Source organism: Cajanus cajan, chromosome 1 (assembly GCF_000230855.2).
Source record: "Cajanus cajan strain Asha chromosome 1, NIPB_CcT2T_4, whole genome shotgun sequence".
Classification (NCBI taxonomy): domain Eukaryota; kingdom Viridiplantae; phylum Streptophyta; class Magnoliopsida; order Fabales; family Fabaceae; genus Cajanus; species Cajanus cajan.
In genome coordinates this window covers 7,677,245-7,745,837 of record NC_138517.1, presented here as the reverse complement: position 1 = coordinate 7,745,837, position 68,593 = coordinate 7,677,245, and the positions used below count along the sequence as shown (strand labels likewise).

Here is a 68,593-nt window from a genome sequence, read left to right as displayed (position 1 = left end):
TATTTTAAATTAAATTTTAACGATCCAAGCATTAAATTAAATTTTTTTAATGCATAGATCAAGTTTACAAAGTTTTAAAAAATTTAAAAAATTATTTGATACTTCATTTTATTAACTCAAATTTATAGATAATTAAAAAAAATATTTTATATGTTAATTTGAATTAATGAAACAATGTATCAAATAGTTTTCAAATTTTTTAAAATTTGTAGAATTGATCTATATATAAACAATTTTCAATTTAGTGATTGAATCATTAAAATTCAATATAGAACATGAGTTATTGAACAGAGTAAGTTTATGTAGACTTATTCTTAGAGTGAGTAAATCCCTCCTCATAAATACTCTACTCAATAACTGATGTTCTATTTAAAAGTTCTTAATGCATAGATCAAATTTACAAATTTAAAAAAAAATTGAAAATATTTGATATCTCATATCATTAATTGAAATTGATGGATAATCATAAAAATATTTTATATATTGATTTGAATTAATGAAAATAAGTATTAAATAGTTTTCTAAATTTTCAAAACTCTACAAATTTGATTTATACATTAAGAGTTTTTAATTCAATAGTTGAATCGTTGAAATTTGATGTATAACATGAGTTATTGAGTGAAATAAGTTGATCCCTCCTCTTTTTCTCTCTCTCTCTCTCTCTTTATATATATATATATACACACACATATAAGGGATGGCTCGACTAAGAACCATTATTAATATGAGAACATAAGAATACCTAATTATAGCTCTTAAATTAAAATAAATGATTTATATTAAAATATTACAAGTAAAGTTGTTATGTATCGTCACTATCAGATCGTTATTAAACTCCTTGCCACCACCACCTTCATCGTGTCGTCATTGTCATCAGCAATGGTGACAATGATGGCGTTACCAACAATATGGTGGTTGTGGTAGCAATGTCATAGTAGTGGTAACAATAACCCAACAATTTGACCAATGACTCGTTAATTGACCCGGTACTTTAGTTGATTTGGTAACTCAAATTTTAAAGCTGCATGCAAATTATATATCTAAATGAGAAGAACAATAATTTCTAAAAAAAATTATTTAAGAATGAATAAAATAAAAATACTCATTAAAAAATAAAGACTAAAATCTATAAGGGTAACATCATGTTGTGTCAACATTGGTTGACATAAGTGATAATGATTTGTATCTTTTAACCAAGTTGTTCAAGGCTCAAATCTTAATATTGAGTATCTAATAGACTATGTTATATGAGGAATATCATTCTTATGCGTTTATTGTAACGACTCGTCGTGGTCCCTATACTTAGTGGAATCGCACTAAAAATAGTGAACTAAGATAAATAATAAAATTGGATAACTTATAAATACAAAAACATGAAAATAAGAATCATTAAGTTTTTAATTATTAGGTATTTATACAGTTATCCAAAACAACTATCTCCTAGTGCCGGTCAAGCACAAAACTGCTACCCAAGGTGGTAACTCTAACACGAGGATCAAAACTCCCTGTCTCGCAGCGATCACCTCAACTCCAAGCTAGCCCTGACCTGCTCCCAACCAAGTATGATCATCGCAGTTCAACCACATGGAAACAGAAGGGTAAGCTAGAGTTCAAAACCAATCCTACAAGTACAGAATAAAATCTATACTACACATCATCCAACTATCAATCATATTCAGAGTCACACCATACACTTTATCCAATACTACTCATGCATAAAATACAATCCACCAATCATGAAGTCAAACACCACACTTCATCATATTAATAATCATACAATAAATGCATAACAATCATCATCACAAACGACCATACAATTCAACATAAAAACTCAACTCATTTATACAACTTAGAAGCAACTTTAATACAACAACAACAACAACAATATACAACTTAATATTTAATGCGTCATCACGCATGTACAACTGGGAGATCTCCAACAACTGAGGTTGAGCAGTCTAGGTGGCATAAACCCTACCAAATCTAGCGTTTGACCTATCTCAACCAGGTCAGGTATAGAACAACTTTAAGAACTCTAAAGAGAACCAGGTATAGACAATAATAGTTGATTTCTCAGGTGTGCCACTTAGACTCGGAAGTCCAGTACTATTGTCAGGACAGAAGGGTTTGGGTATGAGCCTACCACGGCCTTGGCTAGCTTCACCAATCCACATGTGGAGTTAGCCCACCCACTGTCCTCCAAGTACCACGCACCCTCCAGTACCTAGTCAAAGACTACATCTCTAACTAGATACCTTACTCAAATTGGTCATTCAACCATGACATGGATCGACTATTTCAATGTAGCCCACACAGTACTAAGGGATTCAACTTTAAAACAACTTTCAACTTTTAAAACAACTTTCAACTTATCACCTTAGTACTATGTATCTCAACATCTGGCCACTTGTAATTGGTATAGCTCGGCTTGGCCCCTATACCGTGGTCGCTTTGTAGGCGTGTGCCTTGACCTTGCCCACACACGAGATCAACTAAGTTTTAGAGGAGAACAACACAACGTCCACTCCAAGGGACAACTTCCCAATGAGGGTTTTTCAACAAATTAGGCTCTCAGAGCACCACAACTATCTCAATCCACACAATGGGATGAGCAACTTTGAAAACATCTCCCCTAGCCTTAGTGATCAACAACTCATCATCACAGCTTAATAAGCTTAACAACTTAAACAACATACAACTTTACAGCAATATACATCTTATTAACTTTACAGCAATATACATCTTAAAGACAATAGACAACTTACAACATGCAAACAACTTAATTAAACAACTATAGTCATTACAATATCAACTTAATGCAACTTAACAACATTATAAACAACTTCAGCAATATACAACATATTTAAAATTCATCTATAATGTCAACTTATATAAACAACATAATAACAACTTAGTTTTTACAACGTATAACATATTATCAACACACAACATTTTAACAACTTAATCAATCTACACTCTAGCTTCCCTCACCTGAAGATTGGCTCAAAATAGCCAATAACTGAGAAGAAGTAGAATTCCCTTCCGAAGTTCAACCCGAAACTTCAATCCTCCCTAAGCAAGCTTCCTAAACTGAATTTGAATAAAAGACATAAGGCATTAGCGACCTAGAGAAGAAAATGAATCATACAGAGAAATTTGGGAGAGAAAGGAGCTCACAAACCCAGAGACCTTCTCTCTAAAACTTCTCTTTAAAAACTCACATTCTCCTGAAGGCCCCTAACCCCTATTTATAGAATTTTCAGAGTGGCCAGAATGACCTGTACCGATACCGGAACGGCCTGTTCTGAACTCCCTCAACACACACAAAAATCACCTGCAAAACGGCCCGTTTTGAAACCAGAACGGCCCGTTCTGGGACTCATCCGGAACGGCCCGTTCTCCCTCCCGGAACGGCCCGTTCTCTTTCCGAAACGACCCGTTCTCCTTTCAGAACGACCCGTTCTCCTTCAGTAGTTTGGAACGGCCCATTCCAATTTGGGAACGACCCGTTTTGGCTACTGAATCATTTTGTTTTAAAAAAACTATGTTACAATACTCCCTAACAAATAAGAATTTTTGTCCCCGAAAATAGGTCTACCTGAAAAGAGGAATGGATACTATTCCTTGAACTGACTCTCCACCTCCCAGGTAACCTCACCAATAGCTACATCCCAAACAATCCTTACCAAGCTGATGGACTTGCCATGAAGCTTCTTCAACTTGTGATCAAGCACAACTACCAGTCTCTTCTCATAGGTCAAGTTCTCTCTAACTTACACCTCATCCATCTCTACCACTTGACTCAGGTCTTTGATATACTTTCTCAACTGTGAAACGTGAAACACATGTTCTCTCTCTTTAAACTCTAGAGGTCTCCTCCTCCTATCAGCTAGGACTTATGTCGACTCTGGGTAGCTCTCAACCTTTCCTGAATCTATCTCACCATCTCAGTAGTCTAAAGAACTAACTCTGGACCAAGCACTACTGACTCACTTTCCTGATACCAACATAATGGAGTCCTACACCTCATCCATACAAAGCCGCAAAAGGTGCCATGCCAATACTCGCATGATAACTGTTATTGTAAGTAATCTCCACTAATGGTAACACCTCCTCCCAGCTACCCAGATGATCCAACACACAAGCTCTCAAGAGATCCTCCAATGACTGAATTGTCCTCTCCGACTGACCATCTGTTTGTGGATGATAGGCGGAGCTCAACCTCAACCTCGTCCCCAAAGCCTGATGCAGAGTCTGCCAACCTGGAAGAAAACCTTGGATCTCTGTCAGAGATAATACTGGAAGGTACTCCATGCAATCGTACTATCTCTCTTTAATATATAACTGTACAAGCCTCTCCAAGGACCACCTCTTGACAGGAAAAAAATGCGCACACTTTTTCAACCTATCAACAATCACCCAGATAGAGTCACTGTTCCTAGCTATCCTAGGCAACCCAACCACAAAGTCCTTAGTGACACTATCACACTTCCACTCGGGAATCTCCATCAGCACTAAGCTCAAAACCATCTGCCCTCTCAATACCAAGCAATCCCAAAATCCTCAACAACTCTGGATCTTATAATTGCTTAGTTCCCACCTGTCTCAAGAACTCATTAATTATGGTGATCATACCACAACTAATGTAATCTTGAACAACCTCCACCACTAGTCTCAAATCTATGAACTGCTCAATCAGCTCCAACTCCCTAATCATCATAGCCGACATATAAATGGATTTCCTAATCAACACATCTGCTACTACACTCGCCTTCCCAGGATGATACATCAACTTGAACTCAAAGTCCTTTAGGAATTTCATCCACCTCCTCTGCTTCATATCCAACTCATTCTGATCAAACAGGTATTTTAACTTTTGTGATCACTGAATACACTGAATCTCGCACCACAGATAGTGTCTCCACGACTTCAAGGCAAACACCATAGCTGCAAGCTCCAAATCATGAGTAGGATAATTCCTCTCATGAGTCTTAAGTTGCCTCGAAGCATACACTACTATTCTCCCTTCCTGCATCAACACACAACCCAACCCCTGGTGAGAAGCATCACAGAACACATCAAAATACTCACCAGTGTCAGGTAACACCAAAACTGGAGAAGTAGTCAATCACCCCCTTCAATTCCTGAAAACTCTGCTCACAAGTGTCCATCCAAACAAAAAGTTGATCCTTTCGAGTCAGTTAAGTCAAAGGCATTACTATTCGAGAGAAACCCTGTATGAATCTCTAATAGTAACCCGTTAACCCAACAAAACTCCTAATCTTCGTAATAGTCCTCGGATGCTCCCACTGAATCACAGCCTCCACCTTGGCTGGATCCACTATAATCCCCTCTGTCGATATCACATGCCCCAAATCTCACCTCAAAAAATCAAAAATCACTTGGACAGCTTGGCATACAACTACCTCTCCCTTAGCACCTCTAAAACCAACCTCAGATGCTCACGATGATCCTCCAAAGATCTAGAATACACCAATATATCATCAATGAAGACCACCACAAACCTGTCGAAGAATGACCTGAAAATCTTATTCATGTAATCCATGAACACTGTTAGAGCATTAATGACACCAAAACACATCCCTACGTACTCACAGTGACCATACCTAGTCCTAAAAGCAGTATTAGGTATGTCACTCTTCTTTACCCTAATCTGATAGTATCTAGATCTCAAATCAATCTTTGAAAATATCGAAGCTCCCCTCAGTTAATCCATCAAATCATCAATTCTCGGAAGTGGATACTTATTCCTTATTGTCAACTTATTCAATTGTCAATAATCAACACACAAACGGGCCCTACCATCCTTCTTCTTCACTAACAATATTGGGGCACCCCAATGAGAAACATTGGGCCTCACCATCTATTTTTCTAACAAATCCTCAATCTGTTTCTTCAGTTCTACCAACTCAGCTGGAGCCATCCTATAAGAAGCCACTGATATCGGTCTTGCACCTAGTACCAAATTAATGTTAAACACAACATCACGCATAAGTGGCAATCCTGACACATCACCTGGAAACACCTCAGGAAACTTAGTAACAACTCCAATCCCAATGATGGCCCTCTTCGTCTCAACACTCAAATGGCAAACAACATGAAGCACTTAGCTCCATCTCTCATCAACTACTTAGCCTGACCCGCTGACAACAATACCTCATCCTCCAACTGAGGAAATACCAACTCTCTTCGAGCACAATCTATAAGGATGTGATAGGCAGATAACCAATCCATCCCTAAGATCATGTCGATATCTACCATGAGCAACACAATCAGGTTCACTCGAAACCTCTTACCAAACACCTCTATCGGGCATCTCACACACATCTCCGATGTCACCAAAGAAATTGAAGCCAGAGTAAATACATACAAATCAACATGCCATGCAGACACTGACAACCCAATCTCCCCACACAATCGACAAAAATAAATGAATGTGTGGCACCAGAATCAAACAGGAACAAAACATCCTCACCTGCTGCTTTCCCCTTCCTCTTCACCAAATCTGATGAAGTGGAAGTCTCTACACTTGATAAAGCAAACACTCCTCCCGCAACCGTAGGCCTGACTGGCATCGGGGCACTCCAAATGGAGTTGGTGGCATTTGACAATCTCAAGAAATGTGGCTTGACCTACCACATCTGAAAAAAAAAAACATTCCCCGAATGGGAACAATCTCTAACCATGTGGGCTTCTCCACATTTGTAACACTGCATCAATTGTGCTCCATCCTGAGGAGTAGCAGGACGAGGTCCCCTACTAACAGCTTCTCTCTAAGACTGAACAGGCCTGTCATAGGGTCCTCTCTACTGACCTCCTCTCCTAGATCCGAATGATCCCTCCTGAACTCTGGCAACCTTACCGCTGCTACCACCACCCTCCAATCTCTCAACAGTCTTTGCCTTCTCAACCAAGGCAGGAAACTCTACTATGAACAAGGACTATGACCCTCTTCAGCTCATGCCTCAACCCCTCTACAACTTCCTACATCTCCAAGCCTCAAATACGGTCTGAGAATAGAAACGAGCCAGATGCTCAAACCTCATAGCATAGTCTGGAACAGATATGCTCCCCTATTGCAGTCTCATGAACTTAGCCTCGTTAGCATATCTAACGCTGTCCGAGAAATACTCCTAATCTACAACCACTCCTCTGCTCTCTATCATCTGCCTGGTGCCTCTCCACCAGTACACAATCTCACCCGCCAGCATGTATGTTGCATAGGCCAACTTTCTCTCCTCAGAAAATCCCAAAACACTGAAGATCTTCTCCATCTCACACAACCACTAATTTGCCACATCAGGATCTGAGTCCTCCCCTAAACTGAGGAGGCTAACATCTCCTGAACTTTGCTAAATCTCTCTCATCTTGAGAGACCACCGGTCTAGCTGCCTTAGCCGCAGCTCTACCCGCCTCCATCTAAGCAAAGTGAGCACTTTGCTGCATCACCATGGCCATCAAATCCATAGCCCTAACGATCTGATCAAACTGAACTAAGGCCTCACCATACTAAAAGAATTCAAACATTCTTTTACTAACAATTCACCACTACAACTCACTAATACTAAGACATATCAGAGATATGACACAACAGAAACCTAGAAGGATCACTCCCCACAGAGTATCCCAAAAGACTCAACCGGCTCTGATACCATAAAAGTGTAACGACCCGCCATGGTCCCTACACTTAGTGGAATCGGACTAAAAATAGTGAACTAAGATAAATAATAAAATTGGATAACTTATAAATACAAAAACATGAAAATAAGAATCATTAAGTTTTTAATTATTAGGTATTTATACAGTTATCCAAAACTACTATCTCCTAGTGTCGGTCAAGCACAAAACTGCTACCCAAGGTGGTAACTCTAACACGAGGATCAAAACTTACCGTCTCGCAGCGATCACCTCAACTCCAAGCTAGCCCTGACCTGCTTCCATACCAAGTATGATCATCGCAGTTCCACCACATGGAAACAAAAGGATAAGCTAGAGTTCAAAACCAATCCTACAAGTACAGAATAAAATTTATACTACACATCATCCAACTATCAATCATATTCAGAGTCACACCATACACTCAATCTAATACTACTCACGCATAAAATACAATCCACCAATCATGAAGTCAAACACCACACTTCATCATATTAATAATCATGCAATAAATGCATAACAATCATCATCACAAACGACCATACAATTTAACATAAAAACTCAACTCATTCATACAACTTAGAAGCAACTTTAATACAACAACAACAACAACAATATACAACTTAATATTTAATGCATCGTCATGCATGTGCAACTGGGAGATCTCCAACAACTAAGGTTGAGCAGTCTAGGTGGCATAAACCCTACCGAATCCAGCGTTTGACCTATCTCAACCAGGTCAGGTATAGAACAGCTTTAGGAACTCTAAAGAGAACCAAGTATAGACAACAATAGTTAATTTCTCAGGTGTGCCACTTAGACTCGGAGGTCCAGTACTACTGTCAGGACAGAAGGGATTGGGTATGAGCCTACCACGGCCTTGGCTAGCTTCACCAATCCACATGTGGAGTTAGCCCACCCACTGTCCTCCAAGTACCACGCACCCTCCAATACCTAGTCAAAGACTACATCTCTAACTAGATACCTTACTCAAATTGGTCATTCAACCATGACATGGATCGACTATTTCCATGTCGCCCACACAGTACTAAGGGATTCAACATTAAAACAACTTTCAACTTTTAAAACAACTTTCAACTTATCACCTTAGTACTATGTATCTCAACACCTAGCCACTTGTAACCGGTATAGCTCGGCCTAGCCCCTATACCGTGGTCGCTTTGTACACGTGTGCCTCGACCTTGCCCACACACGGGATCAACTAAGTTCTAGAGGAGAACAACATAACGTCCACTCCAAGGGACAACTTCCCAAGGAGGGTTTTTCAACAAATTGGGCTCTCAGAGCACCACAACTATCTCAATCCACACAATGGGATGAGCAACTTTGAAAACATCTTCCCTAGTCTTAGTCATCAACAACTCATCATCACAGCTTAATAAGCTTAACAACTTAAACAACATACAACTTTACAACAATATACATCTTATTAACTTTACAGTAATATACATCTTAACAGCAATAAACAACTTACAACATGAAAACAACTTAATTAAACAACTATACTCATTACAATATCAACTTAATGCAACTTAACAACTTTATAAACAACTTCAGCAATATACAACATATTTAAAATTCATCTATAATGTCAACTTATATAAACAACATAATAACAACTTAGTTTTTACAACATATAACATATTATCAACACACAACATTTTAACAACTTAATCAATCTACACTCTAGCTTCCCTCACCTGAAGATTGGCTCAAAATAGCCAATAACTGAGAAAAAGTAGAATTCCCTTCCAAAGCTCAACCCGGAACTTCAATCCTCCCTAAGCAAGCTTCCTAAATTGAATTTCAATAAAAGACAGAAGACATTAGTGACCTAGAGAAGAAAATGAATCATATAGAGAAATTTGGGAGAGAAACGAGCTCACAAACCCAGAGACCTTCTCTCTAAAACTTCTCTTTAAAAACTCACATTCTCCTGAAGGCCCCTAACCCCTATTTATAGAAGTTCTGGAGTGGCCAGAACGGCCTGTACTGATACCGGAACGGCCCGTTCTGAACTCCCTCAACACGCACAAAAATCACCTGCAAAATCGCCCATTCTGAAACCAGAACGGTCCGTTCTGGGACTCATCCGGAACGGCCCGTTCTCCCTCCCGGAACGGCCCGTTCTCCTTCAGTAGTTTGGAACGACCCGTTCTGACTACTAAATCGTTTTTTTTTTAAACTATGTTATATTTATGATCCTTAACGGAGATTAGTCATTAATTCCAATGGTAGATACTTCGTACCAATATTGTGGTTTTTCAAAAATAATACCATATTGCCAAAAAGTATATGATACTAAAGTAATTGTTAATGATGATTTGGAAACTAGCCATAAATTAGAAGCACTAATTTAATTTCACGTTTTATTAATTACAGGGAAGAATACGAGTTTGATTTCATTAAAAAGATCACAAAAGAGGTCTCGTGTAATCTTAATCGATGTCCTTTACATATTGCTAATTATCTTATTGGATTGAAACTCCGAAACCCTAAACCTTAACATATACAAAGACTTGTGGGTTTTGAGTTTGATAACAAACTAAACAAAGTGACCATGATGGGAATTCACAGGATGAGTGGAATAGGAAAATCAACTCTTGCAAGTGCCTTATATAATTGATAATGCATCAATTTGAAGGTACATATGTTTTCTTGCTGATGTTAGAGAAAAGTCATCAACTAAGCATGGCCTTGTGCAAGTCCAAGAGACAATGCTTTATGAATTAGTAGGGGAGAGAAATATCAAGTTGGGAGATGTTAATCAAGGAATTCCATTGTGTCGCAACCGAGATTGCAACGGGATGACAAAAATAAATTAAAAAATAGGGAGCCGCCACCAATATTATTTTTTATGGAAAAACATTGGAAAAACCATAAAATAGAAAATAGTCTACGAAAACTAGATTTTTGAGTTCGGGAATCAATTACGTGTGAGGAAGATATTAGCACCTCACAACGTTCGTCCTAAGACGATTACCTTTAATTAATTAAAAAAATTATTTATAGCTTATAAAATATTTATCTCACCCTAAATTAATTAACTATAATGATCAAATATATTTTATTGAACTAATTTAACTATTGCATTTGAAAAAGTTTAAAACTATTATTGTTATATAAAAAGGAAGATAATATTATTTTGGCTTAAATATATTTTTAGTCCCTCAAATTTAAGACAAATTTGTTTTTGGTCCCTCAATTTTAAAACTATTTTTTTTAGTCCCTGTAATTTTCAAAAATTTTGTTTTAGTCTCTTAGATCACTAATAATATATTTGAAAGTGGCTAATTAAGACAATTATGTAATATCAATCGGATTTAATGTGATATTTTCACTAATAAGGATACTAATAAGTAGATTTTATGCAATAATATTTGATAAATTTCTTAATAAAATTTGAATATAAGGACTAAAATAAGATTTTTTAAAATTACAGGGACTAAAAACAACAATTTTAAATTTGAGGGACCAAAAACAGATTTACCCTAAATTTGAGGGACTAAAAACATATTTAAGCTTATTATTTTTTTATTTTTTTGGCTCGACAAGATTTATTTCTTGCTCCTACGTATCTCCATGTATAATGAAGAATCAGAGTCACGTAATTCTTTGTAGAAAATATTGGTGTGTTGATATTTTTTAATTAAATTTTATTTTTGTTAAATATAAGATTCTTGAACTGTCTCAGCTCATTTACCCTAAAAATATAAAATTGACTGAGGTGTACACCAAAGTCGATTCAATAAAATATTTAATTTTAATTATTAATATTATTGTTGCTATGGTATATACTTAAAAGATTTTTGGTTGGATATTTTTATTTTGGACGAAAATCTAAAAATATCAAGTTGTCACAACTTGTACCTTAAATTCAAAGGTTAAAAAGATGTCACATCTAATTAACCATTCCTCAAATAAAATCTTAGATATAATAACTTCAAATATTTATGTTGAATATTGTGATAATATTTTTCATATTTAATTGTGCATTTTTGAATTAAATTTTTTTAAAAAAATAAATAATAATAAGTTGTCACAACTTACAGCCTTAAGTTCTAGGATTAATGGAATGTCACATTCAAATAATCTCCTTTTTCATAGATATAATTTATACTAATATTAATAAGAGAATATCACCGTAATTATTATTATTATTGTTGTTGTCGTCGTCTAGACGGATTAAAAAATCATGTAAATATCTAACACATTTATATAAAAAAACAACTTCATCAAATAAAATCAATTATTAGACTAATTTTGTTAAAACAAAAAATAGATATCATCATTTAAGATTAAGGGGATGCCACACACAATAAATAATCTCCTTTTTAAGAGAAGATAGATATTATTAATTTTAATATAAAAAAATAAATTATTATTATTATTATTATTATTATCTAAACGAATTAAAAAAATTATAAGAGAACCTAATGTACATTTATAAAGAAATGACTTAATCTACCACAATTTACTATATTACTTTCTATTGTTAAAAAAAACAATTATCATAAAACATTAATATAATGCATATCTTGAAAAAAGGAAAAGGGACGTAGCAAGGAAAAAAAAAAATAGGCTAAAAAATAAAGGAGATGTGATAATCCCACATACGTGGCCTGATGCAACGTGAGTGAGAGAGTGAAAAGAAGAAAAAAAACGTAAAAAAAAAAAAAAAAAAAGAGAAAGAGAATGGCATTTAGCCACGTGACCAGCCCGCAACCAAAGCACAAAGAAAAGGAAAGAGGAGCTCAGCCAGGTTCCGCATGCAGCCTCTCTTCATGGACATCCACGGCACGGTGGCTCATCATTACGGCGTCGTCGTGCCTAGGGTGATTGGCCGTGCAAGAGGGAAGGAGAAGGCTGGCAGTTAGTAACGTCAACGTCACTGGAAATCGCTTCCGACGATGGCACACGGCTGTGCTCGCGGTGGTGCTTCCACGTGAAGATTGTCACTGTCGCTGGAAATCGCTTCTGATAACGACACACGGTGGGGTTCACGGTGTTGTATCCATATAGTGACTCGTCGTGCAACATACGACCTCGGTGCGTGGGAGGAGATTAAAGGAGCCCAATCGCCGCCACCAGAAATCGTCTCCGGCGGCGATGCACGGCGGCGCTCACTGGAACCACAGTCCAGTCGCGTTCCCTGGTATATTTCACTCGCTCCTTTTATTTTGTTTTCATCTCTTCTATTTTGGCTAGATTTTTACGTGCCGGGTAGAAAACCCTTGACTAAGGGTTTCAGTTGATTTAAAGGGGGAAGGGATTGATTCACGATAAAGTTATATATATGTATTATTTTCAACAAAAAAAAAATGACCCTATACAGAACAAGTTTAGGGAGAATATTGATACCCAAATTTGACTGCACGTTGCTTCTGTTTCCGCTTTCCCGTTCTACTTGCTTCTTGCTTGAGCTCACTTACTCTTGATCCCTGGTTCTCTATTTTTTTTCTCTGCCCCATCTTATTCTTATATTCTCCTCTTTGTAGAAGAAACGTATACAAGCCAAAGCATGCTGCCAAAAAATGCTAGCTTGCATAGTTTTCATCAATGGAGATGAAGGTGGATGTATGATAAATTGGATGCTACTAGATGTCTGAAGGTTGAGTTTTTAAACAAAGTGGCTGAGTTCGTAGAGTTTGTTACTAGCCACAAAAAATTTCATAACTAAGACAATGTCATGAGATGTCCTTATGTCAAATGCAAATGTAAAACTTTCATTACTATGAAGTTATTGTGATTTTAGCATATCATATTGTTCTAGTTGTATTTTATTTAGTTTTCATTATATACTATAAGTTTACATTGATAAGATCATGTAAGTCTTTCAAGATGTTCTAGTTCATTATTATAAATTGTGTAATCAATATATTATTAATTTTATACTTATTAATAGGTTTAAATTTATAATTTTAAAAAAATTAAAAAATAATGGCTAAAATTAGCAATCGAAAATAGTGAACAAATCATTTCGTAGCCATTTTAAGTTTTTTTGCAACCGATTTAGCAACCAAAATTATATGACAATGAAAAATTATTAAAAATGTGTTTTATTTAGCGATCAAAATGCAAATTGTATTTTGTGACCGAATTTTTAAATAATTTTTTTTAAAAAATAAAACATTTGTTAGCAACTAAAATTGCAACCACAAAACTTGGTTGGAAGACTAGTCTCTAAAAGCTAGGTGACCAATACTATAGCGACTGATTTTATAATTTTAGCGACGCTTATATTTGGTCGCTAACTTGCAACGAAAACAATTTTGGTTGTTATTAGTAATAGTGACCAGGGTTTTAACAATGAAATTTTGTTAGTCTCTAATTCGATTGTTGAGCGTAATAACAACTGATATAGACTAAATAGTGACTGACTTAATGGTCGCTAAAACATGATTTTTTCATTAGTATTTAATAGTGACCAGGGTTTTAACAATGAAATTTTGTTAGTCTCTAATTCGATTGTTGAGCGTAATAACAACTGATATAGACTAAATAGTGACTGACTTAATGGTCGCTAAAACATGATTTTTTCATTAGTATTTAATTCTTGTATGTTTGAAAGCCTATCAGCATCGACCATCCCGACGTGTTTGGCGACTTAGAATGATAAGATAAATTAATTCTTATTTATTTTTGCTTCTTCCAATCAATATTATACCTTGGTCCAGATGAAGCATATTTGGACTATCAAGCAACGTTCCGAGTTTTGCTAAGAAGAAAAGTTTGAGGGCCCCCAAGGAGAAATGGGAACACTGATATAAGAAGTTTCAAGGAATTAGTTTACTCATCATTAGAGTAGGGACTACATTGAAGAAAATACAAAAATTGAAGTAGTAACATTTGAGTTGCATAGAGTTGACGAAGTAAAAGCTGGTTTGGAAACTAAGAAGAACTGCTTAAGCAAAGCTATGGCCTTGGAAAATAAGCTGCACCAAAAGTTAACCATGATTAAGAAAATGAAAGAGGATTTAGGAGAGCAACTCAGTGCTATTAAAGTTAATACCTCTTCTATTGAAGCTAGCATCTCTTCCATTTAAGTTAACTTCTCTTCCACTAAAGTTAATATCTTTGCTCCTCAACCAAAAAGGACTTTGCTCCTCAACCAAAAAGGAAAATGGATTGTTAGAGAAAAAACAATAAGAAATAAACTTAAAACTCAGAAATCAGTTAAGAGGTAAAGCACCTCAATTAATTGCAACAGTCACAGGAACATAATTTGGCAAAGGAAAAACATAAATGTACCAAAGTTGAAAGTCAAACTCGGAGAAAACCTAAAGAATGTTGCAGACTAAGAGGTAGAGCTATTAAAATTGAATTTCTATGCACCTAACATTAGGTGTCAATTTCAATATATATTGCCTTAATTTATACTATATATAAAAAATATATTCCCTTTTCATGTGCTTAATTTTTGGAGAATTTTATTTTTATAATTTTTAAATTATTATTTATTTCTCTATCATTTTTATTTATTTATTTTTCTCTTTCCTGCTTTCCTTAAATCTCACAATTTTTAAGTAACCATTGATGCCATTATCTTCTTTTATTTAAAAAAAAAAAAGGTTATGAATTGCTTATTTTCTATCCCAATTAATATGACTATAATAATAATAAATATAATAAAAATATTTATTTTATTTAAATAAAATTATTTATAAAAATATATTTATTTATTTAAATAATAATAATTATAATCTATTTATTTATTTTAAATAAAATTATCTTTAAAAATAATCAATTTCAACTCCATTTTTCCTTTTATTTCTCTCTTAACAAACGATATTTATTTTTACTCTATTTTTCTATACTTTCTTATACATCTTTTCTCCTCTTTTTTCTTCATTTTTTTCATTCCTTTCCTCTTTACTAATTACAGACACTACAAGAAAAACGTAAATTTTTTACGAAAATATCCGTTGAAAACTTTTCGTTGAAAAATTTATATTTTTTGACGGAAAATTTTTGACGGAATTTTCCGTCGAAAATTTCTGAAAGAAATATAAATCCGACATAAACTTCTAACGGATTTATATTTCTGTCAGAAATTTTCGACGGAAATATAAATCCGTCGAAAATTTCTTATTTTTAATTCTTATCTTATTTTTATTTTTATTTTTATTTCTTATTTTCATTTTCTAAAATTGGAATTTTTATTTTTATTTTTTATTTTTTATGTAATCATTTTTAACTACTTTTTTTTAAAGATAAATAATTATCTTAGGTGTCACCTACAACGTACGTACTATTATCGTATTGATAGTTAACACCTCTAAATTTTTCTTAGTTTTTTAAAATAAATATTATTTATCTAGTGAATTTATATTTTAGATGGATGAAAATTAAAGAAAAATATTTTACTCATTTTACAGGTAGAAAACAATCTTTATAAATCTAACAAGGATGAAATATAAAGAAAAAAAATTTACAAAGACCAAAATCAAAATCACCAATCTTATAGGGACTAAAATATATTTAAACCTTCTAAAATTAATATTTTCGATCTTAACAATTATTTTAAATAAATAATATTTATTTTTAAATATTTATAAACTAATTAGAGATGTTAGTATATTGTCTTTAAAATTATAGTAAGCAAGTTCAAGTGTGAATATTTTCATATTTGTGTGTTTCATGAGTTTTCTATTAAATAATTAGTGCATATATTAGTTTATTTAACATAAATAGTAGTTTTATATTTTAGAAGAAAATTACATATATATATATATATATATATATATATATATATAATATGAGGTTATAATTATATTAGTGTAACTTTTACTAAGTATTACGCCACTCAATAACTTTTATATTAAATGTGAATTTTGTAAATCCAACCATTAAATTGAAAGTTCATATCACTTTGTACATGTATATCAAATTTTATTAAAATTGAACAACAACTGGAAGGTAATCAAAGTGTTCATATTTTAGTGTATTTTGAAATGAATATATTACATCAATTTTGTTTTTATAAAAATGAAGTATCAAATCATCTTGGATTAATATAAAATTTTGTATATATAATCTAAGAGATATTAATTTTCAATCTAACGGTTGGATTTACAAAATTTACATTTAATATAAAGTTATTGAGCGGTGTAATACTTAGTAAAATTTATACCGCTGTAATTATAACCCCTTCATATATATTTATATATATATATATATATATATATATATATATATATATTAAATTTGACTTTTACTAAGTATTACACCGCTCAATAACTTTATATTAAATGTGAATTTCGTAAATCCAACCGTTAAATTCAAAAATCTTTACTCTTAAATCATATATACAAAATGTCATATTATCCGAAGATGATTTCTTATATAAAAAAAATTAAATCTGTCGAAAAATTCATATTTTCGATGAATTTTTTTTTTGTAGGAAAGACTATATTATTGATGGAATATTTACAACAAATTTATATTTATAAAAAATGTAAGAACTGATTTTAAATTTGATATGAAAATATTATGATATAATTAGATAAGATTTTAAGTTAATATTTTATTAATGGTTGATAATTAGAAAATAAAACAAGGATAAATATATTTTTTGAGTTTTATATGTTTGGTTTAAGATAACTTACAAAATAACTTAGTAAAGTTATTCCGCTCAATAACTCATGGTATATATGTGTTGAATTTCATCGATCCAATTAATTGTTAAATTAAAAGTTATTAAATTTTACTAATAATTAATAAAAAAATATTAATTAGCTTTAGAATAAATTATTTGCTAATTAACAATATAATTGAAACATTAATTATTTTAGATTATTTAACTAAAATCTTATTGAAAATTTACTATATGATCTTAATATTTTTGTATAACTAATATCTGGTTTTAAATTTGATATGAAAATATTACGATATAATTATATAAGATTTTAAGTTATTATTTTATTAATAGTTGATAATTAGAAAATAAAATAAAGATAAATATATTTTTTGAATTTTATATGTTTGATTTAAGGTAAATAAATATATTAAATTAATTAATAATCTATTTAAAATGTTAAAATTTAATTTATAAGTATGTAATAAATAAATATTTATAATTTAATAAATTATATTATCATTATAAATTTAAATAATTTAAATTATAATTTTAAATAGAAATAAGTAAAAAAAATAATATAAAAGATGAAAAGATAAAAAAAGGTATAAAAGGTATGGTGGGAACACGTAGAAGAAAAGATGAAAGATAAAAAAAAATAAATAACTAAATAAAAGGTAATATAGTGGTCAAACGCGCATGCAGAAGACAAGATAAAATTGAAAAAAAACATCATAAATTGTGATGAACAAACGAGGAAACTTCTGGGTTGATAGAGGTGATATACTTTTTTTCTTTATTTAATTAAAAAAAGAAGACTTCTAAAATCAACTCTCATTTGATCGTTGAATGGTCTCATACTCTGATTAATTAGAGCTTCTACCCTCAATCTCAGTTTCATTGGAATCATACTCTTTTGGCATCTACTATGGCAGAACATGCATCAGCCTCTTCTACTTCTATGTCGAGATACACTTATGATGTGTTTCTTAGTTTTCGAGGTGAAGACACTCGTTATGGTTTCACTGGTAATCTATATAGTGCTTTGAGTCGAAGGGGAATCTTTACCTTCTTTGATGATGATGCTCTACGTAAAGGTGAAGAGATCAACCCTTCTCTTCGCAAAGCAATACAAGAGTCCAGGATCTCAATCATTATTTTCTCCAAAAACTATGCCTCCTCAACATTTTGTTTGGATGAGCTAGTCCATATCCTAGAGTGTTACACCAAACAGAACATGTGGGTTTTGCCAGTGTTTTATGATGTTGATCCATCACACGTGCGACATCAAAAAGGGAGTTTCGGAGAAGCCTTTGCACAGCACGAACGTGGAAGATTCAAAGACGATATTCAGCAGCTGCAAAAATGGAGGATGGCTTTGCATCAAGCCGCTGATTTGTCTGGTTCGCATTTCAAAATTGGGTAACACCACTTTTTATTTCTGATCTACTGTGTCCGGCCAGTTTAATTTGCTACTGGGAAACCAGTTTTGGACACTTTTTATTTTTTATTTTTATCTCTTTTCTTATTATATCATATATTATGTTTATATTTTTTCTTTTTTATTTCTCTCTTAATAGGTTTTTTTTATTAACCTTGAGATAATTAATAACCAATAACCAAAGATAAAAAGATTACAATTGCAGAAACTTCACACCCCCTTGGTCAACCAAGAGGTCTCTCAATAAGTGTCTAACAACATTTGATGTTTCTTATTATTTAAAAAAAAAACATTTGATGTGCTAAAAAGTATTTTTCTTTATTATTTAAGAAAAGTTCAGTGATTTGAATGGTTTAGGTTAATTTGAATAAGAAATAAAAGTTAAAATATATAGGAAAATTATAATTATTGTTTAATGATAATGAAATTATGTATTTTCAAACCTAATATTAAAGTGTAATATTAAATGTTTAGTAATAAAGAATATATAATATCAAATAAATTTATTTTAATGAAACTAATTTATATTAAATATTCTTATTATATGTCATAATATTACATACCTTTCATATGTCAAAAAAAAAAAGACTAAATTATATACAATTAAATACCTCCTTAAAGTTTCATGATATTGCATTTACAATTCCTACTTTTTTTATCCATACATTAATTCTTTAGGATACTGTTGGTACAAAGATTGTTTTTGTTTGTCTTTTCCAGAATTTAAAATTAGAAAAATTAGTTTTTCATGTTTGGTTAGTTAATTATAAAATAATATCTCTACAAAACATTATTTTCTGTGAATGTTTCTTATTTATGTTTTTCATGAAATTATTCCTATCTAATAGATGAGAATCTAACATTTTCAAGTTAAATAAAAAGTTTTATTCAAATAAAAATATCATTTATCTTTATTTACTTATTTAATGTAATAAAAATAATTGATTCCTAATGAGTAACATAATAAATATCCATAAAAACTTTTATGACCAACCAAATTCATTTTAATAATTTCTAAAAATCATGATTTTCGAGATTTATAATTTTTACGAATTATGGTTCTCGAACATGAAAAAAAATTTCTTCTACTAAACATCCCCTTAATTGTTTGATAAATACCTCACTAAATACTTCGCTGACACTCACTAAGACATTACATTAACAACTCTTAATTATTTAAAAAATATTGTATTAGAATCCCATATTAGGGAGGTTGATGTAAATTTTGAAAAAGGAAATTATGTGCAATTTCTCGAAACCTTGAGGAGTATCAATCTTATTTACTCAAAAGCATATGACACTAAATTTGTTTCTAATTATGACGTGGAAACAAACTATAAATTGGGTGCATTAATTTAATTTCACTTGTATTAATGACAGAGGAGAATATGAGTTTGAGATCATTAAAAAGATCACAGAAGAGATCTCCAATAAACTTAATCGACATCTCTTGCATATTGCCTGTTATCCTGTTGGATTGCAAGCTCGGGTGCAACGTATACAAGAACTTATGAATGCTCAGTTTGATAACAAAGTGATCATGCTTGGGATTCATGGAATGGGTGGAATAGGAAAATCAACGCTTGCCCGTGCTATATATAATTTGAGAGCAAATCAATTTGAAAGTTCTTGCTTTCTTGCTAATGTTAGAGAAAAGTCAATTAAGCATGGTCTAGTGCATATTCAAGAGACAATACTTTCTGAATTAGTTGAGTGAAGAGATATCAAGTTGGGAGATGTACATCGAGGAATTCCAACACTACAAAAAAGACTCTGTCGAAAGAAAGTCCTTCTTGTTCTTGATGATATTGACAAAAAAGAACAATTACAAGCAACTGCTGGAGGACTGAATTGGTTTGGCCCTGGTATTATCATCATTATAACAACAAGGGATAAACGTTTGTTAGATACTCATGAAATCAAAAACTTATACGAGGTTGAAAAATAGAATGATATTCAATCTCTTGAATTGTTTAGTTGGAATGCTTTTAAAAACAACAAAGGCGACCCAAATAAAATGGAACTCATAAAGCGTGCATTATATTGTGCCGGTGGCCTTCCTTTGGCTTTGGAAATAATAGGCTCAAACTTTGTGGATAAAACATTAGATGAAGAATGGGATTCTGTGTTAAAAACATACGAGAGATTTCCAAATAGAGATATTCAGGAAATTCTTAGAGTTAGCTATGATAGTTTGGATACTAATGAGAGAGAAATATTTCTTGACATAGCTTGCTTCTTTAGTGGATACACTCTAAGAAAAATCTAGAGGCAAGAGGCTTTCAACCAAAATTTGGTATTAGAGTGCTTCAAGAAAAATCTCTGATAAATATTGATTTATTTTCTGGAAATTGTGACGATCAAATTGTGATAATGCATGACTTGGTTCGATCTATGGGAAAAGAAATGGTTAGAGAACAATCAAATTTGCCAGAGAAAAGAAATAGGTTGTGGTTTTTTTGAGGACATTGTTCGTGCTTTGGACAAAAACACGGTATGTAAGAATCATATATCCATGCATTTCCATTTCTTTTACTACTCATCACTATTAGTTGAATTTGTACAATATTTCATGATTTTTAACCCTTGTTAATAGGAACCAGTACAATGATTATAACAAATAAATTCTAACTTTGTTATTCCATTTGGCTTAACAGGAAAATGAAATTGAAGTCATGATGTTAGACATGCCAAAATATCTAAAAGTTCAATGGAATCAAACGGTGTATAGAAAAATGAAAAATCTACAAATGATGCTCGTAAAAAGTAGTGTTGCCTCTCTTAGAATGCCTAAGGATCTCCCAAACAGTTTGAGGGTGCTGGAATGGTGGGGATACCCTGGAGCTTCTTTACCATCTAATTTTCATTTGAAGAATCTTGTCATACTCAACTTGTCATACAGTTGCTTTCGATGGGACAAACCACTTGAGGCATGTCTAATTATTTATAAGTGATGAAACATTTATAGTTTTTTTGTTATACACTCTAACTTGACACTTGAAGATATTAATGAAGACTTACTATTTTGCAGAATTCGAAGATGTTGAGACAGTTGGTTCTTAAAGGTTGTAAGAACATAAGACGAGTTCCAGACATGTCTGGTTTGCCCAATTTGACAGAATTATGTCTTGCTGAATGCACAAATTTGATTAAAATTCATGATTCAGTAGGGTTTTTACATAATCTTCAATTGTTTTGTAGTAATCTCTTGAACATCTTTGCATTAAGGATTGCAGTAATCCCACGTCGCATAAAGTTGACATCTCTTGAACATCTTTGCATTAAGGATTGCAGTAATCTTGTTATGTTGCCCGAAATATTGGCACCAATGCAGAAACTAAAATATGTTGACTTGGAAGGAACTTCCATAAAAAATCTGCCACGTTCAATTCAGAATCTTAAAGGCCTTCAAATCTTATCCATGAATAGATGCAAAATGCTTGAAGTTAATGGGCGTTCCAATGTCGTTCAAATGCTGCCAAAATTATTTCCCTATTTGAAAGAATTATTGTTAAATGAATCAAGTTTGACAATAATTCCTGCATGCATTGAAGAGTGTCACTCCTTGGATACTCTAAGTCTGTATAACTGCAAGAAGCTTCGAGAAATAAGAGGCCTTCCGCCAAACATGGCTAGACTAGGGGCAGAAAACAGTCTTGTGGAAGTAGATTCATCAACTTTAAACATGTTAGTCAGACGGGTTAGTCTCTCTTCTATAATTGTCTCCACAATTACTTGCTTGAAAAATGCAAACAACGTATCTCAAACTAACACTCTCTCCTGTTGGTAAATTTGCGCGCTTGTTTCTCATTGACTAATTCTCATCCCCAAATTAGTAATATGGACATGAATTTCAATTAACAAAAGAGGGTGTGTAATAGTGTGTTGCTAGAGCACTAGTACTCTTCTTAGTTATGTTGTTTTCCAAACTCACAAAATGGCATGTTTGACAGGCAATTAATTCTTCTGGAATAAATACATATGTTTTGCCAGGTCATCGGGTCCCATAATGGTTTGATCACTCTACCTACGGAAACTCTCTATGTTTCTGGTTTCGTAATAAATTGCCATCTTTCACTGTGTGCGGTGTTTTAGGAGTTTGTGAGAATACCGAGCTTCGTTTTATTTTGGAATTAATTTATTTAGTTAGAATCAATGATGTTGACACGTGTGTTGCTTCATTGAATGGTGTGAGACATTTAGCCTGGGGGAAAGTTGAGAAAGACCTTTTAATAATGATCAATCTTGAAAGTTGTTTTCACCATCCAATGGATAACCACAGTAGAAGAACAATTAACACAAATGAGTGGATTTATGGGAATATTTCGTTTGTGACAACACCGATGGAAAATGATGCTAAATGAAATGATATTTGGTCTATCAGATCAAGCAACTAATGATTTTGCTGGAATATTTCATAGTTCTACTGTAAGTAGAGGAGTTCGGGTTGAATCTAACAAACATGATTGTGCATTTCAAACATCTTTTCCAGGCATCTCAGATGATGATCTTCGTGAAACTGCATATGAGATCCTCTTGGCTTGTGTCAGAGCCACAGGGTATGCTGTCAATATATGTTTGCTTCAGGGGATGTCTTTTCCTTGTTTATGCGTATTCTGTTCTTTATGTTAAAACTTTGATCTGTTTCTTGTTTATCAAGAGTCTGATTGTCCCATCAAAAGAAAAAAAGAAAGTCTTAGTAAAAGAAATTGTCATTCTTATTGATTGAAGAAGGGATATAAAAACGAAGTATATATACAAGTTATTGAGCTTATCTGATACTAACAAACTTGGCTGTATGAGCTGGAGATCCTAACAGACTAATTCAAATTCAAAAATAGAATATGCCTAACTAATAATCTCAACTATTTGCTAAATTAGTCCCGCGTATATACAATATGGAATATACTCTAATACCTCCCCTCAAGTTGGGCTATGGATGTCATACATGCCTAACTTGGACAGTGCATTCTGAAAAGGATGAGCATGTAGAGATTTGGTGAAGGTGTCTGCAACTTGAGAGGCGGAGGAGATGGGCAAGAGATGAATAAGACCTGACTGAATTCGAGCTCGAATAACATGACAGTCAACTTCGATATGTTTTGTTCTTTCATGAAAAGTAGGATTGTGAGCCAAGTAAATTGCAGATTGATTGTCACAGTAAGTAGAAATAGGAAGAGGGAACGAAATTTTGAGATCAGTCATCAGATATTGTAGCCATTGTAATTCACACGATAATTGAGCCAAGGCACGATATTCTGCTTCAGACGAACTTCTAGAAATAGTACCTTGTTTCTTTGATTTCCACGAGATCAAGGAATCTCCTAGGAATATACAATAACCAGTCACGGAGCGTCTGGTGTCTGTCGCCACCGGCCCAAACGGGCCTCGGCGGTCGCGAAGACGGTCGAGCTCGCTTTTATTTTAGTTTTGAAAATGTATTGGATTATTAGAACGACTTGTTCTCAAACTGAGACCTTGTCGATCTTATCCAATTTATTTATTAAAAGTCTCACCAATCCATATTAATCCCAAGCGGGACCCTCCATGGATTAGAGGTTTTCGCAAAAGGAGGGTTCGTGGAGTCGCCACCAATGTTTTACTCAAAACATTGGAAAAAGGGATAAGGCAATTGATTTTATAAATCAACTTTGGCCATTACAACCAGAGTTGGGTAAGGGAGTCGGTTACGCGTGGGGAAGGTGTTAGCACCCCACAGCGCCCCTTTCGGGTTCCCTATGACAGATTATTTCTAAAATAATAGCGTAAAATTACTAAATTACCCCTATTTATTCTACGCAATTATAAATTAACTATCTACATGATGACAGTTTAAATATGCACACAGAAAGCAGTAAAAGGAAGGATTTAAGAAGAAACCTTTGAAGCGTGCTTTTATATATTTCGTAAAACTGGGAAGCTTTTTGGCGTTCCCTCGCTCTACAAGCCCGCTCGCTCCCTCCTATAAAATTTTGACTATGGAAATCCGGAGGATTTCCCTTCGACTAGGTTCGAATCTCCAAGCTAAGTGCTCGGAATTCCAGAACTTTGTCGGATCAACTCTCCGAGTGATTTCTAGGGCAGAACACTGCTCAAAAACCCCAGAATACTCAAGGAGGGAGTCAAAACTGAGTGTGAAAGTGTGGAATGACGTCCAATTGACGTCATATTTATAGGGAATAGGCGCAATACGGCCTACAGAAGCAATACGGCCGTATTGAAATTTTTGAACTTCAATACGGCCGTATTGAGTTCAATACGGCCGTATTGAAATTCAGAAATTTCAATACGGCCGTATTAAGTTCAATACGGCTGTATTGAAGCTTCAATACGGCCGTATTGATTTCAGTACGGCCGTATTGAAGTTTCAGAAACTTCAATACGCCGTATTGAGTTCACTGCGGCCGTATTGAAGCTTCAATACGGCCGTATTAAGTTCAGTACGGCCGTATTGGGCTTCATTCCCTCCACTTCCTTATTTTGAGCTATTCTAAGACCTCTAGACCTACAGAGAACCCTCCTAGGGCCTTCCAGGAGTCCTTCTGGCTGATCTTCCTTCAGTCTTCGAGAGTCTTCAAGCTTTATTTCCGACCCGGACAATTTTAGGGGTCTACAGCTGCCCCCCCTTTACTTAGTCAAACGGTCTTTTTAGTGCATCGATTGACAAGTAAAGGAGTTGACCCAATTGTCCGGGTAATAAGCCAACCTTCTGACTTGTAGTGTCTTCCGGTGGAAAATTGTCGAGTAGCCTCTCCAGGTTTTGCTTTGCTTGCTGCCCAAGCTGGAAGCTGTGAATACCGCCTCTCCAGGCTTAGCTTCACTCTTTGTTCGAGCCGGAAGCTAAGTACCCTTGTGACAACGGTAGCAGTGTGAGTTTCGCCTCTCCAGGCTTAGTCTCGCTCTTTGTTCGAGCCGGAAACTAAGCACCTTTGTGACGACGGTGAGCAGTGTGAGTTTCGCCTCTCCAGGCTTAGTCTCGCTCTTTGTTCGAGCCGGAAACTAAGCACCTTTGTGACGACGGTGAGCAGTGTGAGTTTCGCCTCTCCAGGCTTTGCTTTGCTTGCTGCCCAAGCTGGAAGCTGTGAGTACCGCCTCTCCAGGCTTAGCTTCACTCTTTGTTCGAGCCGGAAGCTAAGTACCTTTGTGACGACGGTAAGCAGTGAGTGCCTCCTTTCCAGAGATAGCTTCGCTCATTGCTCGAGCCGGAAGCTGTGTACCTCCGTGTTTGTGACGACGGGGTAGTGTGAATATCTCCTTTTCAGGGATTTTTGATGATTTTGTCTCCACAGTCCACGATGCTGCTTCGACGGTTGTTTTTTGATTTTGTGCCACTGAGGGCTGGATAACGCAGGGATCCATCTAGGGGATGTGCAGTCATTCACAGGTTCCTGTGCCCCAACTTGCATTGCATTGTTGGTACCCTTGGGGAATTTCTGACTCCTTGGGGTATAGACACAGATGCTCTTTCTCTCTGAGTTGAGCGATGCCTTATGTTTGGCTGACGTCCTTTTGACGTTGGTGGAGTATCCCGGTTATCCTTATTCGGGTAACTCTTTTTAATTTTTGGATTTTGTTGCCTCTGTGTAGGCTGTTATCCGCCAGGGGATTTTGTCATTGGTTGTGATTGGCCTCTTCTGTTAGGCAGATCATCTTGATATTCAATGATAGGCTGAGAGCCGGATTCCGCTTGGGGAATGATTATTGATCTTTTTATGATTTTTCCTTTTGAAGGAGTGCCTCTTATGTAGGCGACTGAGGAATTGGAGTTCAGTGTTCGGCTGAGTGCCAAATTCCGCTTGGGGAATAGTTATTGATGTTTTTTTTGATTTTTCTCCTTTTGCAGGGATGCCTCTGAGTAGGCGAATTATCTTGATGTTTGATGATTGGCTGAATGCCGAATTCCGCTTGGGAAATATTTATTGATATTTTTTGATTTTTTCTCCTTTTGCAGGGATGCCTCTGAGTAGGCGATTGGGGAATGAGGGATCTTATGTATCCCAGAGTATTATTTAGGAAGCCTCTGCAGGCTTAGCCTCACTCAGCGCTTTGAGTCGGAGAGCTATCTTCCACTAGGGAAGTGTTAAGTCCTTTGACTTGTATATACTGTTTGGATGATCGCACTTCCATTGGGGATTGCGTCGATTTTGCTTTGATAGCTCTTGCTGGGGATTCGTTCCATGAGCTTGAGTTGAGGTTTTCTCTGGGGAGTATTATTTCTGCGAGCCTCTCCAGGCTCATTTACTCTGTACAGTTGGGGGATGAGGAGTATTTTGGTAAGCCTCTCCAGGCTCAGTTATTCTGTACAAACTGTTTGTTGGATTTTCTGTATCCTTGCCTTTTTTATTTTCGGCTTTTTCTGTATTTTGCCTTTTCTTCTGATTTGGCTTTTTCTGTATTTTGCCTTTTTTATGTTTTTGGCTTTTGCTGTACAGAAATTAAAAGTGCTAAAGAAATTAAATTCAGTTATTATGAGAGAGTATTATTTCGGCAAGCCTCTCCAGGCTCAGTTATTCTGAGAGTATTCTTTCGGCAAGCCTCTCCAAGCTCAATTATTCTAAGAGTATATTTTTTTCGGCAAGCCTCTCCAGGCTCAGTTATTCTGAGAGTATTCTTTCGGCAAGCCTCTCCAGGCTCAGTTATTCTGAGAGTATTCTTTCGGCAAGCCTCTCCAGGCTCAGTTATTCTGAGAGTATTCTTTCGGCAAGCCTCTCCAGGCTCAGTTATTCTGTATGATGCTGTTGATTTTCTGAATCTTTGCATTTTGCTTGCTGCTGTCATACACAAGCAATTTTCTATTTTTCTATTTTATGCGGTTGCCTCATGATAAGGTCTTTGAATGTACAACTAATGTGTGTGTGATGCACAAATGCAATACAATTTTTTTATTTTTGTTCATTTATTTAGAAAAGTGAGTGGCTCTCCCTATCCTCTTCTTCTTGGAGGACTTTCTGTCATTGACGCGAGGGAGTATTTTTGTGAGCCTTTATGCAGGAGATTATGGATTTTACAGGAACCCTTCCAATTTTCTTTTATTGACCGATTATTAATGGAATTTCGTACAATTTATGAAAAACCAATTCAGAGGCATAATCACATGGTCAAGAAAGAAAAGAAACAAATGGATATTTTATTGATATTCACAAGTGTTTTTTACAGAAAGGTTTACAAAGGGAATTTCTGAAGAATGGCTGGCCGAGGTGGGCTATACATTTTTGGCTTAAACAATTATATCTGTGATTGCTGCTCTTCCCGTTTCCCTAGTTGTTTCGGGTGAGATGCCTGAGCCAGGAGTGTAGATACTGCAAGACGCTTGCTTCTAGAAGATTATCACTTGAACCGCCTTTCAGTTTTCGGTTCAAGTGATCGTTGCTTGCTTTACTTTTTGCATCTTATTCTTTTGCCCCTAATTTTTGCCTAGGACATGTCCTAGCGGGGATAATTTTGCCTTTGTTTTGCCTAGTACCCTTGTACTGGCGGGCTTTTTGTTTTGCCCTAACTTTTGCCTAGGATGCCCTTTTTGGGTTTTCATCCTAACGGGCTGATGCAAGCAACGTCTTCAAGCATAATACTTCTTTACCACGTCAGCGTTGACTGGGTATCGAAGTTCTTCTCCGTCCATGTCTGTGAGAATCAATGCTCCTCCGGAGAAGGCTCGCTTCACCACGTATGGTCCTTCGTAATTTGGGGCCCACTTTCCGATTTTGTCCTTTTGAGCTGGTAGCAATTTCTTCATCACCAGCTCTCCCTCATGGTAGATTCGAGGATGGACTTTCTTGTCAAAAGCCTTTTTGATCTTCCTTTGGTAGGCTTGACCATGGCATATGGCGTTCAGTCGTTTTTCTTCGATAAGGTTCAATTGGTCGTGTCGACTTTGAACCCATTCTGCCTCGGAAAGTTTTGCTTCCATGATTACTCTCAGAGACGGTATCTCGACTTCAACCGGCAGAACTGCCTCCATTCCATAAACAAGGGAGAATGGAGTAGCTCCTGTGGATGTACGTACTGAAGTCCTATAACCATGGAGAGCGAAGGGTAGCATCTCATGCCAGTCTTTGAATGAGACAACCATCTTTTGTACTATCTTCTTGATATTCTTATTGGCTGCCTTGACCGCCCCATTCATCTTTGGTCGATATGGGGAAGAGTTATGGTGCTGAATTTTGAACTCTTTGCACAGTTCTTCCACCATCTTATTGTTCAAATTGGATCCATTATCAGTGATGATTTTGTCGGGAATACCGTATCTGCATATGATATTCTTTCTGATGAAGGATGTTACCACCTTTCGGGTCACATGAGCATACAATGCCGCTTCTACCCATTTGGTGAAATAGTCAATGGCCACAAGGATGAACCTATGTCCATTGGATGCCTTTGGCTCGATGGGTCCAATAACATCCATGCCCCATATTGCGAACGGCCATGGTGAAGCCAACACATTGAGTGGCGTTGGTGGGACATGAATGTTGTCGGCGTATGCTTGACACTTGTGGCATTTCCGGACGTATTGGTAACAATCCCTTTCAATGGTCGACCAATAATATCCTGCTCTGAGGATTTTCTTAGCCATTGCAGGCCCGGGAATATGAGTACCGAAAACCCCCTCATGTATTTCTTTGATTACATTTTGAGCTTCGACTCGGTCTATGCACCTCAACAAGACCGAGTCATAATTCTTTTTGTAGAGGGTTTCTCCAATCAACAGAAATCCCATGGCCCTTCTTCAGATATGCTTTTTATCATTATCGCTAGCCATATCAGGATATTCCCCTTTTGACAGATATTGTTTGATGTCATGGAACCATGGATGATCGTCAACAGCTTCATCTATCAGTAGGCAGAACGCTTGCTTATCGTGCCGCCGGATATTGATGATGGGCATTTCATGCTCCTTATCCAAGGCGAACATCGATGATAGTGTGGCAAGGGCGTCAGCGAACTGATTTTCCTCCCTTGGGATATATTCAAAGACGACATTTTGAAAGAATTGTATCAGGTCTTTGATATGCTCAACATATGGTATCAGCTTAGGATTTCGGACTTCCCATTCACCTCGCAGTTGGTGGATGACTAAAGCCGAATCTCCGAATACTTTGAGCTTTAGGATACCATTGTTGATTGCTGCTTGGATTCCTAACGCGCAAGCCTCGTATTCGGCCATGTTATTTGTACAGTCGAAGTTGAGTCTTGCCGTTAAGGGGATATGCTTTCCTTGTGGGGAGATTAATACTATTCCAATCCCCTGTCCAAGCATGTTGGAGGCTCCATCGAAATACATGGTCCACGTATCATCCTTAGGATCTTCATGTTGTAAATGCATTATATCCTCATCGGGGAAATCATCCTGAAGGGATTGATAGTCATTGGTCGGCCCGTGCGCTAGGTAATCAGCTAGGGTACTACCCTTGATGGCCTTTTGTGTGACATGTATGATGTCAAATTCTGATAATTGCACTTGCCATCGGGCAATCTTCCCAGTGATTATCGGTTTGTCGAACACGTACTTAATTGGGTCCATTTTGGAAACCAACCAAGTAGTATGCCTAATCATATACTGCCTGAGCCGTTGTGTTGCCCATGCTAACGCACAGCACGTCTTTTCTAGTGGCGTGTAGCGGGTTTCATAATCAAGGAACTTTTTGCTCAGGTAGTAGATGGCTTGTTCTTTCTTCTTTGTTTCATCTTGTTGTCCTAGCACAGCTCCCATGGACTCATCAAGCACCGTTAGATAGAGGATTAATGGTCTTCCCTCGACAGGTGGCACCAACACTGGTGGATTGGCCAAACACTGTTTGATCTTATCGAAAGCTTGTTGACAATTCTCATCCCAAACTTCGGAATGATTCTTGCGCAACAGCTTGAATATTGGTTTGCACGTGTCAGTCAACTGTGCGATGAACCTTGCGACGTAGTTCACCCTGCCGAGGAATCCTCTAATTTCTTTCTCAGTTTTAGGAGGAGGCATTTCCATTATTGCCTTTACTTTATCGGGGTCCACCTCTATGCCTTTTTCACTGACGATAAACCCGAGAAGCTTACCTGACCGAACTCCGAAAGTACACTTAGCCGGGTTTAGCTTAAGCTGATACTTACGAAGCCGATTGAATAATTTTCTCAAATATTGGATGTGGTCCATCTCGTCTTTTGACTTTGCGATCATGTCATCCACGTATACTTCAATTTCTTTGTGGATCATATCGTGGAATAGCGTCACCATCGCTCGTTGGTAGGTGGCACCCGCATTTTTAAGTCCAAAAGGCATTACCCTGTAGCAGAAAGTGCCCCAGGGTGTAATGAAAGAAGTTTTCTCGCGGTCTTCTATATTCATCTTGATTTGATTATACCCCGAGTATCCATCCATAAAGGAATAGAGTGTGTTTGTGGCGGTGTGATCCACAAGTGTATCGATGTGGGGCAAGGGAAAATTGTCCTTTGGACTGGCACGATTCAAATCCCTATAATCAACACACACTCTAACTTTCCCATTCTTTTTGATGACTGGCACAATGTTAGCCAGCCATTCGGGATACTGGGATACAACCAAGAATCCCGCATCCAATTGTTTTTCTACCTCCTCCTTAATCTTTAAGGACCATTCGGGCTTGATTCGTCGAAGCTTTTGCTTAATGGGTCGAAACCCCTCTTTTAAGGGCAACTTGTGTTCGACAATGTTGGAGTCCAAACCGGGCATATCATGGTACGACCATGCAAATACGTCCTTGTATTCCCTCAATAATTGAATCAATTGTGTTTTTATTCCATCACTGATACGGGTCCCAATGTTGACCTCTTTCAATTCTTGATCCTGCCCCAAATTCATGGTCTCCAATTCTTCTTGATTCGGTTGGAGTAGACGAGCTTCTTGATCTAGCAGTCTTTGCAGATCCGGAGAGATGGTCTCCTCATCACTGTCCAACTCAACCCATTCACCTTCGGCTTTCGGATCCCGGTCAGAGCGAGCAATCACAGACATAATTATTTATTGGTTCTGTTTAGGTTTAGAGTTTATTAATATTAATGAGAGAGAGAGAATAGAACAAAATGAGAGAATAATGTGTGAAAAATGCCTCTTTATTGATATATGTATGTAAAACTGTACAAAACCCTTTATTTACATGAAAAGGTCCTCATGATCTCGGGTACTGATCACGAGTCCCTAAAAGAAAAAATGTGGAGGGGCCCTATCATGGCTTGCCCTTCTCTCTACTCCTGCTGCGGTAGAGGATTCTTGCTCACGTCGGGCGCCGTCGAATCGAAAGTGACCCACCCAGCATCGATAAGGTCTTGGACCTTATACTTGAGAGCTCTGCAGTTCTCCGTTGAATGTCCCGGTGCCCCCGAATGGTATAGACATTTGTCTTGTGGATTGTACCAATCGGGGTAAGGTGGATTCACTTTCTTTGGTGGAATGTAAGCTATAAGACGCGCCTCTACTAGCTTCGGCAGGAGATCGCTATAAGTGGTCGGAAGTTTATCAAACTTCTTCACAGAGTTGTTTTGCGATTTGCCTGACTTCGAAGCGGAAGAAGATGGAGAAATGGTTATAGCGTTGACTCCTCCTTCTTTCTTCTTCCCGAAGGCCTTCTTAGCTTCATATGGTTGGGAAGGCTTAGCCAGCTTCCCACTTTTAAGTCCTTGTTCCACCCTTTCTCCAATGGTGATGATGTCCGAGAAGAGTGTCGTTGTGTTCCCTATCATTTTATCGTAATAGGGACCAGTCAACGAGTTGATGAATAAGGACACCGTCTCCTTATCCGACAGCGAGGGCTCTATCTGTGCCGCCAACTCCCTCCAACGTTGGGCGTACGCCTTGAAGGATTCATCGTTCTTTTTGCTCAAGGCTTGAAGATCAGACCTATCGGGTGTTAGGTCGATGTTGTATTTATAGCGCTTGAGAAAGGCGTCGGCCAACTGCCTCCATGTATGTACTAGATTTCCATCTAGCTGCATATACCAGTTGAGTGCAGTTTCAGCTAAGCTCTCTTGAAAGCAGTGGATCAAGAGCTTTTCATTTGTGGCATATGCAGCCATCTTGCGACAGTACATGGTGAGATGACTTTTGGGGCAAGTCGATCCCACATACTTTGGGAAATCCGGCACTTTAAATTTAGGAGGGAATTGAATGTTCCTCACTAAGCACATGTCGGCGGCATCTTTGATGTCAAAATCATGCCCCTCCATAGCCCTTAGCCGATCCTCGAGGGCGTGGAATTGTTCCTTTGATACTTCGGGCTCTTTAATCATAATTCCAGCCCCAAGGTGTACAGCGTGTGGAGGATCTTTTTCATGCTCTTCCTCCTCTCCCTCATGATGGGACCCATGATCACTGTGATGAGATTCATGGATGTTGTGATGACGCATGAGTTCCATCATTTGCGCCATTTGGTCTTTAAGTTGTGAAAGCTCGGTTGTGAGCTTTTTGTTTTGCTCCTCCAATGCTTCCATTTTCTTGATCTTCTTTGCGCGTGTGAGGACAGAGAGATGACCAGCCACTTTCTAAAAATGAATATTTAATCTAATTAATTTATGGAATGAATACGCTCTTGACATGAGCTTGATAACCCTCCATTTTTAAGGCGCTGCCTTTTTAAAACAGAGTGTTACCACCCTCCTTGACTTATGATCTCTCCTCAACGGAGAATCTCGATAATTATGGGTCACTTTTACTCATGTCAAGAGGTATTGGTGAACCTAAAATGCATGGTTTATGAGGATGCATGATATCTTTATTGGTAATGATGCACATGCTCCTCATTTTTATTATATTTTTACACATGGTCTTTCCTCTCATGTCATGGTTTTTTCATGCATGGGGATTATTCTTTAGACCTTATCACGAGGTTATTTATTAATGCACAAACAATGTCACATAACGAATGCACAAACAATTCACTCATCCACGAACAGTCACGAGCGAATCACGAGGTAGGGGGTCTCCTGCAGAAAAGTGCATATTCAAGGAGGATCTAACTGTTCTCACTTGGTCAAAGGCCCCCAAGGTGCCCCCATTATAGGGACCCAATTCCTCTCATCGTAGGTCGATGGAAAGCTCCAACGCACCGTCGGACTCAAGTTCATGGTTATCACCTTGAGTGATGTTTTCCGACAACGGTCTACGGGCACCTATAGACCCATTCGACAACCGGCCGTACTAACATCCACTCCCTATGGTTAATCACTCATGCCCCCGGGTATAGAGGGAACTGTTGTGTGCAAAGGTTTGTGTACAGTTTGTATTTCAAACAATTGCGGAATTTAAACATACAACAGTTATTTAAAGCCACAAAATAAATCATATTATCATACAATCAAGGGGTAATGAAGTAATTTTTAACTATTATTTGTTAAAAACAATCTGTCACTAAATGGGACTGACTCTCGAAGCTTCCCCAGTGGAGTCGCCATCTGTCGCCACCGGCCCAAACGGGCCTCGGCGGTCGCGAAGACGGTCGAGCTCGCTTTTATTTTAGTTTTGAAAATGTATTGGATTATTAGAACGACTTGTTCTCAAACTGAGACCTTGTCGATCTTATCCAATTTATTTATTAAAAGTCTCACCAATCCATATTAATCCCAAGCGGGACCCTCCATGGATTAGTGGTTTTCGTAAAAGGAGGGTTCGTGGAGTCGCCAGCAATGTTTTACTCAAAACATTGGAAAAAGGGATAAGGCAATTGATTTTATAAATCAACTTTGGCCATTACAACCAGAGTTGGGTAAGGGAGTCGGTTACGCGTGGGGAAGGTGTTAGCACCCCACAACGCCCCTTTCGGGTTCCCTATGACAGATTATTTCTAAAATAACAGTGTAAAATTACTAAATTACCCCTATTTATTCTACGCAATTATAAATTAACTATCTACATGATGACAGTTTAAATATGCACACAGAAAGCAGTAAAAGGAAGGATTTAAGAAGAAACCTTTGAAGCGTGCTTTTATATATTTCGTAAAACTGGGAAGCTTTTTGGCGTTCCCTCGCTCTACAAGCCCGCTCGCTCCCTCCTATAAAATTTTGACTATGGAAATCCGGAGGATTTCCCTTCGACTAGGTTCGAATCTCCAAGCTAAGTGCTCGGAATTCCAGAACTTTGTCGGATCAACTCTCCGAGTGATTTCTAGGGCAGAACACTGCTCAAAAACCCCAGAATACTCAAGGAGGGAGTCAAAACTGAGTGTGAAAGTGTGGAATGACGTCCAATTGACGTCATATTTATAGGGAATAGGCGCAATACGGCCTACAGAAGCAATACGGCCGTATTGAAATTTTTGAACTTCAATACGGCCGTATTGAGTTCAATACGGCCGTATTGAAATTCAGAAATTTCAATACGGCCGTATTAAGTTCAATACGGCTGTATTGAAGCTTCAATACGGCCGTATTGATTTCAGTACGGCCGTATTGAAGTTTCAGAAACTTCAATACGCCGTATTGAGTTCACTGCGGCCGTATTGAAGCTTCAATACGGCCGTATTAAGTTCAGTACGGCCGTATTGGGCTTCATTCCCTCCACTTCCTTATTTTGAGCTATTCTAAGACCTCTAGACCTACAGAGAACCCTCCTAGGGCCTTCCAGGAGTCCTTCTGGCTGATCTTCCTTCAGTCTTCGAGAGTCTTCAAGCTTTATTTCCGACCCGGACAATTTTAGGGGTCTACAGTGTCAAGACAACATGCCCAATCAGAATCAGCAAAGGCAGAAGGTTTAAGAGAATTGGAAGAAGGGAAGAACAAGCCCTTGCAGGACAACCTTTTAAGTATCGTAGGATTCGAATGGCAGCCTTATAGTGTAAATCAAGTGGATTAGAGACATATTGACTGACCTGTTGGACTGCATAGGAGATGTCTGGTCTAGTAGTTGTGAGATAGATCAATTTACCAATGATTCTTCTGAATTCTACAGGATCAGTATATGCAATCCCTTTGTCAGCCTGTAATTTTGTAGAAGGATCCATAGGAGTGGCAGCAGGTTTAGCTCCTAATAGACCAGCATCTGATAAGATATCCAAAACATATTTTCTCTGGTTTAGAACAATCCCTTTGGCTGATTTAGAAACTTCTAAGCCGAGAAAGTATCTCAGATCACTTAAATCCTTAATGCTGAATTGATCATCTAGGTACTTCTTCACATGATTAATTTCTGCTAAATCAGTACCTGTAAGCAAAATATCATCCACATATACTAGTAGAGCAGTAAATGAAGATCCTGTATTTTTAACAAATAATGAATGGTCTGCCATTGATTGAGTGTAGCCTAGGGAGAGAAGAGCAGTAGTGAGTTTAGAATGCCATTGTCTACTGGCTTGTTTCAAGCCATACAAGGATCTCTGGAATTTACACACTTGATTAGGAGAATCAGCAGTGAGTCCAGGAGGTAGTTTCATATATACTTCCTCATCTAAATCACCATGAAGGAATGCATTATTCACATCTAACTGTTGTAAGTGCCAACCCTTGGCTGCTGCAAGAGCTAACAAAACTCTGAATGTGGTGATTTTGGCAACTGGAGAGAAGGTTTCAAAGTAATCAATGCCTTCCAATTGGGTGAAGCCTTTAGCAACCAAACGAGCCTTGTACCTCTCTATGCTGCCATCTAGTTTATGCTTAATCTTATAAACCCACTTGCAACCAATAGGATGTTTTCCAGGAGGAAGTTCAACCAAAATCCAAGTGTTTGTCTTTTCTAGAGCAGTAATTTCAGCTTTCATAGCATTATTCCAACAAGGAAATTGTGAAGCCTCATAATAAGATTTGGGTTCAGTTTGGGCATTAATGTTAGAACAGAAAGTTTTATAGGATGAAGAACAATGGTCATAAGAAAGTGATTTAGACAAAGGATGAGGAGTGGTGTATTTACCTGGAGGAGATTGGTTAGCATTGTAGCCACAGTGAAAGTCTTTATATTTAGTTGGCCATTTCTTGATTCTGTCTGATTGCCTTAATGGAGGAGGAGGTGGATTCTGTGGAGGTGAATCTGGTGCATTCTGTGGGGGAGAGTTTGGTGAAGAACTGTGTGTAGGTGAATGAGGTTGAGGAGTGTTTGGAATAGGATCAATTATAGGAGCAGGATTTTGCAGATTGGCTGTCGGTGAAGGAAAAAGTATGTAATTATCAAAGGTCAAGGGAAATGGTGTAGTGGCCTGAGGTTGAAATTGATCCTGAGATTTATGGAAAGGAAAGATTGACTCAAAGAAGGTGACATTTCTGGACATGAAGATTTTTCTGGTTTTCAGGTCATAAAGTATGTATCCCTTTGTAGTGTCTTTGAAACCAAGAAAGGCACACTTAATGGCCCTTGGACTAAACTTTGTTCGATTGGCTTGTAGTGATGTAGCAAAAGCCAAGCAGCCGAAAACTCTTAAATGAGAGATTGAAAGAGGTTTATTATAAAGTTTGACAAAGGGTGAAGTATTATTCAAGGTTGGAGTTGGAATTCTGTTAATGATATGGATTGCATGAGTCACTGCATAACACCAAAGAGACTGTGAAAGATTGGCTTGGAACACTAAAGCTCTAGCTACATTAAGGATGTGTTGATGCTTCCTCTCAACAACACCATTTTGTTCTGGTGTTTCTATACATGTGGTTTGATGCACAATTCCTTTTTCTTCAAAAAATGAGTTCATTAGAAATTCTGGACCATTGTCAGTCCTTATGATTTTTACTTTGGTTTGGAATTGTGTATCAACATATGTGATAAAGTTTCTTATATGATTTCTAGTTTCACTCTTAGCTTTCATTAAAATTAACCAAGTGAACCTAGAAAAATCATCCACAATAGTGAGGAAGTATCTGTAACCATGAATGGAAATGACAGAACAAGGTCCCCATATATCAATGTGAAGAAGTTCAAAAATTGTAGAAGAGCAAGAGTCACTATTATTGAATGGCAATCTCTTCTGCCTTGAAAACTGACATACATCACATGGTGAGGGTGTTGAATCAGGAATAAAATCAAATAACCTACACAAGGATTTATTTCTAGAATGGGAAATATGGCCTAGCCTATTATGCCACAGTACTGAATTATCAATTGGATTATTGGTCTGAGAAATTAAATTGCAATAAACAGAATCAATCAAGTCATGGTGCTTCATAATATAAAGACCCTTCTGCAGTTTAGCTGAACCAATCATCCTCTTGGTCAAAGCCTGTTCAATCAAACAAATGTTAGAAGTAAAGGTAACAGAATATGTGTTGGATTTTGTTAACTTGCTAACAGATATGAGATTGACTTTAAACTTAGGTATGTAAAGCACATTGTGCAAAATGAGCTTTTTAGAAAGTAAAACTGTTCCTGCAGTGTTAGCAACAGTTGTGGAACCATCAGGTAAATGAACGAGAATAGGTTTAATCTTATGATATGTGGTAAACATGTTTAAATTGAAGGTGATGTGATCAGTGGCTCCAGTATCAACTATCCAAAAAACAGTTGACATACCTGGTTCTTCAATGGTTTGTGTGTGCAAGGCTGCAGAAGTATGGGTGAGATTGGTGGAATGGTGGTTTGAAGGAGTTTCTTCTGAAGTTTGACAATTAGATTGCTGTAATAATGCTATTAAGTTGTTATACTGCTCTTGAGATAAGGCATTGACTGGATTTTGAATTGACTTCCTTTCTGAAATACTCTCTACTGTTCCTCCTTCTGTGTTTATTGATTCCGCCAGGTTTGTTGATGAATTTTTGAACTTGTAACCAGGTGGAAATCCATGCTTAAAGTAACATGAGTCCACTGTGTGATTATTCTTTCCACAAAAGGTGCATAATCTGGCAGGTTTTTGACGTTGATGACTTCTTCCAAAATTACCATGTCTGTAAGTCTTATCATTGTTGTTGTTGTTCCTGTGATTGAAATTCCTGTTTTCATTGCCTGCATTATGTTTCTTAACATCCGAATAAGCAACAACAGTGGAGTTCCCAGGATTTGAATCAATATCAACTTGTCTCTCTTGCTGAACAAGTAATGAGAATACTTTGTTGATGGATGGCAAAGGATCCATAAGCATTATCTGAGATTTGACATGAGCGTATTGCTCATTCAATCCCTTCAGAAATCTTATAACATAATCTTGATCTCTATAGGTTTTAAATTTCCGAATTGCTCCACAATTACAAGGAGTGGAACAAGTACAATGAGGAACTCCTCTGAAATTTTCTAATTCATCCCATAGAGATTTAAGATGAGTATAATATTCTGAAACAGTAAGAGTACCTTGTTGGACTTTGTAAATCTCCTCTTGTAAATCATAAATTCTGAAAATATCTCCTTGTGAAAATCGATCCCTGAGATCATTCCAAGCATCTGAAGCTCGATCAATCCAGAGAATGGATTGAAGAATTGAATCTGAAATTGATCTGTGAATCCATGCTAGTACCATGTTGTTACTTCTTTCCCAAGCTCCATATGTTGAATCTGTTGGCGCAGGGGGAATTATGGATCCATCGACAAGTTTCAGTTTGTTTTTGGACATGAGAGCCAGTCTCATAGCTCTTGCCCAAGCATGGTAATTAGGTCCCGTTAAGGGAGAGGAGACCAATGACTGAGAAGGATTTTCATTTCCATGGAGATGGAAAGGATTCATTGGATTTGTGAGGAAATCCTCATATGAGTTCTGGTGTGCCATTTTGAAAATAGAAATTGTGTGCGGAAAATAGAAATGAAAAAAATACGAAATTCTCTTATGGCTACCATAACTCAAATGATGAGCTCTGATACCATCTTAGTAAAAGAAATTGTCATTCTTATTGATTGAAGAAGGGATATAAAAACGAAGTATATATACAAGTTATTGAGCTTATCTGATACTAACAAACTTGGCTGTATGAGCTGGAGATCCTAACAGACTAATTCAAATTCAAAAATAGAATATGCCTAACTAATAATCTCAACTATTTGCTAAATTAGTCCCGCGTATATACAATATGGAATATACTCTAATAGAAAGAAAAAAAATCCAGCTTGATTAGGAAGCTTGGGCGTAGTAAAAGTAGAAGTGTTATTAAATCTAACAGTAATTAGTTTTCTAATTTTTATTCTTAACTTTTCAAAAGTTGAACTTATAGCTTGCTTATTTCACTTCCTATGTTATCTCTCCAGGGAGACTTCGCCTCATCAAGAGTGGAGAGAGCATTGATCAAACTTCCTTGGATGAATTGCGTAAGTTCCTTTAACTATGATTGCAAATAATGACATATTTTAGCAGTGGTTTGTTTCCACTTTCCACACGTTTCGAAGTTAATTGTGGGGCATAGCCTTACTTAAGATCGAAGTTTGTTCATGAACTAGTATTATGCCTGACAATAATAAATATGTTCTGGCAGGAGAAGGGTTGTTTTAGAAGGAATCTGACCATCCAAAGGAAGCATCTTTTTCTGTAAGAATCTTAGACTTGATGCGAAACAACATTTATAATGAACACTATGATGAATACTTTGGTTGTTTGATTTTATTTTTCATATGTATTCTTCAGTATTCTGAATTGCAGCATCCCATGATTATTTTCTTTTGTGGGAGAGGTGGAGAAGAATATATTATTTGTGCCGCTTACTAGTTCTGTAATTTGGATATGAATATTACTAGTCCACTAAAACTTTGATGTGGGGGTATGCACTAGTTTAGCACGAGTACTGATAATGGTTTCCAAGATTAACTTGCACAAATGGGAGGGTAGCTAGCTATTTAAGAAATAAAACTAGAAAAGCGCAACTGTAGGTGATAATCACTGACCATTCATCTGAACACGACACCTGTAGGATCGGAGTACTTTGTCCTTATAACTAAATTAGGGAAGCATATCAATTGTTAAAGTCAATTGAGTAGTAAAAATTGGAGCCATAGATATATACATAATTTCTGTTGTTAAAACTTCTACCAATTAAAAATATGGAATAATGGATACATTAAATTGATTTTGAGGAGAAAAGAAAGTTGTTTAATCTATTTTTTTTCCTTATTTCATTGACCAATTGATTTCTTTTTATTAATTATAAGTGGTAAAAATCAATCATTGCTTTGGTTGTTCAGTTTTTATTTTAGTATATTTTATACCTGCATCCTGGTTTTTTTAGAAATGCCGCATATCTGTGAAAAAGATTTTAATTTTTGCTTGTTGCATGTTTGAAGGTGGGAAATCACTTTCTAATTGCTTTTCTAGTTCCCAAAGTTTCTGGTTTGGATTGCAAATGCGCTCCCCTCCACACAACCTCCTCATTTTATATATGCTATTTTTTAAATTAATTTACTTATCTAGTTTTCATTTTTAATAATAATAATTTTGTGGCCGTTTTAAACTTGTCAGAAACTTTTAAGAATTAAAATGAATTTTGTGGCGGTTTTAAAGCGCCAGAAAATGACAACAAAGTCAAATAGAACTACAATTTTGTGGCGGTTATAAACCGCTAGAAAATGTCAAATATGTCAAACGAAAATGCATTTTATGGCGGTTTGAAACCGCCACAAAGCGATTGAATTTTCTGGCGCTCAAAACTAGCGTTTACATAATATCCGCCGCAAACAATTTTTGGCGACCGTAGATCCGGCGGTTATTAATGACGCCGGTAATGCAATTTGTGGCGGTTTTTAACCGCCAGAAACGAGCAAAATAACCCCCACAAATCACACATTTTTTTGTAGTGTGTGTTTAGGTTTTAAGAGAACTGAGATTCTGGAAGTCTCAATAGATGAAGCAGCCATCTCATGTCAGAACAAGTAAGTGGTGATGGCTGAAGCTTGTGAGGGTAACAAAAAAAATGATGCTAACATGCAAGATAGTCATCATATGGCAGCAAGAGAATTAGATCAACTAGCAGAAGCATATGCTAATCCCTCTGAGCATCAACATGGAGAAATCATGAAACAAGCTCCTCCAATTTCACAAGATGCAACACCATTTCTGCCACAGTATATTGCTGATTCTGAAACCAAAAGAAAAGCACCAACTTCTGAGATATCAATAAAGAAAGTAGTCAAGAAAATAAGGACAGATCAGGAGATGCTTTTCAATAATGTGGCCACTCTTCAGGAATCGATAGGCTTTGTTGCCGAAAGACAGAACCAGTTCTTCCATTAGTTCAACAAAGAAGTCTTGCCCAATTCTGCCCCAACAGCAAGACCCTTTCCTTCCACTGTTTCTTCTGGACAATCTTCACAATCTAAGAAGATTGAGGAAAAAGGGCGAGAAAACTAGAAGATTCGAGGGGCACAAATTTGATTTTCTCATAGGATACAGTATTACTTTTTGTATATGATGGTGATTGTCTGTATTGTTCTTCATTTGATTAATGAAATTCTATGAACCATTGAATGCTTCTATTGATTTGAGAGTGTTTTATGATTAAATAATGATTCTAATGTTGAATTAAATTGAACAGTGTTTCTGAATATATGAACCGCAACTTAACATCTGTAAGCATCATAGAGAAACATATCAAAAACTATTTAACAAGAAACATGTCTGGAACTGAAAAGCCTTAACAGATCCCCAAATGGTTTGACCTCTCTAGAAAGGGAAACTCTCCATGCTTTTGGTTTCGAAATGAATTGTCCTCTGTGTGTGTAGTGTTTCCTTTCCGCGTAAACTTCAATTTCTTTGTTACAATGAACGATATTTGTTTATGTGGTTCTCTTAAGCATGGTACAACAAAATTCATGTCATACACGTACATAGTACCAAATAAAGTTCACATCTTGTTATTGTAGGCGTAATACATTCTGCATTTGAGAATGACCATATATTTATGATCAATGTAGAATATTGGTTTTTCCATCCAATGAATTCTGATATTGAAATAGCACTTTGAAGCAAAGGCAAAATGGGAACACTGATATCAGAACTTTCAAGGGAGTTCACCTATGATGCACGGATACGATACGTATCTGATACGACGATACATCAAATTTTGAAAATATAGGATACGATACGTTTAGGATACGTATTAAAAATAAATAAATTAATATATATATATATATATATATATATATAATAGTAATTGCAAATAAATATCATTCAAAAATCAAAATTAAGAATACATTTCATGCTTTTTAATTTTTAAACATTACTAAAAAAATTATAAATCATTTTTTTAATTATCGAGAAATAGGAATAGTATCAATTGCATCCCCTCCTTGACCATCATCTGTAAATAAGACAACTTCCATTTCTGGTTTATCAAGAGATAATGACGCCACTTCAAGATTTTCAACACTATCAAAGCTACCCCATGCATCTCCACCAATGTCCCACATTCTAGTACTCCCTTGCATATATTCTTCACTTTTCCTAGACAAGAGTCGCAAATTAGTATGTACATAAACCAAGTCTTCTGCTCTTTTAGGATTCAACTTATTTCTTTACAGGGAGTGAATGAAGGAATAAGTACTCCAATTCCTTTCGCAACAAGATGAAGAACTAGGTTGTACAAGAAGCTTTAAAGAAAGCTTTTGAAGGAGAAGGGCAGAAGAACCATGCATTACCCACCAAGATTTAGCTTCTAATGTCCATCTATCTTCAATTGAGTCAAAAGAAGACAGATTATGAGCTTTTGATGAAAAATCAGCATATTCAAGAGAAACCTTTCTTCTTTCTTCAGCTGTTGTGAAAAGCTTTTTTAAACATTTATTTCTTTCCATAGAAATTTCTTCATCCTCATGTGGGGAAATTCTATTTGGAGCCTCTTGAAGCCATTCATCACTGTAGTACCTATGAATAAATAAAAAAGTTAGTAACTATCAAATTATTTATAAATAAATACTAAAAACAAATAAATATTTAATAGGCTAATTTTACCTAGGATTCAAAGAGTGAGCCATGCAGTGGAGAGGGGTGCAACTCTTAGTCCACCTATCAATTAGTATAGAATAAACAACTTCATAAAATGTTGATGTATCATTTAACTCTTTTCCTTCATATCTATATATAGACGTCTTTACTTTTTCTATTATACTATCCCACATCTCATAGACCAAATGAAACGTGGGACTATCTGTGTCACAAGCTCTAAGCATACTATAAATAGGCTCGGTAAAATTAAGAATATATGTAATTTTGTCACACCACACATCATTCAAAATAAATTCTTTTGCAGGGCCTTACCCACATCATCTTCTCTATAAGAATTTCATTCTTCACTAATAACCATCGATTGCAAAGCACCTTTCAGAAGTTTAAATCTCTTTAACATCACTAGAATAGATGCAAAGCGTGTTTCAGCTATAGCAAGCAATTTTAGAGGTGAAAAGTGATTAAAAATTGCCAATCTCATTGAGTGATTCATGATAAAGTTCTTAATAAAAGAAACATCATCAACAACTTGAGTAATCCAATTACATTCAGCATAAGCTACCTCATTCCTTTTAGTGTTTTTGGCAGCACATATATTCTTCAACGCAAGGTTAATGTGTGAACAACACAAGGAGTCCAAAAAATTTTAGGAAAAGAAATTTCAACAATTATTCCAGCACCTTTGCATACAGGAGCATTATCTATTATAATTTGAACAACATTTTGTTCTCCTACTTCTTTTATAACTTCTATCATCTTATCATCCATATAATGTTTGTTTTTAATCTCATCAAAAGCATTACTAGCTTTTAAAATTATTGGACCCCCTTAACTTGTAGCCATAAAATTAATTAAAGGTCTTCTTTGGACATCTGTCCATCCATCAGATACTATGCTAACACTTTTTGCATTCCAAGTCGATTTAATAGGTTTAAGCAACCTCTCAACATGTGCCTTCTCTTGTTGTAAAAGAGTTTTCCTCAAGGCATTGCATCCAGGAGGGAGAAAACCATTAAGCATGTGATTTGCAGCAAATGAATAAGAATTCACATAATAGGAATTTCTGGCAAGGTTGAAGGGCAATCCAAAAGAATAAAACATTCTAGCAATAAGAGCTTTGAGATTATCTCTATTTTCTAAATTAAATGCTTTCTCCAAAGGACCAACTTTTCTCTTTTCCAATAAAGAACTCTGATGCATTTTCTCTGTAGGCAATGGGACATGCTTAGGTTTCACTTTATTTTCAGCCAATTCAACAATTGATTTCAATTCAACCAAATATTTATCATTTACACTTGCACACACAGAAATTCCAGTTTCATAAATCTTGAACAAATGAGCTTTAACTCTTGAATAAGAACTTCTATAAACCTTTTGACAAAAATTACAAGACCAACTCTTATTTCCTCCCCCTTCTGAATTTTTATCTAATATGCTAACATAACACCAAAGAGGAGCATGATCATCTTGTACAACATCATCAGAAATGAACTTACTTGAAATTTTAGAATTGATTATTAGAATCAGAACCAGAAGCATTTGTTGTTGACATTATAAATAAATAATTTTTATGCTTCCGCAAAAAAAAAGTATATCTATGTTAAATTGCTAATTGTTAAATAAATTATACAACTTAAAAATTTTAATCACTCTAAATCATAAAAGTATAAATTATAAAAAAAAGTATATTTATGTTAAATTGCTAATTGTTACAATTTTTTTTATACATTTTACTATTTTAGAGATGCTAAAAAAGAATAAAAAAATTCTAATTATTATTAATTTACAATTTGCATAAAGTTATATTTTTTTTAAATAAATCATAAAATTAAACGTAAAAAACAGTGAGTGATTATTCTAAATGTGTAAAGCTGCAAGAATAATTATATTTTTAATAATTATAAAATCATCATAAAATTATAATTTTATATTAACCCCTTTTACAATTTAAATAAAAAGAAAATAAAAAACCACATATTGTCATTCAAAAAAGAAAAAGGTGCCCACTGCCCAGTCCCCGCAAAAGACATAATTGCGCACGCTGCAGAAGATGCGGGACTCACTGCGCACGCCGTAGAATACGCGGGAATCACTACCCAGTCCCCTTCTCACTGTTGAGATTTCCGTTGAAACACTTTTGTTATAATTGTAAATTCGTTTAATTCTATCAACGGTCTCAAACACGGCAAGTATACCGGCCGTTCAAGTAGTAAAAATATCGTATCCACAGGGATTAAAAGGTAAAATAAACATTTATTGACTATTCGTGACTAAAGAATAATTCCAATTTATAGTTTGTCATGTGAATGTGAATTGAAGAGCATGACTATTGGAATGTTAAAACTATAAAAATATTAGTTTTAGAGTGGAAAAGGGTAGAAACGGGATAATGGTATCACTACTAGAAAAATTAAAATTAGAGAGGGAACAAATCCCTCACTAATTTTGATAAAATTCGTCACAAATCAATTAGTGACGGAATTTGTGACGGAAATGATTCCGTCACAAAATTTGGCGTCACAAAATATTTAGTGACGGATTATTTTCTCCGTCACAATTAGTGACGGAATTAAGGCATCACAAACAGTATAATTTCCGTCACTAATTTCTAATAATAAATATTTAGAAATTAATAAAAATCCGTCGCAATTTGTGAGGGATTAAATCCCTCGCAATTTGTGAGGGATTAAATCCGTCACAAACTGTGATGACTTTAATTAAGTAGAATCCGTCACAATTTGCGACGGATTTTATCCGTCACTAACGGGGATGAATCCCTCACTAACTGTTTATGACTAAATTTGAGGAAACCATTATTTTTAAGAGTCTGGTAATCGATTACCTATACATGTAATCGATTACCAGACAATTGAAAAATCATATGTTTGAAATTTACTTATTTAAAGGGTTCTCTGGTAATCGATTACCTATACATGTAATCGATTACCAGACAATTGAAAAATCATATGTTCGAAATTTACTTATTTAAAGGGTTCTCTGGTAATCGATTACCCATTCATTGTAATCGATTACCAGAACAATGGACATGATAAATGAGTAATTCCAATGCATTCACCCTTATTCAATGACTAACAGTTAAAAATTAAGCATTGATATTAATTGATAAGTCATTCTAGAAAATTATTAGCACTAAAGGTGTAGTCCATCCTAATTAAAACATTTTAAAACCAATAATAACTTCTAGTACTCACTAAAACATTTTCTTTAGCACAAACACTAATAACAACTAAATGCTGGAAGTAACAGTTTCTGTCACATTTCAATAACTAAAATAAGAGAAGATTCTATTCCACAAATAATCCTTAAATCAATCATAACAGCACCCATTGAATGAAGATCTAGTCTATAAATCCATAATCCAATTTACCCTTCTGTACTGTTTCATAGATAATTTCAAACAATAACTGTGACAATATAGTAGTATATAGCCATATTCCATCTGACATGTAATTAAAAATATTAACAAACAAGTATTCTATAATTCTATTATCCAAATCCAGTTCCTTTTACACAACACAGATCTACATAATTCCAAAATCTCAACTTCTATAGAGGTAGCAAAGTTAAATAATCAAAGACCCGTTCATTTTCAACAAAGTGACCCCTCTCCCTCGTGCCACACCCCACTAGCAAAGCCAAAAATCAAATGACACATTCAATCGGACATATTCTGAGAAAGCATACCACATGCATATAGTATACTTCATTAATCAGTTTAAATCCAAATAACCACAGAAAATTTTAGGCCAATTTGATGAATATGATTTACTAATATTCATTTAGATTTTAAAATCTGCACATGCACAACCACCTAGTGACATTTGATTATTAAATATACAGCCACCAACACAGCTACAATTTCATATAATTAAAACAATACAAAACTTAATTACCTCAGTTGCAAGAAGCTCGAGCACGAGCGCACATTGTTTCGCCACCTCAAAATGGTAGCACACATTGTCTCCTTCATCTTTCCATGCATCCGGCACTTGAAGATGCCGGACCAGAGCAGGAACGGCACCACAATTCACTATCGTTTTCACCAGACGCTCTGTGAGATAGAAGCCAAATCAGAAATTCAGCAACAACACAAAATACAAAAATCAAAGAAATCAGACAGCAACACGAAATAGTACCGTTCTCAGCGAGTTCAGAGAGAATGGTGACAGAATCTTTAATCAATGCACAATCAAACGCAGAGGGAGAGGGTAAGGGAACGCAACTGAGGAGAGAAACGTGTTCACGAATCTTCACAGAAATATTCGGGTGGCGTTGTTGAGAAGCGAAGTGCCGGGCCTTAGAACACGTTTGGTCTTCCCATGACCAAGCTGCTCAGAATTTATTGCTTTAGGCACACTAAAGTTTGCCTTTGCCAGCTCCAACTGCACATTTGATCCTTTACCGACAACACAAGGTTGCTCCAACTTTCTAGCATCAGTTGCACATGTTGCATCCAGCTCCAGCTGAGTTGTGGTTCCTCCTGCAGCAAAAGGCTGCTCCAACATGCCAGCACCAGCTTCACATGTTTGAGACCTAAGAGTAGCTGGAATAGCTTCATCCAAGCCATCACAAAACTGATTAAATAATGTTTCCACTGAAACAAAAAACTGAATAGAATTAGGTAATGTATTAAACTCTTTTTATTTAATAAAAATTGTCTTTTTTGAAAATCATCATTCAAATCAATCATCCAAACAAAAGCTAGACTAATTATTCATCAAATACAAAGCCTTCTCAAAATATAAAGGGTCTTTAAATATCAATATTGCACCAAATTATTCAACGAACACAAGCCCTGTATCACACAGTAGATTATCACCATAAGAACAACAGATTATCTATTAATCTATTCAAAGAGATGACTACAAACTTCACATTGGAGTGAGGGAAATTCAGACATACACTTTGAAGAACTACCACTATGAGGCAGAGAAGGCATTGATATCACATCTCCAGGCGTATGAGTTGAGGGTGTTGATGGTGCTGAACTTGGTGATGGACCTGGAACACCAGCCATTCTAGTTCTGAAAAAAAGAATTAGAGAAAAATTTGGAATCATAAACAAGATTCAGGCATTGACATTTGGCATGTGAAATACCGAACTTTATTAGTGCTTTCAAGCTCAACTCTAGGATATCATATCGGAAGGAAAACCTTACCCGTTCATATATATATAGCAGTCTATATATCTTACTTGTTGACTCTAACAAATTTTTCTCCTAACATAAAGGGCCCAGAGGTTGTTAAATGGTCTAGAGGATCATTTCCCTAGTTGAGGTTAATTACAAGTTATAGGGCTATATTATATATGCAAGACATGTGAAATATGTAACGTAACGTAACTCTATTACCCATTATTGATGAAAAATGTGTGGAGCCGTGGAAACATATGAGCAATGCAAAAGACAGCTAAGTTAGTTTAGGATGTGCCCAATCAGAACGTTTGATGGTTGGGTTATGCAATCCTCTCCATTTTTTTATTAAAGCATATATAATTAACTTTGGCATTACTCCATTATAACTCGTATAAGTAAAGGAAATTACTTCTTTGAAAAGTGAATCTTTCATGATCCAGTAACAAAGCAAGAATTCAATGTTCAAACAAAGAATAGGGGAATCATTACCTAACCCCACAAAACCCCCTATTTTCCCTTCTTCACAAATCTGTCGGTTGCACAAGCAAATAAAATGTTCCTAAGATGGAATATACATGATGATAATTGCTATATATAAAAATCTTATAAGAATAAAAAAATGAGAGGATCTTACACAAATAGTAGAACGTTGTTCAAACAGCAAAAGATTGGGCAAGCAGTTGTCGTGAACAGTAGAGCGTCGTGCAGCCAGAACAATGGGCTTGCGTCAACAACGAAAACCCTTGATAAAAGAACCTATTGAAGGACAGTGGCGTCGAGTGCTTTCCCGACGTAGATGAAGAAACGCTCCTTATGGTCCCACTCCAGCCTGGTGAGGTTGAAATACTAGCGGGCGACCTGGAGGACGATGAGGTCGACCTCCCAGGCGTGGAGGACGACGGCGGGGTGGAGATCAAGGAGGAGGCGGGCGGCGGTGCCGACGCTGAAGCCGAGGAGGGCGACGGGGTCGGGGGAAAGGAGGAGAGGGAAAAATAAAGGTTAGGTTTATCAGGGAGAAGAGAACGAAAGTAGAGAAAGTGGAGAAGAGAACGAAAGGGGAGGAGAGGGAAAAATAGGGTTAGGACGCGATTTCGAAGAGGGTCAGGGAAAAAATGATTGAATTGATAAAAAAAGCGTGGGAAATGAAAAATAATCAAAAACAAAAAGGTGGGAAATGAAAAATAATCAAAAACAAAAATAATCAAAAGATAATAAAAATTATAACTAAAATATTTATAAATTTTCTAATATTAAATTTAGTATATATTAAAATTAATTAATTAAATATTTGTATTTAAGAAATTGTTACAGATTTTAGATATATATTTTAAAGTTTTTATTTTATTAAATTAATTAAAAATTAATTATATTTTATAACTTTTTAATCAAGTGAGTGAATGATAATGAATTAACTAAAATTCTAAAATATATTTTAATTAAAAATAATTTTTTGATAAACACGGTAACTAAAAAGTATTATAATAAATAATTAAATTAAAAAATAATAAATTTTATAATGATTATTTTTTTAATGATGTTAAATTAAATATTCTAATTATTTTATAATAAATTAAAATGAAAATATAATAAAATATGTTAACTGATATTTTAAATAAAATATATTAAAATATTATAATCAAAAGAAATTTAATATTAAATCAAAATATTATATAAATCATAACTAATATTATCATAAATATTCTGATATTAAATTTATTCTATATTAAAATTAATTACATATTTGTATAAAAGAAATTGCTCTAGATTTTAGATTTTATTTATTATGTTTTATAATAAATAAAATTCAATATTAAATCAAAAGATTATAACAATCATAACTCAAATCCAGGTAAATATCTTTTTCTCTTAACTTTCCAACGCCACCAAGATTGCTCAATTCGGAGTCCTGTAGCTCTAGATAGAGCCAAAAAACCGAGCGAAGGTCAAAACAGAAATTTGATTAGTTTTGCAATTAGGCCCATAATTCAAATGACAGGAAGTTTTTAAATTATAAGTTAAGAACTTATTAGTTAAGAACTGAAAAATTATTAGTTAAGAACTGAAAACTTATTAGTTAAGAACTGAAAAATTATAAGTTTGTGAACTAGCTAATTGAATTAGAAGTTTTTTGTAGGATAATTGATAATTATAAAATGTCAAGAAATAATTCTTATAACGAGGATGAGAAAATGACAGGAAAGATAAAGTAGTTTTTAAATTAAAAAGAATAAAAAATAATTTCAAAAATATAATAAGGATAAAAAAGTAAAAAGAATAAAAAAAAGACTTACAAACTGAGTTATTTCAATTAATTTATAAAAATAAATTATAAACACTCATACTAAACAAGCTTATTTAATCGAATTAGCTTGTAAACTAGTTAAAATAACTTAATAAGCTACTTAAATGCCTTCTCTCAAACACAATCTAGATCAACAGATTTAAAAAAAAAATCACTCTTAAGTATACCATATAACAACTCTCTGGTAGTATTGATTATTATTCTCAAATAACAACCGAGTGATTTGAAAAGATTAGAGTTAGTTCTTAAAATATTTTAATATTGATCATTCAATTAAATAAATTAAATTCACATAATCAAGTCAAGAGATCAAAGTAATTGTTAAATATGTTTTTATCTTCATTGTGAAATTTAAAATATAAAAAAAAAAATTAATATATATATATATATAACAACACATAAATTTAGAAAAATTAAAGCTAACTATATATAATTTTTTATTCATATTTATCACCCGATTATATAAAAATTGAAAATGAAATCAAGATAAATAAATTCAGAAGATAAAATCCAGAAAATCAATCTAATTCTAAATTTTTTGTTATATTTATAGCCTAATTCTAAAAGAAATATGGAAATCGAGGATACTCATCACTCATTTAAGTAAACATTGAAATTGAAATCAAAACAAATCTAGAAAGGTCAAACAAATTCTAAAAAAGAATATTTTTGTTAAAATTTAAATTCATATTTTTTACTATAAATGAAAATATATAATATAGTATGTGACAAATTATAATGCATATAACAATTTAAGAAAAAAATAGTGAAAATAAAAATAATTTAATTGGAAATAATGTTATAATTAAATTTATATTGACAATGAATGAAATAAATGAAAAATATAATAGATTGTGTGGCAAATTATAAAATTGTCTAAATCCTCAATTCTAGCAGATAAATTGACTATTTGTTTGAAATTTATTGTCTTGGAAACTTTTTCTTTGTCATATGAAAATATTTTGCACACATTAAAATTAAAAACAAGATTTTCTAGTAAATATTATCTTATATTAATTTTTAAAATTATTAAATATTTAAAAATTAGCTAATATTTATTTTTATAAAATTTATTTTAAAAATCTCAACATATAAATATATTTTTAAAATTAATTTTATCATGATGGAATCAAATTATCGTATCTAACCTAATAATTTAAAATTTGAGATATTTGAATTGACTTAATTATCCAAACAAAATATTTTAAGAATGATAGAAATTGAAATCAAAGTAATTCAAATACCAAGAATTTAAAATTCCTTGAATTTGTAAAATTCTTCATCCAAACACACCATAAGAGAATGCAATCTTGAATTTGTAAAATTCTTCATCCAAACACACCATAAGAGAATGAAATTGTAAGAGACAATTATGTGAGTAAGATGTTTATTGTATGGATTAGAATACTATGTAGGTTCTTAAGAGAACCCTGAGAGAAACAAACAAACTATGCAAGTTTATATTTTGCTTTTTGATTGTTCTGTTGTATTCCTTGTTGCATGACATGTATGAATATCTATTTAATTCCACAAATACATGAGTTTTGATTTGAATTAAACATGTTTGGTATTTCAATTATGAAAAATATTATGTTATTCAATTTTTGTTATTTGTGTTATGGTATGTGGGGTAGAGGGTGTCACACAAATGATATATATTTATTATTAATAAAAACATAAAAAAAAATATATATATATATATATATATATTATATTTTTATAATATTATTCATAAATTAATATCAATAATATTATTAGTATATTTATACATAAACTAATAATTTGATAAATATAACTTATTATATATTAATATACTTTTACAAAAATATAAATATACATATCTTATCTACTATATTTATATTTTTGTAAAAGTATATTAATATATACTAAGTTATATTTATCAAATTATCAATTTATCTATAAATATACTAAAAATATTATTGATATTAATTTATTAGCAATATTAAATTATTAATAATATATAAATTTTATTTATTTAGTAATAATAAATATATATCATTTGTTACATTAATAAAAATTAGGCTAAAACCCTATTTTGGTCCCTTATATTAATTGTTTGTTTCAATTTAGTCTCACTTTTATTATTGGTTTCAATTTAGTCCCAAATTAATTAATTGGTTTCAATGTGGGACTTCCGTCCAAATTATTTAAACGGAGTTAACTTTTGGTCACGTAGATGCATACGTGGATGCCACGTGGATGACAATTTTTGGCTAAAAACCTATTTTGGTCCCTTATAATAATTGTTTGTTTCAATTTAGTCCCAATTTTATTTTTGGTTTCAATTTGGTCCCAAATTAATTAATTGGTTTCAATTTGGTCCCAAATATATTAATTGGTTTCAATTTGGGACTTCCGTCCAAATTATTTAAACGGAGTTAACTTTTAGCCACGTGGATGCAGTTTTGATCTCTCAAGTATTACAATTGTGCAGTTTTGATCCCCAAGATTTTAATTGGGTAATTTTAGTCCTTAAAGAATTATAATTACGCGATTTTGGTCCTTCAATTTTTAATTGAACAATTTTAGTCTCTCAAATATCATAATAGTACGATTTTAGTTTCTCCCATTAAAAATTAATAATTTTAATATATATATATATATATATATAATATTTTAAAATTAAACAATTATTTATCTATTCAAATTAACGTATATTATAATTTTTGATATTATATCATAATATTATTAACATATTTATAGATAAACTAATAATTTGATAAATATAACTTGTTATATATTAATATACTTTTACAAAAATATAAGTATATTAATTAGAAATATATATCTGATCTTATATATTTATATTTTTGTAAAAATATATTAATATATATTATAAAAATATATATCATAAATTAATATCAATAATATCATAAATTAATATCATAATATTTTATAATATATATTAATATACTTTTACAAAAATATAAATATATAAGATCAGATATATATTTCTAATTAATATACTTATATTTTTGTAAAAGTATATTAATATATAACAAGTTATATTTATCAAATTATTAGTTTATCTATAAATATATTAATAATATTATTGATATAATATCAAAAATTATAATATACGTTAATTTGAATAGATAAATAATTGTTTAATTTTAAAATATTATATATATATATATATATATATATATTAAAATTATTAATTTTTAATGGGAGAAACTAAAATCGTACTATTATGATATTCGAGAGACTAAAATTGTTCAATTAAAAATTGAAGGACCAAAATCGCGCAATTGTAATTCTTTAAGGACTAAAATTACTCAATTAAAATCTTGGGGATCAAAACTGCACAATTGTAATACTTGAGGGATCAAAACTGCATCCACGTGGCCAAAAGTTAACTCCGTTTAAATAATTTGGACGGAAGTCCCAAATTGAAACCAATTAATATATTTGGGACCAAATTAAAACCAATTAACTAATTTAGGACCAAATTGAAACCAAAAATAAAATTGGGACTAAATTGAAATAAACAATTATTATAAGGGACCAAAATAGGTTTTTAGCCAAAAATTGTCTTCCACGTGGCATCCACGTATGCATCTACGTGGCCAAAAATTAATTCCGTTTAAATAATTTGGACGGAAGTCTCACATTGAAACCAATTAATTAATTTGGGACTAAATTGAAACCAATTACTTAATTTGGGACCAAATTGAAACTAAAAATAAAAGTGGGACTAAATTAAAACAAACAATTAATATAAGGGACCAAAATAGGGTTTTAGCCTAAAAATTATAGTATATGTTAACTTAAATAAGCAAATAATTGTATAATTTTAAATTATTATTATATATATATATATATATATATATATTAAAATTTTAAAATTATTAAATTTTTAATGGGAGAGATTCAAATTGCACAATTATGATTTTTGAGGGACTATAATTGTTCAATTAAAAATTAAACGACTAAAATTGCACAATTACAATCCTTTAGGGACTAAAATTATCCAATTAAAATCTTAGGGATCAAAATTGCACAATTACAATACTTGAGGGATCAAAAATGTAATTAAGCCAAAATTAAATTAATATTTTTTTTTTTAATTTCACAAGTTTTTTTTTTAAATATTTTTAATGAATGTCTTAGTTTCTTATGTTCAAAATTGACAATTTTTTATTTAATTAAATGAATTTCATAATTTTTTTAGTCCTTTAATGAAATAAAATATTTTTAATTTTATTATTTTCTTAAAAAAAATTTAACATATTTTCTTTAATTATGCATAATTCTTAAATATAAAAGTTTCATAAATAAAATTTAATATTTTGAGAGGAAACAATTTGTCACAAATTTTTCACAAAATATTTTAACCTATTTGTGACGGAATTTTGAGAGGGAAAAATCCGTCACTAAATTGTTTCATTTTAGTGACGAAATTTGTGACGGATTTTTTAGAGACGAAGTTCATTCCGTCACAAAATCCGTCACAAATTTTTTTTTTTATTTAGCGATGAAATTTGTGACTGTCGCCACCGGCCCAAACGGGCCTCGGCGGTCGCGAAGACGGTCGAGCTCGCTTTTATTTTAGTTTTGAAAATGTATTGAATTATTAGAACGACTTGTTCTCAAACTGAGACCTTGTCGATCTTATCCAATTTATTTATTAAATGTCTCACCAATCCATATTAATCCCAAGCGGGACCCTCCATGGATTAGTGGTTTTCGCAAAAGGAGGGTTCGTGGAGTCGCCACCAATGTTTTACTCAAAACATTGGAAAAAGGGATAAGGCAATTGATTTTATAAATCAACTTTGGCCATTACAACCAGAGTTGGGTAAGGGAGTCGGTTACGCGTGGGGAAGGTGTTAGCACCCCACAGCGCCCCTTTCGGGTTCCCTATGACAGATTATTTTTAAAATAATAGCGTAAAATTACTAAATTACCCCTATTTATTATAAGCGATTATAAATTAACTATCTACATGATGACAGTTTAAATATGCACACAGAAAGCAGTAAAAGGAAGGATTTAAGAAGAAACCTCTTGAAGCGTGCTTTTATATATTGAGTAAAACTGGGAAGCTTTTTGGCGTTCCCTCGCTCTACAAGCTCGCTCGCTCCTAAAAACTTTTGACTATGGAAATCCGGAGGATTTCCCTTCGACTAGGTTCGAATCTCCAAGCTAAGTGCTCGGAATTCCGGAACTTCGTCGGATCGACTCCCAGAGAGATTTCTAGGGCAGAACACTGCTCAAAAACCCCAGAATACTCAAGGAGGGAGTCCAAACTGAGTGTAAAAGTGTGGAATGACGTCCAATTGACGTCATATTTATAGGGAATAGGCGCAATACGGCCTACAGGGGCAATACGGCCGTATTGAAATTTTTGAACTTCAATACGGTCGTATTGAAGTTCAATACGGTCGTATTGAAGTTCAATACGGTCGTATTGAAGTTCAGAAATTTCAATACGCCCGTATTGAGTTCGCTGCGGTTGTATTGAAGTGTCAATACGGTCGTACTGACTTCAGTATGGCCGTATTGAAGCTTCAATACGGCCGTATTAAGTTCAGTACGGCCGTATTGGGCTTTTTCCCTCCACTTCTTTATTTTGAGCTATTCTAAGACCTCTAGACCTACAGAGAACCCTCCTAGGGCCTTCGCGGAGTCCTTCTGGCTGATTATCCTTCAGTCTTCGAGAGTCTTCAAGCTTTATTTCCGACCCGGACAATTTTAGGGGTCTACAGCTGCCCCCCCTTTACTTAGTCGGACGGCCTTTTGGTGTATCGGCTGACAAGTAAAGGAGTTGACCCAATTGTCCGGGTGTTGTGCCGACCTTCTGACTTGTAGCGTCTTCCGGCGGAAAATTGTTGAGTAGCCTCTCCAGGTGGGTGCATACCTTGGCGCTTCTGACATCCTCGGTAGCTGAGTTTACCTTCTCCAAGGTCAACTTCACTCGACGCTCGAGCCGGAAGTTGGACATCAATGCGCCTCTGATGACGCTGATGGTTGAGTACCGCCTCTCCAGGCTTAACTTCACTCTTTGTTCGAGCCGGAAGCTAAGTACCCTTGTGACAACGGTAAGCAGTGTGAGTTTTGCCTCTCCAGGCCTTGCTTTGCTTGTTGCCCAAGCTGGAAGCTGTAAGTACCATCTCTTCAGGCTTAGCTTCACTCTTTGTTTGAGCCGGAAGCTAAATACCTTTGTGACGGCGGTGAACAGTGTGAGTTTTGCCTCTCCAGGCCTTGCTTTGCTTGTTGCCCAAGCTGGAAGCTGTAAGTACCGTCTCTCCAGGCTTAGCTTCACTCTTTGTTTGAGCCGGAAGCTAAGTACCTTTGTGACAACGGTAAGCGGTGAGTACCCCTTTTCCAGAGATAGCTTCGCTCATTGCCCGAGCCGGAAGCTGCATACCTCCGTGTTTGTGACAACGGGGTAGCGTGAATATCTCCTTTCCAGGGATTCGTGATGATTTTGTCTCCACAGTCCACGATGCTGCTTCGACGGTTGTTTTTTGACTTTGTGCCACTAAGGGCTGGATAACGCAGGGATCCGTCTAGGGGATGTGCAGTCATTCACAGGTTCCTGTGCCCCAACTTGCATTGCATTGTTGGTACCCATGGGGAATTTCTGATTCCTTGGGGTGTAGACACAGATGCTCTTTCTCTCTGAGTTGAGCGATGCCTTATGTTTGGCTGACGTCCTTTGACGTTGGTGGAGTATCCCGGTTCATCCTTATTCGGGTATCTCTTTTTGATTTTCTGATTTTTGCTGCCTCTGTGTAGGCTGTTATCCGCTGGGGATTCTGGATGTTGATTTTGTCTCCACAGTCCACGATGCTGTTTCGACGATTGTTTTTGATTTTTGTGCCACTGAGGGCTGGATAACGCAGGGATCCGTCTAGGGGATGTGCAGTTACTCATAGGTTCTTGTGTCCCAACTTTCCATTGAGTAGTTGGCGCCCATTGAGGAATTTCTGTTTCCTTGGGGTGTAGACACGAAGATGCTCTTTCTGAGATGAGCAGTGCCTTATGATTGGCTGACGTCCTTTGGACGTTGGTGGAGTATCCCGGTTATCCTTATTCGGGTAACTCTTTTTAATTTTTGGATTTTGTTGCCTCTGTGTAGGCTGTTATCCGCCAGGGGATTTTGTCATTGGTTTGTGATTGGCCTCTTCTGTTAGGCAGATCATCTTGATGTTCAATGATAGGCTGAGAGCCGGATTCCACTTGGGGAATGATTATTGATCTTTTTATGATTTTTCCTTTTGAAGGAGTGCCTCTTATGTAGGCGACTGAGGAATTGGGGTTCAGTGTTCGGCTGAGTGCCGGATTCCACTTGGGGAATATTTATTGATATATATATATATATATTTTTTTTTTTTTTTTTTTTTTTTTGATTTTTCTCCTTTTGCAGGGATGCCTCTGAGTAGGCGATTGGGGAATGAGGGATCTTATGTATCCCAGAGTATTATTTAGGAAGCCTCTGCAGGCTTAGCCTCACTCAGCGCTTTGAGTCGGAGAGCTATCTTCCACTGAGGAAGTGTTAAGTCCCTTGACTTGTATATACTGTTTGGATGATCGCACTTCCATTGGGGATTGCGTCGGTTTTGCTTTGATAGCTCTTGCTGGGGATTTTGAATCCAAGAGCATGAGTTGAGGTTTTCTCTGGGGAGTATTATTTCTGCGAGCCTCTCCAGGCTCATTTATTCTGTACAGTTGGGGGAGTATTATTTCTGCAAGCCTCTCCAGGCTTTAGTTATTCTGAGGAAGTATTATTTCTGCAAGCCTCTCCAGGCTTAATTATTCTGAAAGAGTATTATTTCAGCAAGCCTCTCCAGGCTCAAATATTCTGAGAGTATTATTTCTGCAAGCCTCTCCAGGCTTTAGTTATGATGAAAGAGTATTATTTCGGCGAGCCTCTCCAGGCTCAATTATTCTGAAGGAGTATTATTTCGGCAAGCCTCTCCAGGCTCAATTATTCTGCGGGAGTATTATTTAGGCAAGCCTCTCCAGGCTTTAGTTATGATGAAAGAGTATTATTTCGGCGAGCCTCTCCAGGCTCAATTATTCTGAAGGAGTATTATTTCGGCAAGCCTCTCCAGGCTCAATTATTCTGCGGGAGTATTATTTAGGCAAGCCTCTCCAGGCTCAGTTATTCTGAGAGAGTATTATTTCGGCGAGCCTCTCCAGGCTCAATTATTCTGTATGATTTGTTGGATTTTCTGTATTTTGCCCTTTTTTCGATTTTGGCTTTTTCTGTGTTTTTGCCTTTTTTGTTGATTTTGGCTTTTTCTGTGTTTTTGCCTTTTTTGTTGAGTTCGGCTTTTTCTGTATTTTTGTTGATTTCTGTATTTTTGCCTTTTTTGTTGGTTTTGGCTTTTTCTGTATAGAAATGTCTCAGTTATTCTGAGAGAGTATTATTTCGGCGAGCCTCTCCAGGCTCAATTATTCTGAGAGAGTATTATTTCGGCGAGCCTCTCCAGGCTCAGTTATTTTGAGAGAGTATTATTTCGGCGAGCCTCTCCAGGCTCAGTTATTCTGAGAGTATTCTTTCGGCAAGCCTCTCCAGGCTCGGTTATTTTGAGAGTATTCTTTCGGCAAGCCTCTCCAGGCTCAGTTATTCTGAGAGTATTTTTTCGGCAAGCCTCTCCAGGCTCAGTTATTCTGAGAGTATTCTTTCGGCAAGCCTCTCCAGGCTCAGTTATTCTGTATGACGCTGTTGATTTTCTGAATCTTTGCATTTTGTTTGTTGCTGTCATACACAAGCAATTTTTCTATTTTTCCTATTTTATGCAATTGCCTCATGATGAGGTCTTTGAATGTGCAATTAATGTGCGCGATGCACAAAATGCAAGTTTAATTATTTTATTAATTTGTTTTTTTTTTAGAAAAAATGAATGGCTCCCCCTATCCTCTTCTTCTTGGAGGAATTTTGTCATCGACGTGAGGGAGGATTTCTGTTATTGCCGATACGGCCGTTATTCATTTCAGTATGCCCGTATTGTATTGAAAATTTGTTCATAACCCTAATTTTGGTACGGGCGTACTGAACATGATACGGGCGTATTGTTTTTCTGAAGTTTATATTTTTTATTTTTTTGTTTTTTCAATAAACAGAGAATAAGTGATCTTCCATTACACCTATCATCTGTATGCATGTATGCAGTATGATGCACCTAATTCTATTTGATTCTTTTTTCAAAAGAATTAACCGATGCGTTTTTGTGTTTGGATTTTGCCATTCCTCCAGACGGACTGTGCTCTGCCGATTTCTGTTACCGAGGAATGATGCATATTTGATTTTGGTGTCATCAACCAAATGATTCTTCCCTTTCTTTAGAAGATGTGTCAACCCTCCTATTGACCACTATATCTCCATGTTTCCACTAGATTATTCAAAAATCGTTGGGACAAGAGAGAAAAGAAGGAAAGGATATATTTTCAAAAGTTTGTGTTTTAGAGGGGATTATTTTATTTTTGAAAAATTGTTTTTGTAAGCATGGATGGCCAAGGTAGGCTTATTGTGTTTAGGTTTGTTTGTTTAAACACTTATGAGGTTAAGCACATCTTTGTTATTAATGATTGTGCTTTGACAACTTGGATAGCTTTTCTTGAGCCCCTTTGTTGAATTCAATTGATGGTACCATCATGGATTTATTCTGTTTTTTTCTTTTTTGATGGCTCCTACTTTTGCCTAAAACACCCATTTGTGGTGTCTTAGCGGGCTTTTGTTTTTATTCATTATTTTTGTAACCCTAATTTTTGCCTAGGTCACCCTTTTGTGGGATTCCTAGCGGGTCTTTTGGTCTTATTTTGTAACCCTAACTTTTGCCTAGGTCACCCTTTTGTGGGATTCCTAGCGGGTCTTTTGCTCTTTAGGATTTCTTTATCCATGATGGCACTTATTGAGGCCAAGAAAAGGTGCTCCAAGTTGACACACACACTTCCACATAAAAATGATGTGGGTTTATTATTATTAAGATGATTTTAACCTCATTCATGTTTATTCAAACAGGGTTAAAATAATGTGGTCTAGAATTTTATTGCAAGCGAGAAAAGAAGCAATAAAGAATTAATGAAGAATGATTTTATTATAATCATAATGGAAACATGTGCCCTATCGAGGCTCGGGGGTCGGGCTGTCCCCGAGGAGTGATCTCTAATAGTCACTGAGTCTATACATCCCTATCGGAAGGAGAAGGACACTTGATGACAACAGCTGGCCTTGACGTTTGTGAACCAGCCTTCCTAAAGATCTGGCTTAAAGAACGTCGAGAAGGATCTTGGTTCCTCTTCGTCCTTTGATCTTTGTTAGGGTTGTATCCTAACCCTTGTTTCCCCGGATTATCTTTGATAACGGGTAGCTCCGGGATTCCTTGGGAGTCCTTGCCTAATCCTTGTCCTGGCAAGTATCCGTTCTTAGTGAGCATATGGGCTACCTTCTTCATTTCTCGGGGAAACGTTTCAACATTGGCAATTTCCAATGCTTGGAAGGCGGTTTCCAAAGCTTCCTCTGTTGCATCCACATAAGGTATGTTGGATGGCTTGCTGATGAGTATGTCATCTTCAGCTTGCACGGTCACCAGTTTGTCACCCACTATGATCTTGACTTTCTGGTGGAGCGTAGAGGGTACAGCTTTCGCATCATGAATCCAAGATCGGCCGAGGAGACAGCTGTATGCGGGAGTAATGTCCATCACTTGGAATTCGACATTAAAGACGGTGGGTCCAATTTGGATTGGAAGATTGACTTCTCCCACCACTTCTCTTTTAGAGCCGTCGAAGGCTCGAACGATCATGTTGTTCGGGCGCATTTGGACTCCCTTGATTGCCAATTGCTTGAGCGTTCTTTTTGGCATCACTTTCAAGGAAGATCCATTATCTACCAAGACTTTAACGATGTGATACTCCTTGCACTTTATAGAGATGTGCAAGGGCTTGTTGTGGTTTGATCCCTCGGCGGGGATTTCTTCATCGATGAAGGTGAGGTGATCATTAGCCGTGATGTGACTAACAATCCCCTCAAACTTGTCTTGGGAGATAGTGTGCGACATGTATGCCTCGTTCAAGACTTTCAACAGAGCTTGCCGATGCGGTTCGGAGCATAGGATCAACGGCAACAGCGTAATCTTTGCTGGCGTCCTATGAAGTTGATCCATGATGGAGTACTCGCTCTGTCGGATAAACTTTAACAGCTCGTCTGTCTCCTCCTCGGATTCTTTTTTCCTTGGTTTTCTTTTCTTCTTTTTCTTTATTCTTGGGGGCTTTGTTATGAAGATCATCGGGAGTGTAGATCCTACCACTCCTAGTCATGCCCCCAAGTCCAGCGATGTTGGAGATATCGCTGTCGGCAGAAGAGTGGATGTCGTATATCCACGGCACAGCCTTATTTGATTTGTAAGGGAAAGGCCTTGGAACTGTGATCCTTAATGGTGTTGGACCTTCCCCTTTCGTCTTTTTTGATTACCAACAACGGCGTCGTCGTGTGTTCGCTTTGCGCAGTTGTTGATTTGCATTTAATGACCAATGGCGTGCGATCCATTCTGAACATACGCATCGATTATTTCTTTCTTTTTATTAACATTTATTATTATTAAATTACCGGGAGAGATAAATGCAAATGAATGACTATGAGATGCAAAGGCGATAAATCTCAAGAATTCGATTTTATTCATTGAAGAAAGTGTACAACTTTTTATACAATGCTTTGAAGCAATTTTTTACAATAAGAGAAAAGCCGGTAAAAACCCACAGGCGGGTTCATACGTCGTTGCCATTCTTCTTCGGCTTCCTCAACATGGCGTGCCATTGCTTCAACTTGCATATGGACGGCTTGACTCATATCATCACTACTTTTCTGAGCATCCTTCGCCTTTTGAGTGTAATAGTTGATCATGGCCTGCAGCTCGTTAAGCTCGTCTTCGGCTCGATCCTTCTCCTCTTGGAGTTTGGCCATTCGTGCCAATCCTTCCCTTTCCTTTTTGCGGAAGTCGGAAAGGTTTGCGGCTTGTCGTTGAGCGACTTCCCGCCATTTCTGTGCGTCGGATCGAGTCGATAGCAAGTCCTCTTGCATGTCCCTGATCAACTGTGCCTGTTTTGCATGCTCGGCTTCAAGGCGTGCTATCTTAACATTGACTTCTTGGAGTTGACTACTCGGTTCAACCTTTGGCATTTTGGATACCCGCGTAGTCTCCTCGTTGAGGTTAGCACACTCATCCTTGAGCCGCTCTATCTCGTGGTCTTTCTTCTTGCATTGCCTTTGAAGACCATCAATAGTAAAACTGGATTCTTCATTTTTTTCTTCAAGAAACCTCATTTGAGCTTCCATACTTTCCAGCTTTTTGGTCAAGGCGTCGACTTGTTCTTGCATTAACCTCCTTGTGGTTGTGGTTGCGCAAGAGGTGGATGGTTGAGACACCCCTCTCTCGTTCCTCCATATCTCGTAGTCGGTGGAGGCGGATACCCGAGGCTTTCCAAGCTCTCGATCTCCCTCATAGATTGGTTTCTCCCACGCTCTAATGACAGCGTGCATGTCCCTCTGATGTTCGGAATCAAAGGAGAAACACAACCCTCCAAGCTCCTCTTTGGTAAGAACAATTTGAGTCCTCATGAGTTGCCTCATAGCCAATCTAGGTGAATAAGCTATGCAACCTCGGAGGCCCATTAATGGTATGCTTGGATAATTGCCGCATCTTGTTAATACATTGCTTGGACGGAACCAAGGACAAACCCACGTGAAGTGCTCAATACTCCACTGTTCCATCTCTTCCTTCCACTCGGAAGCATACCGGCGGCGTACGGGGATCTTCGAAAAACTTCTCAAAGGGTCGGGCAAAGTCCCCATATGACTAGAGGCATAAAAGTGTGTGATGCCCCACACATACAACAAGGAGGTACAGCATCGGATAGTTTTCCCTTGCTTCTGTTGAGATAAGTTGACAGAAAACAAAGTGTCGGCAAGAATGGCAGGCACGGGACTCTTCATATGTACGTCCCAAGCGAAGAAGGCGTCCATGGCGGCATGGTCCACTGTGTTAGCGTGAAAGGGGAATAAGATCATCCCAAACACGGCTAACGCTAGAGTCTTGTTGAAAGCTAACCAATCTCCCTCATCAGCCAAAGAAGAAAGGTGGTTTTCAATCATAGCAAGCTTCCAACCCTTGATACTGCCGTTCCCCACTAAAGCAGATAATCGTGGTGGTAGTTTGACTTGAGTGGCAACTCTCTCTACGGCCACATGATTTCCATGGAAAATATAGACCCCTGTTGATTTGGGCCATCGAAGCATGAGCTCGTACTCCTCGAGAGTAGGAACTAGGTCAAACTGGGGGAACTCGAAACAATGTAGATCGAGACTCCAAAAGTGGACCAATGCTCTCAGAAAGGATGGATCTACACAAATCTTCATCAAGTCGAGAACTCGTCCATAGGATTTTTCAAACTCCAAACGAGCCTCTCGTGGCATCAAGGTACAGAGGTGATCCAACCTCTCGGCACGGTATAATAAGAAGTCCACTTTCTTCAATTGCCTTTGCACTCCCCTAGATCCCTCCATGATCTACAATAAAATGCATGATATGAGATGATGGAGACGAATATGCATGCATAGTGTTTATTTAACTAAGCATTATCATGTTTTCGGGATTTTCCTAATATGATGTATGATATTGCTTGGTTTGGGATAAATATATATATTTTTCTTTCGAATATTTTATATATTTTTGTATTTTTTGGGTGAAAAGGGAAACTACCTATATGAATGCAAATGAAGGTAGATGTTAACACCATGTACTAGAAGATCTTTATTTCTATTTATTCTTTTTATTTAAATAGAATAGGGATGTTGTTTGTTTAACAAATGCAAATGTATGCTCATACAATGTCACATAGTCAATGCACAAACAATTCACTCATCCACGAGCAGTCACGAGCAAATTACGAGGTAGGGGTATCCTGCAGAAATGGTGCATATTCAAGGTAGGTTCTAACTGTTCTCACCAGTCCAAGGCCCCCAAGGTGCCCCCATTATAGGGACCCAATTCCTCTCGTCGTAGGTCGATGGAAAGTTCCAACGCACCGTCGGACTCAAGTTCATGGTTATCACCTTGAGTGATGTTTTCCGACAACGGTCTACGGGCACCTATAGACCCATTCGACAACCGGCCGTACTAACATCCACTCCCTATGGTTAATCACTCATGCCCCCGGGTATAGAGGGAACTGTTGTGTGCAAAGGTTTGTGTGCAGTTTTTATTTCAAACAATTGCGGAATTTAAACATACAACAGTTATTTAAAGCCATATAATAAAACATATTATCATACAAGCAAGGGGTAATAAAGTAATTTTAACTATTATTTGTTAAAAATAATCCGTCACTAAATGGGACTGACTCTCGAGGCTTCCCCAGTGAAGTCGCCATCTGTCGCCACCGGCCCGAAACGGGCTTTCGGCATTCGCGAAGGATGGTTGGACTGGTTTATTTGTTTAAAAATAGTGGATTGCTAGAATGGCTTATTCTCAAACTGAGACCTCGTCAAACGAGCAATTTTATTAAAAGGCTCACTAATCCATGTTAATCCCAAGCGGGACCCTCCATGGATTAGTGGTTTTCATAAAAGGAGGGTTCGTGGAGTCGCCACCAATGTTTTACTCAAAACATTGGAAAAAGGGATAAGGCAATTGATTTAAAAATCAACTTTGGCCACTACAACCAGAGTTGGGTAAGGGAGTCGGTTACGCGTGGGGAAGGTGTTAGCACCCCACAGCGCCCCTTTCGGGTTCCCTATGACAGATTATTTTCTAAAATAACAGCGTAAAATTACTAAATTACCCCTATTTATTCTAAGCAATTATAAATTGACTATCTACATGATGACAGTTTAAATATGCACACAGAAAGCAGTAAAAGGAAGGATTTAAGAAGAAACCTCTTGAAGCGTGCTTTTATATATTGCAAAGAACTGGGAAGCGTTTTGGCGTTCCCTCGCTCTACAAGCCCACTCCTCGCTCTCCTAGAACAAAATTTTAACTAAGGGAATCAAAAGATTTCCCCTCGACTAGGTTCGATCCTCAAGCAAAATGGCTCGGGGCTCAAGAACTTCGTCGGATCAACTCTCCGAGTGATTTCTAGGGCAGAACACTGCTCAAAAACCCCAGAATACTCAAGGAGAGGGTTGAAACTATCTAAAAAAGTGTGGAATGACGTCCAATTGACGTCATATTTATAGGGAATAGGCGCAATACGGCCTACAGGGGCAATACGGCCGTATTGAAATTTTTGAACTTCAATACGGTCGTATTGAAGTTCAATATGGTCGTATTGAAGTTCAGAAATTTCAATACGCCCGTATTGAGTTCGCTGCGGTTGTATTGAAGTGTCAATACGGTCGTACTGACTTCAGTATGGCCGTATTGAAGCTTCAATACGGCCGTATTAAGTTCAGTACGGCCGTATTGGGCTTTTTCCCTCCACTTCTTTATTTTGAGCTATTCTAAGACCTCTAGACCTACAGAGAACCCTCCTAGGGCCTTCGCGGAGTCCTTCTGGCTGATTATCCTTCAGTCTTCGAGAGTCTTCAAGCTTTATTTCCGACCCGGACAATTTTAGGGGTCTACAGTGACGGATTTTTAGAGACGAAAATTTTTCCGTCACAAAATCCGTCACAAATTTTTTTTTTTATTCAGTGACGAAATTTGTGACGGATTTTTAGAGACGGAATATATTCCGTCACAAAATCCGTCACAAAAGTCAATAAATTCTAGTCCGTCACAAAACTTAAAATTCCCTCACAAAATCCGTCACTATTAGCGATGCTATTTTTTCCGTCACAAAATTCGTCACAAATATTAATTTTTCTAGTAGTGTATTGTGAGGTTGTGGGGGTCAGATTTCACCAAACGTTACACTAATGAATCCTTAATCTCTTGTTACATACATTGCTTAGTCAACCCATAAGTTTACTCAAACCTAATTCCTTAGAGAAAGAGCCTAGATGCGGATATTGAATATCAATCCCTTGAGTACCCAATATCTACACCTGCATTATGAGTTAGGGTTTAAGACTACTAATGGGCCAAGCTCCATTCCTAGATACATTTCCCACTAGGCATTTGTTTCAGAGCTAGTTTCAAAGGTTATTTTCCAACACTCAATGGAACCTTAAATCATTCAAAGGGTGATCAATCCAAAGCAAGCATTAAGAATAGAAACAAACACAACAATGAGTGAAACAACATATATATATATCATTGAAAACATAAGGATTACAATAGAGTACGTTGGTTACATCTAACCCCACAAAAATGGGTGAAACCACTCAACAAAGAGGGCAAATACAAAATAGAGATGGAAGAGGAAATGAAGAACCGAAGGAAAGATCCGCACACGAACGATCCCAAGCCCTGGGAATCCTTTCCGCAGCTCCTGGAGGCGCCCAATGTGTGAATGGGGGTTTCTCCCCCGAAAATGGCTTCAAATACGAGCCTAGGAGATCAGATTAGGGTTTCGCGCCCGGCGCGTAAGTCTTCGCGCCTGGCGTATGGTCTTTTGAGCACTTTCTGCCTTAGTACGCGCCCGGCGCAATTCCTTTTATGCCCGGCGCAATATCTTCCAGAGAGTTTCAGGCATTCCCTGTCTCGATCGCGCCCGGCTCGGGTAGTCTCGCGTCCGGCGCATATATGGCTTGCAAGATGAGGCACTCTGTTCTTCTCAAGCCCGGCGCGGGTCATCTTGCGCCCGGCGCAGCCACTCTGCTCTGCTCCTTAGCTTCTAAGATTTCCAATCCAAAGGATCTTCAACTTTCCACTCTTCACTCAATACCTGCACAAAAAATGAGGTGGATTAAGGTATTGTTAGAGGAATTTGGGCTAGTTATATCTGCACACAAAATGAACCAAAAAGAGAACAATTATATTGCAATGGTTCAGAGGATGAGTGGATTTGTTCAATAAGTCTCATCCAAAAAGAGGTAAAATTGAGACTTAACAACTCCCCCAAACTTAGAACCTTGCTTGTCCTCAAGAAAAAGGTAATTAATCTAGCAGATAACAAGCAATGCATGTGGATCAAATTCTACATCCTAGTTCACTTGTATTTTCTTTTCGCAAGCATGAACCTAAGATGAATTTCCAGTCACAATTATTGCAATGGAACATGACAAGGTGCAAACAAAGGTTTCAAAAGAGATCAAAGAGCTGAGAAAAGTTAATGACTATCTGTGAATGCATCCTCACTAGGAAAGTGTTTCTCTCTATGCACGCTAGTGTATCAGGGTGAGTGTTTCTCTCTAGTCTACTACTCACGCCACATGATTCAACTTTGCTCTTCGTTTCCAAATGAAACCAATGGTAAAACAAATGCAGACACTTATCACAAGGTCTTTATTAGGGCAAATCTGGGTCAAGCAATAACAATTTTATGGTTTTTCAAGGATTGAAGGTGTTATAGCTTAAGAGAGCAAATAAGATTTTACAATGATGTCCCTCTCCATACCCCTATACACATTTTTGGCACATGCCCTTTTCTGGGTCCAAGCCATTAGCCTTTATGAGATGCATATTTACACTTTTGCATCTTAATATTTTTGCTTTTGTTTTGTTTTGTTTTGCTCTTTTTTTTATTTTTTATTTTGTAATGGCTGACCACATACTTTCTTCCTCC

The 68,593-nt window shown here is 35.9% G+C and overlaps 2 protein-coding genes and 1 pseudogene across 8 annotated transcripts; 2 read left to right on the top strand and 1 right to left on the bottom strand.

Moving 5' to 3' along the window:
* The first annotated feature begins 18,039 nt into the window (after positions 1 to 18,039).
* Positions 18,040 to 20,664, top strand: LOC145957575 (TMV resistance protein N-like; annotated as a pseudogene). The gene is made up of 2 exons (XR_014433613.1): positions 18,040 to 18,697; positions 20,097 to 20,664. The product of XR_014433613.1 is annotated as a TMV resistance protein N-like (transcript).
* Positions 20,665 to 21,071: 407 nt separating this feature from the next.
* Positions 21,072 to 40,625, top strand: LOC114915427 (disease resistance protein Roq1). 5 transcript variants are annotated; one of them, XR_014433612.1, is made up of 5 exons: positions 21,072 to 21,210; positions 21,374 to 21,646; positions 21,748 to 22,416; positions 26,668 to 26,989; positions 27,149 to 28,294. XR_014433612.1 is itself a non-coding variant. In XM_083073967.1 (5 exons), the coding sequence occupies exons 1-5, from the start codon at positions 21,094 to 21,096 to the stop codon at positions 40,089 to 40,091; spliced, it is 1,176 nt and encodes a 391-aa protein (XP_082930093.1). In that variant the 5' UTR covers positions 21,072 to 21,093; the 3' UTR covers positions 40,092 to 40,625. The 5 variants fall into 5 exon arrangements, 4 of the variants coding, with proteins under 4 accessions (XP_082930093.1, XP_082930094.1, XP_029126007.1 ...); XM_083073967.1 differs by lacking the exons at positions 26,668 to 26,989; positions 27,149 to 28,294 and adding exons at positions 39,811 to 39,870; positions 40,035 to 40,625; XM_083073968.1 differs by having other exon boundaries at positions 26,668 to 28,296.
* Positions 40,626 to 45,944: 5,319 nt separating this feature from the next.
* LOC145953870 (uncharacterized) lies at positions 45,945 to 49,184 on the bottom strand. Of its 2 annotated transcripts, XR_014431100.1 has the most exons (3): positions 48,416 to 49,184; positions 47,650 to 48,065; positions 45,945 to 47,564 (listed from the first exon to the last, which is right to left on the bottom strand). XR_014431100.1 is itself a non-coding variant. In XM_083067658.1 (2 exons), exons 1-2 carry the CDS (start codon positions 48,570 to 48,572, stop codon positions 47,764 to 47,766), a joined length of 459 nt encoding a protein of 152 aa, XP_082923784.1. In that variant the 5' UTR covers positions 48,573 to 49,184; the 3' UTR covers positions 45,945 to 47,763. The 2 variants fall into 2 exon arrangements, 1 of the variants encoding a protein (XP_082923784.1); XM_083067658.1 differs by having other exon boundaries at positions 45,945 to 48,065.
* Between the last annotated feature and the right edge of the window lie 19,409 nt (positions 49,185 to 68,593).

Coding starts and splice junctions, on each gene's coding strand:
- LOC145953870 (XM_083067658.1), bottom strand. CDS start 48,572: ATGATTCCAAATTTTTCTCTAATTCTTTTTTTCAGAACTAGAATGGCT. Junction 48,066..48,415: donor TAGTGGTAGTTCTTCAAAGT/GTATGTCTGAAT, acceptor GCTTGGATGAAG/CTATTCCAGCTACTCTTAGG.
- LOC114915427 (XM_083073964.1), top strand. CDS start 21,094: ATGACTTGGTTCGATCTATGGGAAAAGAAATGGTTAGAGAACAATCAA. Junction 21,647..21,747: donor GATGGGACAAACCACTTGAG/GCATGTCTAATT, acceptor ACTATTTTGCAG/AATTCGAAGATGTTGAGACA. Junction 22,417..23,208: donor TAAACATGTTAGTCAGACGG/GTTAGTCTCTCT, acceptor CATCTTTTCCAG/GCATCTCAGATGATGATCTT.